The sequence below is a fragment of the Beta vulgaris genome, chromosome 4 (assembly GCF_026745355.1).
Source record: "Beta vulgaris subsp. vulgaris cultivar EL10 chromosome 4, EL10.2, whole genome shotgun sequence".
Lineage (NCBI taxonomy): Eukaryota > Viridiplantae > Streptophyta > Magnoliopsida > Caryophyllales > Amaranthaceae > Beta > Beta vulgaris.
The window spans coordinates 28,894,962-28,967,050 of NC_079205.1; the positions used below are offsets into that span (position 1 = coordinate 28,894,962).

The 72,089-nt window shown below is 36.6% G+C and overlaps 1 protein-coding gene across 2 annotated transcripts; it reads right to left on the bottom strand.

The window, feature by feature from the left end:
- Positions 1–7,738: 7,738 nt before the first annotated feature.
- On the bottom strand, positions 7,739–41,867 carry LOC104907205 (exocyst complex component EXO84C). Of its 2 annotated transcripts, XM_010696099.4 has the most exons (8): positions 41,780–41,867; positions 41,578–41,699; positions 38,288–38,382; positions 22,889–23,915; positions 20,522–21,046; positions 19,847–20,035; positions 8,627–8,763; positions 7,739–8,260 (listed from the first exon to the last, which is right to left on the bottom strand). In XM_010696099.4, the coding sequence occupies exons 2-8, from the start codon at positions 41,671–41,673 to the stop codon at positions 7,999–8,001; spliced, it is 2,331 nt and encodes a 776-aa protein (XP_010694401.1). In that variant the 5' UTR covers positions 41,674–41,699; positions 41,780–41,867; the 3' UTR covers positions 7,739–7,998. The 2 variants fall into 2 exon arrangements, with proteins under 2 accessions (XP_010694401.1, XP_048498959.1); XM_048643002.1 differs by lacking the exons at positions 38,288–38,382; positions 41,780–41,867 and having other exon boundaries at positions 41,578–41,689.
- Between the last annotated feature and the right edge of the window lie 30,222 nt (positions 41,868–72,089).

The window sequence follows — 72,089 nt, forward strand, 5'->3', positions numbered from 1 at the left end:
ATATCCATGATGAGCGTCATGTCCTAGAGTCTGAACGAATTCAGATCGATAGTACCTCACATATGAGGAAAGACTTGTCGATATTCTCGACAGGAAAGTGCGTTGCACGCAATAAGGACGTCCACGTCGTGAAGAGGCAACGTGGGAAGCCGAAGATGAGATGAAAAGAATTATCCAGACTTATTCCTTGAGGTGAGTTACGAGGATGTAACTCGTTTTCTTTAAGAGGGATCGAATGCGATAAATTTCACGCTTTTGTCTATTTTTATGAGATTTTTATACATTTATATGCCTATGTTGGGCAATTTGCACATGTTAGTGCTAAAGAAGTATATTTTCTCCGCATAAGAAAACATGTTCATAAGTAACACAAGTGTTTTAAGTTAGCAAAAGTATGCACAAATGGCACAATTCTTTTTGAACTTTTGAATTTTGAAAATATGTGAGTTTTCGTGTCAAGTTTCGGGACGAAACTTCTTTTACGAGGGGTATACTGTAATCCCCTGTAAGTTTATGAATTTTGTATATATATTTTAGTATTTATATATTTATATTTAAACATTATTTAATTTTAAATGATTTATCTATTTAAAGAAGGTTGACTATTTTAAAAGTCAAAAAAAATTATTTTAAGGATTTAAGGAAGTTGAAATATTTTATTTAGGCATGCTTTGAAAAAGGTTTGAATTACTAACTTGATTTGGAAAAGAAGTCTAAGTGGACTTGAGGAACCCAAAAGTCTAAGTAGATTACGAAAAAGGAGTTATATTGATGTTAGGAGTTCTAATTTATTTATCATATTCATCATCAAACATAATTGAGCCCAATCTTCTTTTCCTAATCCCAAAAGAAAACCTTCTTATAAATATCTTAATACCCAATTATTTTACGGAAAAATTGATTCTAATAATCCAACCTTTGGGTCGTTCGCTCAAAATAATCCAACCTTTTGATTATTATTTAATAATGTGACCTTTTGATTATTATTTAATAATCCAACCTTTATCCCAATCTGCTCATAATGCACCGTGAGACCGTTAACCTGTTAGAAAGGTAATTTTTTTTTATTCTCTCCTTCAATCTCCCTCTTGTTTTTCCCTCCCTCCCTTGCCTCACTAGTCATGAAGAACCACCCCACCCCCACTCCCTGCTCATGATCCTCACCCTCACCCCTGCTCACGATCCTTTGCCCCACCCCTTTGCGAACAACCCCTACCCCACCCCACCCCTTTGCGAACAACCCTTGCCCCACCCCCACCGTCCAGTCTCCCTCGTTCCCCCCCCCCTTCGTCACCAACATCCTCATCGTCTCCCTCTTAAACCTCTTCGTCCTCCTCTACTCGCCTTCACCCTTTTCGTCGACCTCCACTTGCAATATCTGAGACGAGATGCAGATTTTCTTCACGGACTGGTGATGGTTAGTTGAGGTTGGCGGTGTTTTCGGGTGGGGGAGGTGGGGTTGGAGTTGGGAATGGAGGGAGTGGGGTGAGTTATGGGTTGGGGATGGTGAGGAGAGAGAAAGAGATTTTTGGGAGAGGGTAGGGTTTCACCAGGGAAGAGAGGGGGTTTTGGTGGCTGGGAAGGAGATCGAGGGGGTGGCAGTGGGTGGGCAAGGAGAGGGAGGGGGTGGCAATGGGTGCGGGTGGGCAAGGGGAGGGAGGGAAGGGGGTGGGATAGGGGGTGGCAGTGGATGGGAAAAGGGAGGGTGGGGTGGCAGTAGGTGGGGGATGGGGTGGGTTGGTGGCAATGGGTGCGCAAGGGGAGGGAGGGGGTAGTAAAAAAATATTTAATTAAAGCACAAAGAATCAGAGCAAGACACGTGTGCAATCAACCCATTCTCCTGGTTATCAACCTGTTTCAACAGGTCACGGTGCATTATGAGCGGATTGGGATAAAAGGTCGGAATATTAAATAATAATCAAAAGGTTGGATTATTTTGAGTGAACGGCTCAAATGTTGGATTATTAGAATTAATTTTTTCATTATTTTACCCCACACAAAGATTTATTTTCTCTCTCCTCTCTCAAAGTTTTCGGCCAGCTGATTCTTTCTCTCTCCTCACGTTTTTTTTTTCGGTTCTTCCTTCTCTCAAGTTTTCTTCTTTTTCAAGTAACGTTTCTTCTTCAACAAGAAACGTCACAAAACCTTTACACCCATTGATTTGGACGCTGCTACTGCTGCCGTGTCCTTCCTGAGTTCTGACGCCTTTCACTCTCTTCTTGGTTCTTTAATTGTTGGTCAATTTATTTTCTTCTTCCTCAAGTTTCCATTAAAGACTATGTTTTTATGCTTTATTTTAATGCTAATAATGATAATTGATTTTAATTTATTATTTTAATAAATAATCTTGATTCATGTATATTTATTTTTATATTGAAGTTTTAATCATCAAAGCATGGATTTTTAGGGTGTTAATTATTAGGAAACCATAGTAGTATGTTGTACACTATGAGATTGTTTTAAATTATGAATTTAAGCATGTTTACATATTTTTAAAGAGGATTTTTTTTTTTTTTATAAGTTGCTGGAATTTTAGAAAAGAATTTAATAATGGAGTTTTAAGGATCTTAATTACTAGTATGGTAGTACTATGCTAGAAATTAGAAGTAATTGAAGTTTTGATAGTAAAAACAACTTTAAAATATGTTTAAAGGGGATTTTAAATATTTTAAAATTGTTGTATTTTATGTAAGAGTATTGATTTTAGTTTATATTGATTAGGAAAAATTGATAGAAATAATCTCAACTATGACTGTTTCGCTCAAAATAATCCCAACTTTGGGTTATCTGGAATAATCCAAACTATTTGGGATATCTTCCCAAAATAATCCAAACTTTTATTTTTCTTCCCTTCAATGATCCCTTTTGGGTATATTATATATAGGATAATTAAAAGTTTGGATTATTTTGAGAAAGTACTCCCAATAGTTTGAATTATTCTAGATTAACTCATAGTTGAGATTATTTTGAGTGGATCAGTGATAGTTTGGATTATTCTTGTAAATTTTTCCTATTGATTATTTTAGGCGAAGAATTCTCAGTAGGTGACTTTTAAGGAATTAAAGGTGGCCTATCACTAGTTTACACAAGGTACGTACATACCTATGTGCTATGTGATATGGTATAATGATTTAAGAAGGAAAAGTTACAGTATCATGTATAGAAACTTTATAAGTTCATATGTGATTTCTAGTATGATTGGATTTTACATGTTTTATGCATGTGTGCAAGCATGTTAATTATGAGATTGAGTATGAGTTAAAGATTGTCATGTTTGTGTGGGATTATTGATGCAAGCATGTGGATGGGAGCTTTATTTATTAATTCATATGGGGGAATTAATATATTATTGAGATTGAATCATGTTTATTCATGTGTTCCCTTATATTATTATTTTCACTACTTTATGAGGACTCCGGCCTTATCTGGTAAGTTGACAAGTTATGCCTTTGAAAGGTAAGATTGATTGTTGGCTAGGTTCAACAAAATAAGAAAGATTGAGATTAAAGGAAGTAATCTTGGGTTGTAAGTTGTGATCACTTATTAAATCCTACGATAAAAGAAGTTTAGATGTGAATGTTTGATTTAATGTTTCTATGTTGCTTGTATGTGTGTCATAACAAGTAATAATTTGTAAATAAAGAAAAGTGTAATGAGGATAGTTATACTTTAGACTGGTACACGTCTAGAGTTGGACATTTAGGAGTAGGGGTACATGGTGAGCGTGTCATGGCTTTTTCAGGGAGATGGGTTGATCACCATCCCTATTATTTTTCAAGGTTCCTCGATATCGCAAGTCATTCTGAAATACGTGGTAGCTCCCATATTTCGTCTTCCTAGGTGAAGGCATTAGTAGATAAGACAACTCAAGTCCAATAACTATTCCATTAAAGTAATAAAAAGATGTTTAAAGTTTAGTTCAATAAAAGTAATCTGCAGAATGTTATATGGTTATATTACTATTTATCCCTGCATGTTATTTATTAGTATCATGTTAGGAATGTTTATGTATTACTATGTAGTACTCAGCTTTGTGATTACGTGCTTTGTTTGTGATTGTTGATCATGGCTTTATCTTATGATCCTGTGATGACCCAATTTTGGTGAGCAGGTTCTTTAGAGCATTGACATTTACAGGTTCGGAGATGTTACATCATTGGGAATCTGAGAATGGGAAGCTTGTGTAATCTAGTATATTTTATTTTCTGCATTAGTAGAAACGTACTTTAATAAGTTTGTTTGAGTAGACATACGTAGAGTGTTTTATTTTAAAGTATTTATTTATTTATTTATGATAATAAAGTATGAAGTTTAGTTAGATGATTTCCGCCGCAAAATTATGAATAAGCCGATACGTTATCACACGGGCGATAATGCTTTAGTAATTCTCTAAGTTTTATATTAAAAGATATTTCTGAAAAGAGAGAATTATCGGGGTGTCACATTGACGCCTCGTTCTTTTATTGTGTTTTGGCTGGGTCCATATGCAGTTTGGAATGAAGTTTAATTTGCTTTTGTTGCCTCTTGATATTAGCATATAATGATTTAGGCCTGTTAAGCTATTTACTTAGGCGTAATTTAGGAGTGTATACCTGCCGTTTGCTGCCTTATAACTCATTTAATGGTCATTAATGGATCGTTACAAAGGGGAGTGAATGGAAGGGTGATTAGTGTTTTGTAACTGTTTCTTTATGAACTGTTTCATGATGTTTTTGCTAGTCAATTTTTCATTGTTTTTTAGTAGCTGTATTTTCCACATATACTTGAGCTAATGCGAAAGAATAACTTGAATTTGTTGAGTGATAAAAAAAACCTTGTGCTTTCTATGCTTATGGTTAGTGTATCGTAATTTTAAGTACATCCCCTTATAGCTCTAAGTGAGTTCTTGAGTTATAAGATTAGGGTGAGATTTGAGTGTGTCAAACTCTGGCCTAAGACCCAAAAACTTTGAGTTTGTCCTTGAGTTTTGGCTTATCTATCCATTGTTACGTGATTTAAGGGTTCTTGTAAGTAATCTTGTTCTCTCAAGTTTAAATCCATCATCCTACATTTTGGTGGGTGTATTTACACTTACATCAAGATTTCTATAGGTTAGTTTATTTTTTCTTTAGCCTATATTTAATCTTTTTTAGTAATTATTTTGAATTTTAGTTACTTTATGTCATATTGTGCTATAGAAGGTAAATCTTATTGACTTTTGTGATTATTACTAATCACATTAGTTAGCTAGATTTATTACAATTTCATGTCATGTTTTCATGGTAGTAGACATATTCTGGGTTAAACACCACATATTTTGAGTCATTTTACCTTAATTCAAGCATAAATATGTGATACTTTCTCATAGTATGATGTTTTATGATTTTTGGGACAATTTTTAGTTTCCTTAGCTGATTGATGAGTACAACAAACAGGTTTGCTCAGTAAATCCAATCTCAGGGTTACTGTACCTTATTTCATTACGTTTTTAAACACTTTTATCATAATATGTAGTTTTTTTTTAATATTTAGGCCAATTCTAATTCATTCAAGTGCTCTGATACCATTTTATAGGTTATTTCTACTATTGCTTTGTGAACATAACTTACTTTTAGCTAGTTTGAGTAATTTTTACATCATACTTTGGCAATTAATTCTATTTAGGTTGATTTCACACGAAGTCTTGGTCAAATAAGGTCATTTTAGGAGGAAATCACATGTTTTCGATCACTTAACCTCATTTCTAGCAAAAAAATGTAAATCAAAACCACACAAAGTAGTTTTACGTGTTTTAGATCAAAGTCTAGTTACCTTAGTTTTTCTATAATCATTCTACTTAAACATTGTCATTGTCGCCAAAATTCGATCCTTTCAAATCATTTTGGGTTACTTTTCCTCGTTTGATGGAAAAAATTTTGACTCCCGATCATAATAGATATATTCATGAATAGTATGATGAATTCATAGTTCATTGGATTGTTTTAACGATATTAAGCAAAAGTGTTGTAGCTCTATTTTGGTCTTGTCTATTTCTTTTGGTCCATTTTTATACGTGTTAAGTCACCTAGTCTAATTTTTAGTTACTTTGTGAAATATGACATTACTAGAGGTAGATCTTTAAATTTGGTGACTAATTCTAATCATAATACTTATTAAAATTTCACTCTAAATTATCTTAACAATAATAGACCTATTTTGAATTTAAGAAAAACACCACTTTGAGTCATTTTACCTCAATTGAAACAAAATCATGTGATATTTACTCATAATAAGATGTTTTATGACTTTTAGAACCAATTCAAGTCTTCTTAGTAGTAGTTTGGTGACTATAACAAACAATTTTGGTCTTTAGTGTTACTTTACATTATTTAGTGTACTTTTGTAAGAACATTAGTTATAATATGTACTTTTTTTGCATTAAAGATGATTGTAATTTATTTAATGTTATGACAGTATTTTATTCAAAATATTTTAGGTTATTTCTACTGTATTTGGGCCGCCTTACCTTACTTCTAGCAAGTTTGTGTGATTTTGCGTCATAATAGGTAATCTTTATGACTTTTGTAATTCTTATAGTTGCATTAGTTATAATTTCACATGCGTCTTAATGAAAGGACATTTTGGAACAAACCAGATCTGAAAATTCTGCTAAGCCCGAGTATTTTTCGAGCAAGGCCAAGATCAACTCTAGATCATCCTATCCCATTTCTGGTTATTTCCCACAATTTTAGATAGGTTTGTTCATGCAAGATTTTGCTACTCGTAGTTAGAAATTATAGTAGGTATTTTTCGTGAATTCTACATGAATTAATAGTTCTTATAGTTGATTTTGCATCATAATAGGTAATCTTTATGACTTTTGTAATTCTTATAGTTGCATTAGTTATAATTTCACATGCGTCTTAATGAAAGGACATTTTGGAACAAACCAGATCTGGAAATTCTGCCAAGCCCGAGTATTTTTCGAGCAAGGCCAAGATCAACTCTAGATCATCCTATCCCATTTCTGGTTATTTCCCACAATTTTAGATAGGTTTGTTCATGCAAGATTTTGCTACTCGTAGTTAGAAATTATAGTAGGTATTTTTCATGAATTCTACATGAATTAATAGTTCACTGAAATGTATTTACAACATCAACTTAAGTTTTCTGGCCTTGTCTTGGTCTTATTTGTTTCTTTCGACTTATTTCTACTGTTTTTGAGTCACCTAAACCAACTTTCAGTTACTTTATGTGATCTTAAGTTATACTCCCTCCGTCCCATACTATAATGCTCACTTCTCATTTTCCACGAAAATTAAGGAAAATGGAAAGAGTTTTAGAATTTCACAAAAATATATATTTAAGTAAATGTTTATTGGGTGTTTTTGTCTTGGAACTAGTTTTTTTCTTGTTTTTCCTTTAAAATAAAATGAAAGAGCAATAAATATACCTTGGAATGGTGTAAAACAATAAATAGGGGCACATATTTTAAAAGAAAGTAGGGGTATTTTGGAAAGTTTTATGTACAAATGAAGGATAATTTAGTCCAAAAAAATTGATAAAAAAAAATAGGCACAACATTTTGGGACAACCAAAGAGGAATGCAAGCACTATATTATGGGACGGAGGGAGTATTAGATCTTTTTGACTTTCTTGAATAATCCTAATCATATTAGTTAGTTATATTTATTATGATTTCACGCTAAATTTTCGTCATAAGGGAGGATTGCCAAGAGAATTGCACGCCAACCCAAAAAAAAAAAAAAACAAGAAAAGCTCTACAGAACACTACAAAAATCGATATCCAGAGTGTGTATACGTTGTGTGTGGGGTAAACAGCTGCTAAAACCTTGCGCCTCATTCAATAAGGAGCTTGAGTATTGATAGTGTACACTTGCCCAATAAATTATATACCTGGTTCATACTCTTGTGAGTCTTGTCCTCAAGGAAAGAGTACTGACTAACTACCTAACCCCATTGGTAGATGCACTATCTCACTGAAGCTCTATTTTTTAATACACAGGTTCACTCTTGTCCTCAAGAAAAGAGTACTGGCTCAATAACACGCGAAGGGCTAACATGTGAAGGACTGTCCAGATCTGTTTCTGCTGAGACAAAAGAATGAAAGGAATCTGCTGTTGAAGCGCACGAAATCGAGTCCTCAGAATCTGACACAATGTGTTGGTGTAACACGGCATGCTCTTCTGTTTCTGAAGCTTCTGACCCAGAAGCCACAAGCAAGAGTTTATTTATGGCTGCCTTGGCAGCTTCAGAGAACCACTCGTCCTCAGGAAGCGTGCTGTGAAACAGAAAATTATAAGAAAGCATACCTCTGATATCCATCATAAGAAAGCACATGAGTTATCCCATCGTTCTTAATTTTTTTTTTGTTTCATTTGTCTATGCAAAATATCCAAGAACGCACTTTGATTATTTTCTAATTTTTCATATGTAGTATAATTTTCAGAAAATTATATTGAGAACACTTTCAAGATCAATTAGTCGATAGTAAGATTTCTTCTTTCTCATAATAAAAACCATTGTACTATCTAAATTTCAAAGGTCTAAGTTCTCAAATGTCGACAACAGAAGTAGAATATGAAACAACAAAAGAAAAAAAGGGCATCTGATATCATTTAAAACCATCAGCAGAAAGTTTGCATACCTCTGAGGATCAATGCCTCTTGCAGCAAAGGTTTTGACAGCACGGGCAATAATTCCAGATGCTAGCTGGAGCACCTGTCTCGATGAATGTCCCGCAAATCGTGCAATTTCGACAGTGAAATGCATATCGAGGATCAACTGTCACGGTAGACAATGAAATACATACATCATTATTTAGAAAAAAAAAAAGACCAACAAGAAACATGTGGATGAAGAAAGGTCAAATATTTATGTCTTTCAAAGGGGAAGAAAAGGTTACACATCAATGTAAAATTATTTTGGATGAGTGTTTGAGTGAGACAAGTTTGCAAGACCATAATGATTAACAGTGAGCAAGTCTTATGTGATTAAAAGTGCAGTCAACCCTGGAGCCAAAAAGAAAAAGGTACCACAGTCTCTCACTAAGATTGCATTCGGCATCGTTGCCGTATCCTTTTTTCCGTACTTCGTGAAAAATAAAACAAAAAATTTTCGGTGGAACTGATTATAAAACAACTTCACAGCCCTTTTGCAAATTTAAAACAGAAAACCCACAACCACCAAAAGTGGTTTTAAGCATTTGGTTTAAATAAAACAGAAATCACTTCTCCTCTCTCCATCTTGATTATACAGCCTCAATTTGTTCTTTTCTTGCTTTGCTTATCTGTCTGCTCTGTCAAATCTCATCTCCCATTGATGTTGTCTTCTGCTGTTCATCACCATCAGCAAATACTGCTTCTTCTATGTGGATTTTGGGTTGAAACTTCTACATATACACTACTTGTATGTTTACTTCGGGTTGTAGCTTAATTGGCTTAATTTTGTTGAAGGTAGCAAATATTGTATACTAGTATGGGAGAAATCAAAGAATAGCTACAGAAAGGTATTTACTTTCATCGGGTCCTCCAATGACTTTACATAAGCGTTTTCTTTTTCTTTTGAGTAGTTTATAGATGTCAAAACTAGATAGATAATTGGGGAAGTTAAGGTAAGATGAAGGGGGCTCACTTGAGGGGATAATAAGGAGAATTCCAGATGGACTGATGGAGAGAGTTGGTACAAAATGGCTCGTAAGAGCACCACAAGCATCACTTTTAGCATATAAGTAGAGGAAAAAACTCTATATAAAATCATAACATCAAACTCCTTCAAGCTAAACCTTTGCTTGTCCCTAAGCAAAACACAACATGAATATGAATAAAATTGCTTCACCCCTCAAAATATGAAATTCAAACTCACATTTTCAACTCAAAACCCTTCAAGCAAGCAAAATTCAAGTTCACTGGCTCAAATCACTTTGACCACCAATCACTTAAGCAAATTATCAGATATAGTTGCTCTACATAACTCGCACATCTTGAAAAGGGACTCACCAAGGTGTCACTCCTCTTAATTTTTGTGGCGAGCATAAAGTGTGTCCCATCGCTCATCAACCCAACCATAAAATCCCTTCCCACTCACACTCTCATGTGTTTGGAAAAGGTATAATATCGCTCATCCCAATCAAGTCGACTAGAATAATAAACTTAAGCTTCAATTTTGGCACATTGACTCTGTATCATTCTAATAAACATTCAAGGATGGTCATGGACATAAATATATACATCCGAAGGCTAGAATGAATCCTTACAATGTAACCAATTCAAACATGCAGTTAAAGTAGGCGCTTTATCATCAAAATCTACTAAAGACCAAGGCAATTAGAGATCACATGATGTGAAATTGAAGGCTATACTTTGTTCTTGATTAGAAAGATTAGTTTTTTTATGTTTTCTTTAATGAATTTGATTAGAAAAACCTATGCCTCACGCACAAGAATTTCAATGATATGAAATTATCAACTCCTAACCAAGGGTGATAATAACTAGGTTTGCATTCACTGCTTAAACTTGGATTCACTCCTAAAACTTTAATTCCACAAGGAATAGTTTAAACTCAAAAACTTCTCTCCATTATTATTATGCTCGAAAACTCATATATATAGTACAAGTTTTCCTAAACCTAATTGAATTAGTAAAACAAATAAACTTATTTATCTTTATCTTAAGGATCAAGATAAATAATTATCCTATCTTTATCTATACTACTTCACACGCCTAATCAGAATATAATTAGGAAAACAAAAACTCCTACTTTGACTCAAATGATAAGGAATTAGACTCCTAAATATGATAGGATTCCTTTATCACTTAAACATTTAATTAAAATAAACTGAAAATAAAACCCTAATTTACATAGAATCCTAACAGAACTAGAATTCTATATAATTATTACTCTATTATATCATACTCCCCCTGTAGAAAAAAAACTTGTCTCAAGTTTTAATCTGGAAAGCATGGTACCAAGTCACATGAAGGCAATGTTGCACATATGCCACCTCCTAGCAACACCTTGAAAGTTTCATAGCCAACTTTCTCAACAATTTCAAATGGACCTTCATCCATAGGCTCGTCATTTTTGTGATTCATATGGAGTCTTTGAGCTGCAAGGGACAACCACACCTTATCTCCTAACTCCAACTTAGAGCCTTGACGTAATTGTATGTAAATTAGGGTTTTATTTTCAGTTTATTTTAATTAAATGTTTAAGTGATAAAGGAATCCTATTATATTTAGGAGTCTAATTCCTTATCATTTGAGTCAAAGTAGGAGTTTTTGTTTTCCTAATTATATTCTGATTAGGCGTGTGAAGTAGTATAGATAAAGATAGGATAATTATTTATCTTGATCCTTAAGATAAAGATAAATAAGTTTATTTGTTTTACTAATTCAATTAGGTTTAGGAAAACTTGTACTATATATATGATTTTCGAGCATAATAATAATGGAGAGAAGTTTTTGAGTTTAAACTATTCCTTGTGGAATTAAAGTTTTAGGAGTGAATCCAAGTTTAAGCAGTGAATGCAAACCTAGTTATTATCACCCTTGGTTAGGAGTTGATAATTTCATATCATTGAAATTCTTGTGCGTGAGGCATAGGTTTTTCTAATCAAATTCATTAAAGAAACATAAAAAAACTAATCTTTCTAATCAAGAACAAAGTATAGCCTTCAATTTCACATCAATTGGTGTGGCTGCTGGGATCTCAAAGGTGCTTCATTGGAATTGGAAGGTTATAGATTGCGCAAGATGACTGAACCTACGATCACTCTTGTCTGCTCCCTAGCTAAGCAGATTGCGGACCTTATGGAGATGAATGCCATGGTGCACGCAGATATGGCTGAGGTAAGGCGTGATGTGGTAGATTTAAGGAGTAATAGAAGGGATACCTCTCCACCTAGTATAGGAAATCGAAGGAGGAGGATGAGCTCAAACTTTCGGACTTGCCTTCCTTTGATGGTGATGAAGATGCCGAGGCTTATTTGGATTGGGAAAGGAGATTGGAACGTCTCTTCAACCACAAACAATTGGAGGAACACTCTCGTTTCTCATATGCCACGTTAAAGCTTACAAAGTATGCATCACTATGGTTTGATTCACTTCAAGCTAGGCGTGAATATGAAGGAAAGGAACCACTTGACTCATGGGCCGAATTGAAGAACAAGATGAAGAAAAGGTTTGTGCCACGAAACCACAAACAAGATTTGTTCTTAAGGCTAAATTCACTCATTCAAGAACCTAAGTATAACCTTCAATTTCACATCATCACATCACAACATCCCAATCACAAATGCCCAACCATCCAGTATAAAGAGTTAAATCATTTATCAAAGCAAAGTCTGGAGCACACGGAAGCAATTAAACTATTCATGTTCAACTCGTATTTTTGATATTTTTTTCAGCAATATTTCTTTTTTTTTGTTTTTAAAGCAATTAAACTAACTTAACTAGCCCAAAGAAAACAGTAAAACTAGTATATCTAAAAAATAGTAACTGTGAGAGTAGTACTTCAAAAATTCCTCCCCCCAAGCTGAACTTGGCAATGACCACATTGCAACAATGGGAAATAGTGACATGGATATCAGTCATCCATGAGAGTATCCTCACCATCGTCATCCTCACCTCCGTCATCCTCACCGCCGCCGCCTTGACAACAGGATCCCGGCTGGCTGTAACTCGGGTTCCAAGTGTACCAAGATGGGTTGTGAGTCGGTGTCAGTTTTTCGCCGCCTTGTAAACATATTGCTTGAATGCCCAAGAATTGAGAAACTGCTACTCACCCTTTAATGGTGGAAGAGAAAAGAGAGCTTTTACTCACTCACCCTCACTTTAATGGTGGAAAGGATGAAGAAGAAGATGGAGATGAGAGATAGAGTACAAGAAAGTGAAGAGGGTGGAGTAAGAAATGAGTAGGAAGTGATGAGGAAGGTAATTTGGTGAAAACTTGAGGATTTGAGTGGAGTTCTTTAATGGAGAAGGGTGAGTTTTTGCGGAAGAAGATGAGAGAATTTGGGGGTTAGGGTATGGAGGAGATAGAGTGTGTGAGAGAAAGTGGGTGAAAGAAAGGAGGAAAACCTCTTTAATTAGAGAGGCCGGCCCCGAGCCCGATCGGGCGCCCAAGCTCGACAGATACGGGCGACTTTTTTCTCTCTTGGTCATGCGGTGTTTTATCGCCGCTTTATCAAGGACTTCTCTAAAATTGCTAAACCATTTAAAGTAACTCCTGAAGCATGCCCCGTTCCTGTTTACTGATGAGTGTCTTGTGTTTTACAACAGGATCAGGCAAGCTCTGATCGGGCTCGGGGTCGGCAGCTCTAATTAAAGAGGTTTTCCTCCTTTCTTTCACCCACTTTCTCACACACTCTCTCTCCTCCAAACCCTAACCCCAAATTCTCTCATCTTCTTCCCCAAAAACTCACCCTCCACAATTGAAGAACTCCACTCAAATCCTCAAATTTTCACCAAATTACCTTCCACATCACTTCGTACTCATTTCTTAATCCACCCTCTTCATTTTCTTCTACTCTATCTCTCATCTCCATCTTCTTCTTCATCCTTTCCACCATTAAAGTGAGGGTGAGTGAGTAAAAGCTCTCTTTTCTGTTCCACAATTAAAGAGTGAGTAGCAGTTTCTCAATTCTTGGGCATTCAAGCAATATGTTTACAAGGCGGCGAAAAACTGACACCAACTCACAACCACCACCACCACCACTGGTCATCCCCAGAACGACACCTTCCCGGACGTTGTTTTCTCCACCAAAGAACAGCGGGAACGATTTCAGCACCTAAAGGGGAGCGAGGTGAGTCCTACTTTTCTTGACGTTGAGCTCTTAAATAACTTAGGCATTTCCTCTGAATTGAGGGACTTTATAAAAATAATTGGGATGGAATCCTTTTTTCCTTTACATGTTAAAACGTAACCTGTGCTTCTCTACGAGTTTTATAGCAGTCTAATGGTCACCCACCCTCGAAACGAACCAATATCACATGTGATATATAGGCTACTTAATCAGAATTTCACACTAACCCTCCTGGAGTTTGCTAGAATACTCCGTGTCCTAAATCGGGACGAGATTGAGCATCCCCCCCCCCCCCGATTACCATCACCACGATGTCTACTATGCCATTACGGGTGACGACAATGATTTCACCCTCAAAGATTGTCATGTTAAATATATGCACCAACCCATGTTTGCAATTTGGGTTCGATTTATGTCAAAAACATTGTTTGGGCGAGTAGAAGGTCAACTAATTCGGGGGGATGGACTTTATATGATAGGCAGTTACATATATCGAGGCACCCCACGTCGCTTTCACTATAACATACCCGATCATGTTGCTCTCCAAATCGAGCGTACCGCCACCACCTACCCTAAGCGGCGCGCCGATGGCACATTGACCTCTCGTCCCATAGTGAACTAGGGGTTAGTTACTCTTTTTGCCCGGGTAATTCCCGGTTTCGATGAGACTCGTTACCAGCCGGCCGTAGGACCTACATTAATTGACTATCACTACCTAGCTCGCCTCCACTGGTTAGATCAGGGTGGGGATGCTACCAGTGGCGCATTAACGGGATCCTCTCTATCGAACTGCCAAATCTTTTAGCGAAAATCAAACCTCGCCAACCTCATTACCACCTTCCTATTGCCGATTCTAACTTTCCTACCCCTATCCCCCAATACCCGAGCGTACCTACCACCGTCGCCCAGCCCATATTGAGGATATCCCCTCTACTTCTGATGCACCCCCTCCCCCATATTATGGTGTTCCTCCCTCTTTTGATTTTCAAGAGATGATGAGCATGCTCCAGCGGATGGAGACTAGCATTACGGCCAACACGGCAGCCATCAAGGGTCAGCCAGCCGGTTGATGCCAATGGTGCAGTTTTACAGAGCCTCCGTAGAACTGCGTCTCGATACATTGGCCAATGATCAACACCAGGCTCTGTATTCAATGTATGACGAGAACTGCCGCCTTCACCGGATTGCTGAGCATGATGCACACCCATCTTGGTACACTTGGAACCCGAGTTACAGCTAGCGGGGATCCTGTAGTCAAGGCGGCGGCGGTGAGTATGATGGAGGTGAGGATGACGATGGATGACCGATATCCATGTCCATATTTCCCCTTGTTGCAATGCGGTTATTGCCAAGTGGAGCTTGGGGGAGGAATTCTGTAAATACTACTCTCACTGTTTCTGTTTTTAGATAGATGAGTTTTACTGTTTTCTTTAGGCTAGTTAAGTTAGTTTAATTTCTTTAAAAATAAAAATAAAAAATTGAAATATTGCTGAAAAAATACCAAAAATACGAGTTGAACATAAATAGTTTAATTGCTTCCCTGTGCCCCGAACTTCACTTTGAAATATGATTTAACTCATTATACTGGATAGTTTGGCATTTGTGATTGAAATTTTGTGATGTGATCTCTGATTGCCTTGGTCTTGAACAGATTTTGATGATAAAGCGTCTGCTTGAACTGCATGCTTGAATTGTTTACATTGTAAGGATTCATTCTAGCTTTCGGATGTATATTTATGTCCGGGCCATCCTTGTGTGTTAGTTCCTCGTATCATTATTATCTTGACTTTGGTATTGTACTCGTTGATTTCTGATGACTTTGGACATGGTGTGATAGAGGCGTTCATTTGTTTGATTTTTTTTAGCCTCAGAGTTGTTAAGAGAATCACTTTTTCCTTCCTAACCCCGTTGAGCCTGATGACTTTTTGGATCTATATTAAGCCACATTACACGCCTTGAACCTTTTCAATGTTTATTGTCCCAAGCCTAACTTGGGGGAGGATTTGTTAGGTTAATATTATATTGTGTGGTTGATTTCATGAGTTGATGGGAAAATAGTGTTTTGTTGATACAATGTGAAGTGAAAGAAGAGAAAAAGAAAGAAAATTAACACATGAAAAGTCTCCATGATTTTCATTCATTAAGTTTCAAGAAATTACAATTCACGAAAAGGAAAAAAAATTAATAAATAAATAAATTTTTTTGAAATTTTTAATGAAGGAGACAATATTTGGTTGGTTCGAAAAATTTAAAGTTGGTCATTATTTCAATCATGTTGTTGAAGCCATGGGAGTTGTTTTGTCACATCTAATTCTACTAGTGTTATTTGCTCCTCTTTTCTGGGCTTTTCCACCACATTCCTCAAATAATTCCCGTATCTTTACCCGAGCTCCAACCCTGAGAAAGACCTTTTAAGCACGTGTTTGAATGTTTATTAGAATAATACAGAGTCAATGTGCCAAAGTTGAAGTTTAAGTTTGTTGCTCGAGTCGGATTAATTAGGATGAGCGATATTATACCTTTTCTAAACACATGAGAGTGTGAGTGGGAAGGGATATTGTGATTGGGTTGATAAGCGATGGGGCACACTTTATGCTCGCCACAAAAATTGAGAGGAGTGACACCTTGGTGAGCCCCTTTTCAAGATGTGCGAGTTATGTAGGGTATTAGTATGTTTAGAGTTTAGTTCAATAAAAGTTGTATATATGATTATTATTTATCCCCGCATGTTATTAATATCATGCTAGGAATGCTTATGTTTTGATATGTAGTACCCAGCCCTGCTGATTACGTGCTTTGTTTGTGTGTGTGATCATGACTTTGCCTTATTGATCCTGTGATGATCCCTTTTGGTGAGCAGACTCAGTATAGCATTGACATTACAGGTTCGCAGATGTGCATCATTGGGAATCTGGAATGGAGAGAATGTGTAACTAGTATATTTAATTTCCGCATTAATAAGAACATATTTTATTATGTTGTTTGAGTAGACTCATTTAGAATGTTTGGTTGTTTAATACTTATTTATTAATTTATAATAAAGTTTAAAGATTAGTTAATTGTTTTCCGCTGCAAAATTCTGAATAAGCCAATACGTTATCACACGGGCGATAATACTTGGGTAATTCTCTACTTGTATATTATAAAAATATTTCTAAAAAGAGAGAATTATCGGGGTGTTACAAGAGCTAGCCATGAAAGATGAGATGCAGTCCCTGAAAAAGAATCAGACATGGGAGTTAGCAACAAGTGGATCTTCAAATTGAAAAAAGAGCCCGATGAAAGTGTCAGGTATAAGGCGAGATTAGTAGTAAAGGGGTTCCTACAAAAGGAAGGTATAGATTATAATAAAATATTTGCTCATGTTGTGAAGTTGACTATTATTCGTATTTTGTTGGCTATTGTTGCTGCTGAAAATTTGTTCTTAAAACAGATGGATGTTAAGACTGCGTTTCTACATGGTGATCTGGATGAGGAGATCTACATGAAACAATCGGATAGTTTTAAAGTTTAGGGAAAGGAGAACTTAGTGTGCAAGCTCAAGAGAAGCTTATATGGATTGAAGCAGGCTCCTAGACAGTGGTACATAAAGTTTGACACGTTCATGTGTAGCAGTGGGTTCAAGAGAGCTGATAGTGATCATTGTTGTTATTTTCAGAAGTATGTAAAATGACTATGTTTACTTACTTGTGTATGTTGATGATATGCTGATTGTTGGTACAAGTATGGATGTGATAAATGGTGTGAAGGGAAAGCTGTCACAAGTATTTGAGATGAAGGATTTCGGCGAATCTACACAAATCTTGGCATGAAGATTTTTAGGGACAAGTCTACTAGTATGTTGAAGTTGTCTCAGGAGGGTTATATTCTTAAGATGCTGAAGAGGTTTAATGTAGGAGATGCTAAACCCAAAAATTCACCGCTTCCTAGTGATCTCAAATTGACAAGGGAGCATTCACCAACTACAGAAACAGAAAAAGAGCGGATGGCCATTGTTCCCTATGCTTCAACTGTTGGTAGTTTGATGTATGCCATGGTGTGCACACGGCCAGACATTGTTTTTACAGTGGGAGTTGTGAGTAGGTTTGTTTCTAATCCAGGTGAGAAACATTAGGATGTTGTAAAGTGGTTACCAAGGTATTTGAAGGGCACTTCTGGGGGTTTGTTTCTGGCAGAAGGGAGTAAAGCTTGAGGGTTATGTTGATGCTGAACTCAGTGGAGATATTGATACAAGCAAAAGCACGTCAGGATATGTCTATACTGTAGGGGGTACTGCAGTGAGTTGGATGTCCAAGTTACAGAAGTGTATCTCTTTGTCTACTAGAGTATGTGGCTATGTCGAAGGCAGGTAAGGAGATGGTATGGTTGATCGGTTTTCTTGAGGAGATGGGTATTAAACAAGAAAAGGTGATTCTTTATAGTGATAGTCAAAATACAGTGCATTTGGCTAAGAATCCCATGTATCATTGTAGGACTAAGCACATTCGTAGGCGCTTTCACTACATCAGAAGTTTAGTGGAGGAGAATGAGTTGAGTCTGGAGAAAGTGTTGGGTGCTAAGAATCCAGCAAATATGTTCACTAAGAGTGTGAGTTGTGATAAACTAAGGTTGTGCAAGACCTTAGTTGGTCTTCGTTGATTGTCAGCGAAGATGGTGGATTAGGAGTTGAGATGAATGAGAGGATGATGAATGTATGAAGTTTTTCTTCACTTACACCTATCTCCAAGTGGGAGATTGTTGGGTATATGGTTCATATGGAGCTCATTGAGGTGTATGGGTGTGTAGATGAGGTTGCGTAGAAGGGAAATCGTCCTCATAGGGTCTCGCCGATCGGGCCCGCAATGAAGACAAGAGTTGGGTGTTTTGTGCATCGCCCGATGGCTTCGGCCCCATGAGGTTCGATCCCTAGACCTGAGGGATACGAGGTGAGATGTATAGGAGAATTAACCAATACAGAGTATGTCAATAGTCTAAACTCTAAAGTCGAGTAACATGCATCAGTAGTCAAATATAGTTTTCAATATTTAAAAAAAAAAAAAAAAAAAAAACTAAAAAATCAAAATATGTTGATTTTAGAAAACCTGTAATGAAAACCGAAAGTAATACTCGAGCCCTAAGCTTTTATGGATTATGATACAATGCTATATAAGATTTTGCCAATCAAAGGATGCCTTCATTTCTTTGGGAAAATGAAGAGTGCAACCAAATACAGTAATACAGTTCAGTAGCTAAAACAAAAACAGAAGAAACCAACCCCTGTAACAATTATGACCTTATTAGGGTCTAATTTCTCTTTTGAGACATACCATTCAGCAATTCAGTTGGCAATCTCTTGGTTTTGCCATTCACTTCCATGTCCGCTTCATACATACTCAAGTCATGACATATCAGAATGACAGTAAACTTCCATAGATACCTAAGTTAACCGTTCCTAGACGAAGCAGGCATACTAGGGGAAGAAGTACGAGGCAGAAGCATAGTCATATCTGACAATTCCAACCTACGGGAGGTGCTACAACTTACATTTGAAGAAAGTTACTTTCTGATATTTGATCTGTTAAAAAACCATTTTGAGTTACTTGATAAATTGTTCACTTGGTGGGGAGGGAATCAATTGTCAAGAATGACCCCCCACAACTTGTGCTGTGAGGATGAATGCTCCCCCTCCAGATATTGGCTCCGAGGACTGACCCTCACCTTTAAGGTTCACCTCCCCTCTACGCATTGGAGTGACTTTATTAAATTGCCACTATTATAAAGAACTCTTTCAATGATTGGAGTTTCAGAATGGAACTAATACAACCTACTCAATCTGCACAATGGCAATGAAAGCGAGGGTGAACCAAGAGGGAAGAGATAGTTTCAAGGGGGGAATGGCTCCTGCTTCTGGTCATCTTCATGCTACCCAATTCAATAGTTTTTATAAGGAGGGCAGCTCGGGAAAAAGAGGGGATCCTTTATTGGCATCCTTATAGGTCAAAAAGAGGTCAATACTCCGCTCTATTTTTCCCTTTCTTGCAGCATTTAGCACAAACGATGCAAAAATAAGATGAAAACAAGTACCTGCCGCAAACCAAATGGCTTTAATGGCACTGACCCATCCTCAAACACACTCCAAAATTCCTGTTCAGCAGACAACCACATGACTATTGTTTCAGTCAGTCTCGCCAGCAGAGCTTTCTGAAGCTTTTCCTTTCCGAGCAATACATCCCCAGCAACTGTTGCTAATTGCTGTAGCCTTGCAAATAAAGCCTGCACCGATTTGAATTCAGCAACTCAAAAAGGAGGTTTCAAGAGTGCTTTTGTGCAGCAAATGAAAGTGCATAGAATGAAGATACATGAGCAGAAAGCAACACTAAAAGTAGCAGACACGGAAAGGAGGAGAAGACAGCTGCTGTCTCCCTCCATCACATTACTGCCAATTTATTGCTTTTCTAGATGCCCTAAAACTGCTGTCGAAATTCTAATAATTATAAAAAGAAATCATTTAATATGCCACTAAAGTAAACTGTGTCAGATTTATTTGAAGTAATGCGAAACATCCAATCTATTAGTATATCATGCTTCCTTATTTTCTTTAAATCAGTAAGTGCAAAGTAAAATAAAACAGAGGGTGTAATATAAAAATGAGTAACCGGTACAATATAGTTACTTCAAAGAAGCATCTCTTAATATGGATCAGACCACCTCGAAGAGAAGATTCATCAATCTATCAGAATTCAGAGCAAGAGATATAACCTGGAATGGAAGTGAAGGAAGCGGATCTGAGCTCCAAAGGAAGTCCTCCCCTTCTCCATCAACATAGATTCTGGCCTCAAGTCGTGCTTTACCTTCTCTTGAATATATGAAGGTCAAAACATATTGCCGACAGAAATGATCCCTTAGCTTGTCTAGAGAATGCTGAAGCTGACGTCTCCAGTCCTTGAACTCGATAGCATGACCTCCTATGGGCGAGATGCTTTCATGGGACCCAATCGTTGGATCATGAGTCTCCATTTTAACATTCCAAATTGTTGACACTGCCATAGGTAGTAAATCATCCACAACACTGTTAGCAACACCCAGAACTGCAATTTGTTGTGAATCTGTCTCAGCTTTAAAGGGCAGAGCCTCCTTTAGCTCTGTAATGCCATCATCCTCTGAAGGACTAGGTAAAGCTTTTGTTAGAAGGTCTACATAGCAATCAAATAGCTGAACAACTCTACCCAAAAGATTTGCTCCAAACTGTAAAATGGCCAAGGGTGTCAGCTGTTCAACTATATCCTGCAGTTTCAGAAATAGGACCCAATTAATTTAAATTACAATATACAATCTGCAGAGACTCGAGAAATTTTCAGAACTTCCATTCTCCACCATATTGTGGAACTTTAAGAGAGGTTTCCAAATCAGAGAATAAATTTCTAGTCATGAACATAATTTTGAAATTTCTTCAAAATCTTAGTTTCGACTATTGTTATTTTGCAACTAGTTTTCTATTATCCCAACAATCAAACTGATGAATTTGAGAAGCTACTTTCATAGAATTAGCAGTCATACATTGAAGTATTCTGGTTCAAAATCCAATGCGATATCACAATACTCCTTTCACCACTATTTCCTTCCCTTTTTTTACCTCATAATCCAAAGCGTGATTTAGAATATCTAACTAGGCAAATTAGTGACCTTACATAAATAAACCTGAGCGGGAACAACTAAAGTTCCTCAGCCACCTTCTCTTTTTAGGAATAACTAACGACATTTGAAGGGATAATTTTACACTCGCTACAATTTTCAAGCTAAAATCTACACCATTCATTTAATTAAATTTTACAATTAAACTAAAATTCAAACTAACACTTATACATTCATAAATTCACAATCAAAAGTTAACCTGATTTTGACAAATATTTTTGAATGTTCTAAAGTTTAACGAAATCAATGGACAAGATGAGTCACTAAAAATAGTGGGATGAGATTAAGTAATTGCAGTGGCTACAATTTTATTGTTGCCACTCAAAAAGCTTCCATTTTTAAGACGTCAAAGTAATGACACTATTGCGAATTGAAATGCACAATCATCCAAAATCTCCACAGAATTTTGCAACAAGTTGAAAGCACAAGAGATATGGACATTTAATCTTGGGGCTGATCTATTTTCACAGGGAACAGAAAAGGAAAGCCAGATGACAAACAAGAAAAGAAAGGAAACTACAACTTAAAGTTACTAAACTTACCTTACAGACAAAAATTCTGAGCTGATACAATATATGACCAGCCTCAGAGGGTTTTGTACAGAACAACCTCCTAAGTTGCCTTTCTGCACGAATTCCTAGTATTCACTAAGGGGGAGTTTAGTTAGAAGAGGGTAAGGAAAGGAATCAGAAAAGGGAAAGATAAGGAAAGAAACAAAAAACCCCCATTTATGAAACATGTTTGGTTAGACAAGGGAAAGGATTATAAAATTCTTCTCTCTTGCTTCCTTCTTCCCACTTTTTCCCTGTCTCTCCACCAATGGATGGTGCCAGCGGTTGTGGTGGTGTGTTGGTGCGCTCGTGGTAGTACATTGTGGTGGTGCGCTGGTGGTGGTACACTGTTGTGGTGCTCTGGTGGTGGTGTTTTGGTGCATGGGTGGTGCAGCTGGGCTGTGTGCGCTGATGCGTGGTGGTGCAATGGGTTGTGGTGCGCTGGTGGTGGTGTGTGGGTGGTGCGAGTGCACTGGTTCACTAGTAGGATGGTGTTCAGATGGTAGTGGGATGATGGGGTGGGGGATAGTGGGATTGTGGTGGTTAAGGTTGGTCAATGGTAGTTATAGTGTAGAGGAAAATGGGGGAATCCAAAACCTTAGGGGGGGTGGGAGAATCAATGTAGAGGGATATGGGGTAAACCCAAAATGAAAAATGGGTAAAAGGAAATGAAAAAAACATCAAACAAACACCAAGTAAAGGAAACATGAATCTGGAAACCCTTTCTTAAAACCTCCCTTCCCAACGGCCCCCTAAATCTTACAGTTAATTATTATTAGCGAAAAACAACTTCTAAGAACAGTGTCATCGACATATTTTAAGATTCAAGAAAAGCACCAATGTCTGTTATGCTCTCAAACAAGGTATAAGAAAAGCTACTTACTTTGATAATGGATATAAACTTCAGTCCACTACTAATGAGTACATCATCTGACGAGGAAGCAAATACTGACAAAGGAGAAAAAAAACGAGGAGACAACAGAAGACATCCATCATTTTCAGTGATGTCCAAAAATACTCGTTTAGCTCTTCTAAAATTCATCTCTAACACTTCTTCCATATATGGCTTCAAAAGTACCATAAGCAACTTGGAGAGCTTTATACCCTGTACTTCCAGGATTGTACAATTCCTTAAGCTAGCCTCAACACACACACTAGCTGCACGCAGTGCAGTGGTTGTCTCGGATAGAGGACCATGCTCCTTGACCAACCGCACAAAAGATTCAATTTCCTCCTCTGCCCATTGGACCACTTTGTTTGTGTAAACAGGATCATCACCAAAAGTAGAATGAGATTCTTTTGCAGCCAAAGAGATGAACGAAAATATAATTTTGGAAAAAGTAGCGGGATATGTTTCCAAGTAAAGGGAACATAATGGAACAGAAGCCTCGACTCTTTTTTGGAGGCGTGAAGCATATTTTTTGAGCAGTATCTGATGAGCCATTGATCCTTTTCCAAGTTTCTGCAAACCAGATAGAGCTTGCTTCAGCTCAACATCACCAACTGAAGGCTGAGCACTAAATTTAACAAGCTGATCCTCAAGACTAGCCTTCCTTTTCAGGAACTCAGATTTATAGGGCACGTTCATATCTCCGGCACTTCTTAGTTCCGGTGAGCTTTTCTCCTCCATATTTAAGGCTTCTAGTGCATCTAGCACTTTGTGCTCAGCCAAGAGGATATCAATATCTTCCAAGAAGATTTTCTTCACATCAAAGTCGTCTTTAGAAGACAGGTCATTAAACTCAGAAATTTGCGATTCAGGTACATCTTCCTGGTTGCCTGCTTTGATCCACTCGTCTATTTCACAAAAGACTCCACTCTCCAGATCCTGTATAAGAATTCCATGGGCTGAAATGTGCTTTCTCAACTCACTCAATTCATGCTCCATTTCTACTACTTCTTCAGATAACCTGTTACGATATCATACAATAACAAGTTTGACCCACGATACTTATTATATCCAATATAATAAAATGTAAAACACATCACATAAAGGTATGATATAGAACAAATCTGCTTAAAACCTATGTAGCACAGAATAAACAAAAGCACGAATGAGGTATAAGCACCAGAGTAAGCAAAACACACACGCACACAAGATGTTGGATGGTTAACATATTCTCTTTACTTCTTTGTCTCACTTATAATCACATATATAGATTGAAGATCGGTCATACAATGAAGAGCGATCTAAACGACTATGCTTGAAATAAGAAATTTTTCATTGTAGATGTGTAATTTGAGTAAACTGTTACAAAAATAACATAAATCCAAGTTATTTTTCTCTTGATTGTGACCTAGTCAGGGATTTTCAACCAAAACTGGTAAATATGTACACGTTCGATCTCAAAGGACTAGGAATCCTAGAGCCCATTTAGGTGTAAGATGAAGACATGAACCCTAACCTCTTAAGGCAAAACTTAAACTATAAAGCACCCTACGTCCCATGAGAGCAAACCATCAACATTATATTACCCCAATTCCGCAGAATTGCTCCCGTCTAGGAGGTGGGGGTGGGGGTGGGGGTGGGGGGGTGTCAGATGTACGCAGCCCTACCCTTGTAAAAAAAAAGGGAGAGAAAAAAAAAAGAGTAGATCACTATCTCTGACTTCTCGTATGAAATGGTAACTGTGGTTCAGATATGCGGATGCCGTTTCAGACAGGATCAGGCCTCAAGGTAACAGAGATGATAAAGTTATCATGAACTCTGTTGCAGTTTTCAGGCATGAAATTGGTTTTGAGGTTTTTTTCAAGTATAACATGTAATTGTAATTTGTGCCTACAAAAATATGAATCAAGAACCTATAATAGCGTAATCATGACAAATATTGTATATTTCCAAATAAATTAAAGGCTAAGTCTACCGACACATACCACCAAATATCATCCAAGACCACCTATTAAGTTCACCTATACAAGGAGGCACATGGAGAGGGGCAAACCTGTCAATAGCCTCAACTAATAGATGACTCACGATCTAGTGAAGATGCACCTTACATGTCAGCAAGAATTCTCTTATAAATATTTTGGGGAAATTTCTATTTGTGGAGAATATGTTGTGAAGGGAGGGAATCTAGTGAAAATGTCAGAGTAGAGGGGGACATGTATCCATCACCCCGGTAGCTTATAAATAAAGCAGAGATATGTAAGAAGAGGTATACAAAAAATAGAGTGAGAAAAGTTACTTAGGAGAGCTCCACATCCTCTAGAATGAGTGTAAATTGTATTTGATATTTCTTACTTGGATAATTGATACAATACTATCTAGCTAAAAAATTGTTTTGTTAAACTGAGTTCTTGGCAAACTTGGTATGAGAGCAAGTTCTTTTCATTACAGGGTGATGATGACCAGAACGCATTCTGACCAACTAGAGGTTGAGGTGGCTTCTCCGAAAGCCACCATCACCGACGAGGTAACCACCGCGGTTGTTGCTGTAGCCCAACAACTGACCAGTAGCCTCGAAAACTAACCAGCCAGTTCAAAGAGGATCTTCGAAGCACCTCTGAACGCTTGGAAAGGAGAATCGATCGCAGCCAAGAAGATCAAAACCTGCTGGTAGGCCAGATAAAACATGATCAGGCGAAATTTCAAACTGAAATTCACTCTAATCTTGTGACTCAAGGTCCAGTGGCGAATGAAGGGAAAGGGAGACATGAGTAGATCGGGAGTAGTTCTCCAAAACCAGAGAGTGTTTAGCAGGGGAAGAGTGAAGGAGAGAGACACAATGGAGAAGATGATGGAGAAGGGAAGCTCCATGGGAAATCGAATTGGAGGTATAAAACCCTGAATCTGACACCATTCAATGGGGAGAACCCAGCTGGATGGATCCTGCAGGCTGAGAGATACTTCAATTTTTATGGGTTCAACGAAGACGAGAAGCTAGAAGCGGCGGTAGTAGGCTTCAAAGGCGACACTCTTCTCTGGGAGCATACTAGGAAACCTATCAACATTCATTCGATCCGAGATCGTCGTCCGATTGAATCTTCTTGTTCCTGGATGCTCCATCAAAATCCATCGCTATTCCTTTCCTCCACCGAGAAAGGTTCTTGCTCCATTACCCATTCTGGGGTTCTTTATATGAACTTTGGGGTAAACCCCAGTTGTTCACAGAGCCAACGCTCTTAAAGGTTGTTTGGCTCTTACGGATGTCTATGAAAGATTCATAGAACGACTGCGGAGCAGAAGCAAAACAGAACCGCCAACGAACCCACCAATGGGCATCACTAGCCCAAAAACACCTAAAATGCTTCGTGTGATTAAGGGCCAAGAAAGAGTGATAATAGTAGACCCAGGGGATACCCACAAATTCATTTCGACTCAGTAAGTGGTAATATTGGAGTTACCCTTAACTCATACTAAGGCTTTTGGAGTTTCACAAGGTACTGGGGAAGCCATTTAAGGTAGAGGGGAGTGCAAAGGAATGATGATTAAGGTGCAGGGATGATGCCCTTGCAACTAGGGAACTCTGACTTGATTTTGGGCATATAATATAATGGCTGGAGAAGTTGGGGACTATGACCACCAACAAGAAGACCTGGACCATCAAGTTTGTAGTTGGGCCGGATATAGTTACACACAAGGGAGAACCAAGTTTGAGTAGGTCCAGAATTTCTTTTAAGGTTATGCTAAAGGTGATGAGAAAGGAGAAACAGGGAATATTGGTGGAGTGTAATGTAATGGAGGATTACTCGGTTGAGGAGGAAGAGAAGGAGTTTATGAATGAAGTGTCAACATTCTTACAAACCTACTGAGAAGAGCTATCAAGGAGTTTTTAATATGCCCCACGGGCTACCCTTTTAAGGAGGTATTAACATCCCATCACATTCAAAGAGGGAACAAACCCGCAAGTGTAAGGCCTTACAGGTCTCTCTAGAGGATGAAGTGAAGATGTTAATCAAAGACATGTTGCAAAGAGGGATCATCCAACCTTCTCACGGCCCTTTTTCAAGCCCAGTTCTCTGGCCAGGACGGCACTTACCGACGATTCGCTGACGGCGACATATAGCTGTAGTGGCTCGTCTGCTATTGGTTTTGACAGCAGCGGTGGCGTCATGAGGTACTGCTTGAGATCTTGGAGGGCCTGCTCATGTTCTGGCGTCCAATTAAATCCTTTGTTTTCCTTTAGGACGTCATAGAACAATCGGCATTTGTCGGAAGACTTTGAGATGAAGCGATTCAACGCAGCGACACGTCCTGTTAACTTTTGTACTTCCTTCACGCTTCGTGGCGATTAGATGTTGAGGATAGCCTTGATTTGATCTGGGCTAGCCTCGATACCCCGCTTCGTGACAATGTACCCTAAAAATTTACCTGCAGACACTCCAAAAGAACACTTGGTGGGATTAAGTTTCATGCCGTACCTTCGAATGACGTCGAACGACTGTTGTAGGTGTGACACATGGTCATGGGAATTTTTAGATTTGACCAGCATATCATCTATGTAGACCTCCATGGTGTCCCCTAGTTGATCTTTGAACATGGCGTTGACCAGACGTTGATAGGTTGCGCCAGCGTTCTTTAATCCGAACGGCATAACCTTGTAACAATAAATGCCACGATCGGTGACGAATGACGTCTTCTCTTGATCTTCAGGATGCATGAGTATTTGATTGTACCCTGAGAAGGCGTCCATGAACGACAGCAACTCATGCCCAGCTGTGGCGTCTACCAAAGCATTAATGTGCGGCAGGGGAAATGAGTCTTTGGGACATGCCTTGTTGAGGTCAGTGAAGTCTATGCAGACCCTCCACTTCCCGTTTTTCTTACCTACAACAACGACGTTAGCTAACCAATCAGGATATTTTACTTCCCTTACCTTACTAGTGTCAATCAACTTTTGTACTTCGTCGTTGATAATTTGATTTCGCTCAGGGGCGAACTTGCGTCTCTTCTGTTTGACCGGTTTGTGATTTGGGTCAACGTTGAGCTTGTGTGTGATCACGTCAGGATCTATCCCTGTGACGTCCTCGTGGGACCATGCAAAACAGTCAGCGTTAGTTTTAAGGAAATCTATTACCTGTTGACGGACGTCGGGGGATAAGGCGGCCCCTATTTTGACCGTTTGATCTGGCCTGCTGGGTCCAAGATGACCTCGTCTACTTGCTGCTCGTCAAAATCTTGTTCCCCCAACGTCCCTGTCTGTAATTGCTATGCTTCCGATTTCCTTGGCTTGAAGGACGTCTTGTAGCATTCCTTCGCGATCCGTCTGTCCCCTTTGATTTCCTGCACTCCCCATTTGGTAGGGAACTTCAAAGATTGGTGGAACGATGAGGGGACAGCCTTCACGCTATGGATCCATGGCCTGCCTAAAATCACATTATAAGAAGAAGGGCAGTCAATGACATAAAACTTAGTTGGCATGTTAACTCCCTTGGCGAAGGTGGGCAGGGTCACTTCTCCCATGGTATGCTTGGATTCTCCGCTGAATCCGACAAGGACAGTAGATTTGCGGATGACGTCACGCTCATCGATCCCCATGTCCTCTAGAGCGCCTCTCATCAGGATGTTTGCTGAACTGCCATTGTCCACTAACACACGTTTAAGCAAGCAATTACTGACAGTTAGAGATATTACCAGACCGTCATGGTGTATGTCCCTGTCGTCGCCGAGATCGGCGTCATCGAAGGTGATTGGCATGGCCTCCAATTCGACGTCACGGGGGTGACGGAGTTCCTTGGGGACGGCGTCTTGATTCAGACCGTCTCGTGCATGCCGCTTAGCTGCAGAATATCTTAATCCACAGATATCTAAACCACCACTAATGACATTAATTACCTTGACATGCGGCGGGGATGACGGCGGTCGTCATTTTTTGACACCGTCTGCTTACCTTTCTCCGTCAGCAAGTCCTTTAGGTACCCTTGCTTCAACAGGTGGGACACCTCTCGCCTCAGAGCGACACATTCGTCAGTGTGATGCCCATGGTCTCCATGGAACTCGCACCATTTGGATTTGTCGCGATGGGCCGTCGATTTTTCATTCCTGAAAGGCCATTTAACAGCAGAACCTAAAGAATGTAAAGTATTAATGATACCTCCCATAGTGACGTTGAAAGCCATATTCGCTTAGCTTGGGGGAAGCCGGGATCATTCTTCCAGTCATTGTACTGGCCCATCATGACGGACGCTATGGACCTGCTGCGGGCATTCATAAGGCTTTTGACGCCAGGACGCTTGCTTGTTGGACGTTGCCTTCCGGCTGTCAGCATTGGCATAAGCCTTTCTGGACTGCATGTCTTCCTCCAGCCTAATTTGGGCCAAGTTTTGGCTTGAGCATCTTCGAACGTCGGACATGGATATTTGGTCAGCTCCTTGTAGAGGTTTGATTCCTCGTCCAAGCCACGTCTGAACGCCTCGATGGCCGTCCTAGCATCGCAATTCGGGATGGACACCTTTTCCCTGTTAAACCTGTTTACAAACTCTTTAAGAGACTCGTCAGATTTTTGCACAATCCTATGTAAGTCGCTAGCTTGTTTTTCCATTTTGCGACTACTAGCAAATTGCATATTAAAAAGCATTAACCAATTGAGCAAAGGAAGAATGTCCCGTTATTGAGATTAATGAACCACTGCAAAGTGGCCCAGTCAGCGTAGAGCCAAATCCTTTGCACATGCACGCTTCCCACATATTCTTTGGGATTGAGATGGTAATCATTCTTTGTTTGTACTGAGCGACATGGTCGTTGGGATCTGTGGTGCCGTCATACAGCTTCATGGATGGGACAGAGAACCTCTTGGGCACCTCGATCAACGCGATGGGATCTGCAAAAGGAGAATCAGCATAACTGTTAGGAGTAACTTTTTCCATAGGCCTGGGGACACCAGGGATGCGAGCGATCATGTCTTCTAGTTGCTGGAGACGCTGCTGGATAGGATCATCAAGACGGCCTTGGGCGAGCTCTTTCGAGGGATCAGCGCTGTCATTCTCGCCGCCGTCGGCATCTTCCTTTTCCGAATCATCGGCATCTTCGAGATCAACATGATTCACAGGGGTCTCAAACCCCTCGCCGTCCAGATTTCGCATCCTGGAGACGCCACGGACATTGCGAGGCTTAGGCCCCTTTGACGTCTTCTTGGCGGATTTCAGGCTTTGGATCTCCATGCACGACGCGACATAGCTTTCCTTCAACGTCGCCATCTCCGCCTTGACGCGATTGAGCTCGTCAATAACTTCCTGGGTGGTAACCCATTGTCCTGCCATCGCAAACACGAAAAGATGGAAGAGTATGGAAAAATAAAACGAAAAGATGTGATTGCCAATAAACGTATAAAGATCTTGCTGTGGCCCCACGGTGGGCGTCAAATTGTTTATGCCGATTTTGTACCAAGTACTAAAAAGGTTTAGGTGCCAACAACGAGATCATCATACTTATAACAATCAACATGATAAATGAAATAAATTGCGTAAAGAGTAAAATAATGAAGAAAACAAAGAATTGTTGACGCGGAAAACCCAAAAGGGAAAAACCGCGGGTGATGCTCTTGATCACCAATCCACTAATATGACACCAACGTAGATGTTTGCAATAGAAGCTAGTTACAATAGTGATGAGACTTAGAATGCTTAGAGAGGAGAAAGATATGTGTGTAACTCTAGGAAGATGATGGGAGAGATGATAGAGAGAGAGTAGACTGATTAGGGTTACATAAAATTACAAAATACATATATATATATATATTCCTAAAAAGATACTCCCTGCCGTTTAGTTGTTCCGCAATATATGGTCCACGTCAGCGCAATCCCAAGTATCTCTCAACTGACAAAATGACGCTAGGCAACGTCTTATGACTTGGTCATACCCCTTTTTCAGCCAACTGCCACGTCCCTTCTGCAAATTCGAAATAAACATTACGCCCGCCAAAATGCACGAGATTCGAGGGCCCAACAAAATTCTTAATGGAGCAAAGGGAAGTAGATTCAGAGTATCAAAAGTGGGTGAGCAAGTTGTTAGGGTATGATTTTGAGATTTCCTACATGACTGGAGCATCTAATAAGGTTGATGATGCTTATCCAGGTCCTATACTGTTGCAAATGGCCATTGCCACACATTTAGTCAATCGGGAGCAATTACTACTGGAATTGAAGACAGATTCCTTCATCACACAACTTTGGGCAGATTTTCACGCATGGAATTCAGTTCCTAAGGGGTATACAATGGACCAGAATTTTTGCTAAAATACAAGGGAAGAATAGTGATTCCTAAACACTCCTTCGTAGTTTTAGTGTTACTAAAGGAATATCATGCCTCTACAGTGTGAGGTCATTAGGGAAACTTCAACTTAGTTAAAAATGAAAGAAATGAACCCCAAGATGAAAAACAAATTTCATAATGGTTTGGCCAAGAATGAGGAAGGCCATTTCCACCTATTCGGGCTGCCCCATCTGCCAACAATAGAAGCATTTGACCTTGCAACCACCAAGCCTTTTACCACCACTTCCAGTTCCCACCATAGTATGGGAGGATATTTCCATACACTTTACTCAAGGCCTCCCTAAGTCTAAAGGGTATGATTTTATCTTGGTAGTGGTGGATAGGTTGACCAAGTATGGTCGTTTCATAGGTTGACCCACCCCTTTACTTACACAGTAGCGCTGGTGTTCTTTCTACATGTCAACACCAAATTACAACAAGAAGCATTGAAATGTTATCTTTCTACATCTTCCTAATAAGAGGGAAGAGGATTCGGTCTCCAGTTTTTTGTAATGTCATTTTCATGATGAGTTATCGTCTGACCCTTGGAGGGGAATGATGAAATAATAATGTAGCAACATGGCAAGAGTCGTTCCTTTCCTATAGAGTTTGTGCATTTTTCCAAAAAAAAAAAAAAATTGCCCACATGCTTTTTTTTTTCCTTTGATATTTAAATGACAACAGTTCCTCCTAAAGCTTTCCCCTTCCCCCCCCCCCCTACTTGGCCGGCAAACAAAGAGAAAATTCCAATTCAGAACGTTCTTATGAAAAGTACTTTTGTTTTGCCAGTCATTGTTGTTTGTGCCTTCAAGAGAAAATGTCTATTGGTCATTTTTTCTTCTTCCGTCCTAGATTTATTTCTCTTTGGCACTCATCATTATTGTTTTAGGTGAGCCACTTCTGGCTTGTTGTGGTTCGGATTTTTTGTAAAAAAGGTTTTACCTGCAAAGTGTGATAGTTCCACAAGGAATTTCGTGTGCGCTTGGAAAGGATGATTTAAGACAAGCATCACTCGAGCAAACCCAATAGTAGCAATATGATCCACTCGTTATTGCTTACATATATGTACAATACCATCTATACTATAATTGAAAACTGTAGCTATAAGAGGCCACACTATCACATCACTTTCCTCCATTAAATATTGCATCTAATCTAGGCCACAATTGCTTTAGTTTGATCTGAAAGGGAATCTTCTCCAACACCATATGCTCAAACTCTTCCATCTTCTAAGTGTCATCATCGCCTTCTAAGTGTCATCATCGCCGAAAAGCATGGAATCTCCCGCTACGTTACAGAACGCCATTCTGTAACGGATTTTGAATTTGTCATCCGCTCAATCTCGTTACAGCCATATTTCGACCCGGACGTTTTCGGGTTGCCGACAAAACCATAATAAAAATCACAAACTTTTGTCGCGTTGTCCATTCCATAACGCGTACTCGCCGCGTCTAAAAATTTTATCCCTGTTACATCGAACTTTTCAAACATTGGCCAAAATATTTTATGAATTAATTATATAGTTCATGAAACATGACATTCTGATAGATTCAATTATATTATGTTATAATAATGCTTCATAAACTAAAACAATGCAAATAAGGTTAGAACATATCAATGTGAATATTTTCCGTGTCGGCCGCTATTCGTTCCATTGATCCGTTACAAGCCACTTCCGCGACAATGTAAACTTTACCGCGATCGCGACCGCATCCGCAATTTTTTTCTTTGCCCAAAAGAGCCAGGTTGAACAAACGGGAACATGGAAATGTTTTATAAAATAGGGCACATTGACATACACCATTACTATTAAACATAGCCCCTTTTGCAGCAACCCTTCTATGGTTCAACCCATTGCCACCAACTCTTTCATCTTTCCCCATGTACAGTCTCTCGCCTTTTGCCTTCCTAAAGGCGTAATTATAAGTGAATTTGTTGGTCTCTAACCCTTACAAAAGGCCACCAAGAAAGCAAATTATTTAGAAAATGTGATCATAGCATCAAAAAAATTCTTGGATAAAGAGAGTGACAAGAATTCTCACTTCCGTGTTTTTGTGAAATAGTGAAAAAACAAAAAAGTTGATTTGCCCTTGAAATATGAATCATTTTTTTAAGAGACAAGAAAATAGAGGTTTCTTTTGATATATTTACGTGAACCCATGTACAAGGCTACCCGCTAAGTGACCTAAAAAATTAAGTAATTCACGCGGCAAAGCAAGTAAGAATGCACATACAATACTCAGGTCGTGTAGCTCAAATATTATCTCCAAGAGAGAAAAGGAATGAACTTCATAAAAGACAATAATTCTGATGAAAATGTTGATCTAGGGTTTGAAAGCAAAACCCCAAGATCTATTAATTCATGATGTAATCTACCACAAGAAAAATAAACACATCGAGCCCAATGTACAAAAAGGAGCAAGACGCACTAAGGCGACTGGGGATCCTGCAAAATCTCCCCAGAATTTGAAGGAGAACTCTAGGGGTTTTGGGGCTCAGTGGGTACTATAGGAAGTTAATACAGGGTTATGTTGCGTTGGCACACCCTCTGACACAACAGCTTAGAATGGAAAACTATGGTTGGAATGCTGAAGCTACAGCATACTTTTATCTCAGCCATCACAGACTTCAATAAGAACTTTGAAGTAGAGATTGATGCATCAGGGTATGGCTTAGGGGCTGTCCTGAGCCAAGATGGTCACCACATTGCTTTTTTCAGCAAGACTTTGGGAGTAAGGGCTAGGCTAAAATCAATCTATCAAAAAGAATTTGATGGCTATAGTCCTAGCATTGCTCAAATGGAGACACTGCCTATTGGGTAGGAAATTTTTGGTGAAAATTGACCAACAGGTTTCTCATGGAACAGAGGGAGGTGGGCTCTGAGTATAAGCAATGGGTCACTAAGCTATTGGGCTATGATTTTGAGATCAGTTAGAGAACAGGAGCCTTTAATAGATTGGCAGATGCTTTATCCAAGGAGTTTTTTAATTCAGTGGGCTTGCAAAAAGCTATTGCAACATGCACCATCAACTGGAATCTGCTATCTCAACTGAAAATTATATCCAACATGGTAACTCAGTACCTCAGGGCTACACTTTAGAGCAAGATACACTCAACAAGGTACACTGAAGTATAAAGGGAGGTACTCATACCTAAAACTTCGTTCTTAATTGCTGAAATACTCAAAGAATACCATCTCCCTTGGGAGGATATTCTGGAGACTTTAAGACCTATAAAAGGATAGCTTAGTGATATGTCATAATTGTATATAGTTTTTAGATGCATTTGATTGCATTTGGAACTCCCTTTAGAGCATTTAGGTGCATGATGGCATGAATTACGTAAGTTGTGCTCTACTACTCCCCGTTTGCGTGTTTTGATCATTTTCAGGTTACTTTGATGCAAATTGATTATGATTACCTAAGATCAAGCCTATTAATCATTGAAGATGAAGATATATTGCACAAGGGTCACAATGCATCCTTTCGGGACAATTTCGAGTTAGAATGAAGCAAAGAGTTAGTGAAAGAAGTGCCAAAACTGACACATGTTCACTATTTTGATCATAACTTTTGATAGAAAATAGATAATAAAGAAATTCCAGTTGGGTTGGAAACTAGACTTCAAGGGCTTTCCAATGATAGGTCACACGCCCAAATCCGACTTCTGGTTTGAGAGATACAGCCTTCGCAAGTTGACACAGAATCACAGTTTCCTCGCCCGGTCGACCGGGCGGTTTTGCCCGACCGGGCGAAATTAATTTTTCACCAAAATGCAAGGCATGATAGCCCGGTCAACCGGGCGACCAAATGGGAAAATTCGCTTACGCGCCCGACCGGGCGGGCTCGCCCGGTCGACCGGGCGGATTTGCTTTTTTGTCGTAAGTTGTGAATCACTGTCGCCCGACCGGGCGGATTTCGCCCGGTCGACCGGGCGGTTTCCCGGGACACGTTTTTTCGGGTTTTTTAGCCGGTTTTGTAAGAAGTATAAATAGGTTTTTTTATATTTTCGAGAGACCCATCTCAATTTCTACGTTTTTAGGGCGAAACACTTAGTTTATTCTCTCTAGTTTTGTTGAACTTTTACATTGGAAGATTATATAGATCGTCGATTTACTTTTTCATTGTTCTTCAATCATTCGGTATTCTTCTTTACTTTCCTTAATTTAATGAATTGTTTTACTTTGATCATGTTTATTGAGTTCTTTATTTATTATATGAGTGAGTAGTCTATTTCTAGGGTTTAGAGAGGGAAACCATGTTTATACCTTTTTTATTGTGGTTTAATGTTCTTCAATAATTGGATTGAACTAGAATAATTCCTATTGATTTGTTATACTTATTTAATTCATGTAATTGCGCAATATCATGAGTTATGTTTAGCTAATAAGAATTAGAATCGAAAGATCATATTCAGTAGAGGCTTATTACAATAGGTAGATTTGATTATGTTGAGCGACCGTACTGGCATATGTTAATCTAGGAGTTGTTAATGTCTGACCAAGGATTAACGAAATACTTCATTTATTCGAACCTCAATCCAAGTGTTTTGAACTATATTATATTGATTAAACTGGTATAAGCATGGTGGACCGATCGATTGCCCTAGGTTTTAAGTATTGATAAATTCCCATTTTTCTGCGTTTTAGTTTACTCTAGCTTAGTTATTAATTCCTCAATTATTTTTCCTCTCTGAAAGTAGTTAGATAATTGAACATAAATCTGTAGAACTCCTCTCCCTCTGGATCGACCCGTATTTGCCAGTTTCTGCCAAACAGACACCGTGCACTTGCGGTATATTTTAAAACCCATCACTCAGCGATGGTATTGGTTGGGAATGGGGAAGACTATCACTTCTTATGTACAAGGTTGCTTAGTGTGTCGCAAAAGCATCTCCTCTTGCAACCAAGTGGCCTACATCAGCTTCTTCATATTCCCTCTCAAACTTGGGAAGACATCTCAAAGGATTTTATTGAAGGTTTGCCAAAATCCAAGGGCTATGACTCTGGTGGTGGCGGACAGGTTGACTAAGTCTGGGAAACTTTATTGGGCTCAAACACCCCTCCTACTCAATAGTCTTGTGAAGGAGGTGGTAAAATCGAATTGTTTTTCCACAACCATTGTCACTAAAAGGAAGCATCTTCATGAGCTTATTTCGGAGGGAGCTCTTCAAGTTACAGCGAACCTCCTCAGGAGCAAACTGAGATGGTTAACAAATGCTTAGAAACATACCTGTGATGTTTCATACAGGGCAAACCTACTAGCTGAGCCACATCGCTTCCTTGGGCTGAGTATTAGTACAATACTTCAAGCCACTCTTCTAACAACTACACACCTTTGAAAGTAGTCTATGGTAGGGACCCTCCCCAGCTTTTGAAGTATGAAAGAGGTAGTACTGTTGTTTGTGCCATAGAAGACTCTTTTTTGGAGAGGGATGCAATATTAGATGACCTCAAGGGACATTTCGTCAGAGCTCAGCAGTCACCAGGAACTACAATTTGAGGTGGGGGACGAGGTTTATCTGAAACTACAGCCATATAGACAAAACTCCCTCGATAAAAAGGCCTAATGAAAAGTTGTCTCCTAAGTCCTAATAGGCCTCCCGTAAGGTTTACTTACACAAGGAGAGCAAGGAAGGGCACAGCCGCACAGGTTGAAAATTAACACAATTTAGATGCTGGTGACATCATGCTGAGGCAGTAAAGGGATATATGGATTAATTAATATATCCTGGTAGTTTATTAGAATCTGTCAGGGTTGGTTAGTGCTAGTGGAGTATAAACAATATAAGGAAGGATATTCATTCTATTCAGGAAATTATAGTGAGATAAAGTTCTCGGGAGAGTTCGCATTCCTCTTGAATGAATGTATTTATATTTGGTTTTCTTCTTGACAAATCAATACAAATTCTATCTGGTTTTATCTTCATCAATTTTGCTTAGATAATCTGAGTTCTTAGCGCCAGTTAGCGGGTCCCAGAGCCTAGGTGCAAGGCATACGAGAGGCGTGCGCCTCATTGAAGTAAGGTGCTAGACTAAAAAATATATTCAAATATAAATCGGTAAAATTGGTTTAAAGTAGGCTGTTGAACCTCAGGTGTTCCTCACCTCCTTCAAATCGCCTCCGCATTGCCCTATAAAAGCAACTAGGCACATGCACTTAGCGCTTCAGCAAGGCGTCCCTTTGTTTGATAGCCTCAAGCAAATTGGTTGGGATAATCGAAATTCCAATGAGATTGCTTGAAACTCTTTCAACTTCAAGTGGTGTTTACTGTAATTTTCTCTCGCCTCTCATTTCTATTCACCAAGTCTTTTCAGTTATGCTTTATGGAAATCTAGTATTCATGCGTAGACCATGGAGCTGTCACCTCAAATCAACAAGCCTTTCATAACATTGTACCTCTCTCACCAAATTCAGTTAGGAGCTAGATCTTAACTTAGATATTACTCAATTATCTAGCTGAATAAAGTTGCCTCAATGCAAGGGAATTACACTCCTAGGAACAACTATTTGATCAAACACATTGGCCAACATCAAACCAACCATATTCTAATGCCAAAAATTTCAGAAGTGTTCATAAAAACGTTCAATCTTAGAAGCCCTAGGCATGACAGACAGCTAATGCAAGACCCCAAGAGAAAATGTTCCGATGAATTGCAAAATTGCAAAAAATTTAAACCAACTATCAGGCAGTTAATTCCTCAGCACGACTTAGTGTTATTTCCCCACTCAGATATATTGCAAGCTCTTCATCAACTCGAAGATATAAAGATCTCTCAGAAGATTCAGATCTGATAAGCCATGAAACCTAAAACAGTTGTCCTTCCAAGCCCATTCACATGTTAATAGGAACAAGAGCTCATTAAGCCAACAACCACAAAGTCAGCAAAAAATTTCTAGAGCCAGCTATTGAGTCACAGATAAGAGATTCATTGCGAAGTAAGTACGAGTATAAGAATGGATGTGAGTCCCTGATGTCAAATTTGCAATCTTACAGTCAAAGAGAAAAATGAACAGGCAAACTCAGAAATTCTGGAAAATACATTACACTGATTAATATGAAGCCAAAAAAATGTAGCTGAGTCTGCAATACCTCAGAAAAGCCAAGTACTTTGCCCTTGTATTTCCACATAAATTTTCCACTGAATCCTTCAGATCCAACAGCTCACAACACAATTTTCTGATTCCCTTTAACAATTCATAAGCTACAAATGTGAGAATCCAGAAGTAGCTAGTAACTCCAAAGGCAGAAAAGTAAATTAATGAAATTACAAAAACTCAGTGACAAAATGATGTGTCATGAAAATTAGCGAGAAAAGATTTCATTTGATGCCCAGACTCAGAAAGGCATAATGTGTTTCCGTCTCTCGGATACAATGATGAGCATTAGACAATTATGTCTTTTCCCATTAGAATGTTCATGTACTATTTTGAATTTCCTTTTCACAGCTTGTTCACCACTTGTAGTCCTTTTGTAAGATGAGAAATATAAATTACTGAATTTAATATCATCAACTGAAGACACATGAGATATTGGTGACTAAATCAGAGAGCTCTAACACAGGAAGTGAAGCAATGAGAGAACTATAACCCTTGAAACTCTAGTGACATTTATAAATTCAAAAGCCGACTACAATGATCATGTAAGCTAACAAGAAGGTTACCCTCGGCTGACAACATAGAAGTGAGAAAAGTGAGTAAGATCAAAGCTACCACACTTCCTATCCTCCCAACATCCACTAAAATAAAAGGGATTAGGTGCGAAGAGATTAAGGCTCTACAGCAGGACTTAAAGAGAGTAGAATAAGATGGATAAGTATACAAAGAAGATAAAGAAATACCAACAAAAATTCAACAAGGAATTCAAGAAACAAGTTAAACAAAGTTGAGTTTGGAACAATTCAGAAAACTGATTTATAAGAACCAATACTAATGAGAATTAGATAATTTAAGGGCACTTTGAGGCTTCAGCACATCTCTAGTGTAAAAAAGGTGGTCTTCTACAATTATACCAAGCTCTGTTTTCTATTGGTTGTTATGTGAAAACCAGAATGATCATCAAGAAGATACAGCAGAAGAAAATAAATTATATACAGAACTCTATTTTCCTTTGGGTGTAATGTGAAAACCAGAATGGGCCTCAAGAAAATACAGTAGAAGAAAAGAAATTAAACACAAATGTAGCAGACTAAGAATTAAGAGACCCGAAAAGAATAATAAAAATTAAAATCACCCACTAACTAAAGGAAAGAAGCCTACTTAAGAAACACCTCCAGCATCCTGATTCTCTTTTGGAGCTTCCAACCCCAAATCTATGTCTAGAGGAAACAAAAGGGTTACTCATCACTTCTTCTCCCTCACCATCAATAAATTGCATCAACCACATATTGGGCGACGTACCTAGGGAGCATCCAGTATGGATCTGAAGCACACAAACTTACATGACTTACTTGAGTCACAAATTATGCTATATTCATACCAGTGGACAGAAAAAGAATAAAATGGTAGCATCATCACTCATCAAACATAATGCACACAAAAGCTCAATATCAGTTTTCGCATGCTTCAATAAGCAACAGGTAGTCCACTTAGCATAAAGGACATATTTCGAATAAAACATGACTATTAAAGAACTGATCACTACAGTCAAACCTATTCCAGACTTCTGCAAGGAATATGAGTGTTTGACTCTAGGTATTTTGACTGAAATTTTATTGTATCCTGTGAGAAGGTAATCGGATTTGATATCGTACCCCTTCTCCGACTCAGACATGACTCCACCATCCTATACTCCAATCAAAGTTGACTAGATATTGTATCCTGCGAGAAGGTAATCTGATTTGATATCATACAACTTTGATCCACTAGATATTTTCTCATCTTTCCATCATGGTAGATGCATATCATATATGTAACCTCATTCTGAGTTCTGGAGTATCACTAACAAAAATCCATGAAAATTCTCAATTGATAACAAGAAGCGCAATATTTAAAAGTTAGCTGAATAACTTATCCTTGCTCAACTTTACTTATTTTGCAGAACTCATTACTGAACATATTTTTGCTGAATTTCAATCTGCTAAACTTAATTTATTCAATAATCTGAACAGAATAGGGCCTTGATAGAGGGGGAAAGGCAAGAGGAAACACAAAAATACAACAGACCAGAGAGATAAATGCTTATGTTCGATTTTGTTATCTACTTATCCTTTAAAAACACTCCCCTTAGTACACAAATAACAACCATCACAAACCATCATTCTTCATCTATTCTGAAAATACTTCCTCCAGTTCCCCAAACATTAAAACACGCATCTATCTAATGGGAGACCATAATTCTTACCTCGTATAATTTTAAGTTAATAAGAGCAATATAAACATGGTGCAGTCTTCCACCATTGTCGAAGATCTAAAAATTCATTTAAAAGCATCAATAGGGGTTTGCATCCCATGTACCAGAACAGCACTCGCCCTCAAAGCACCTGAATCATCCAACTCTAGAATAGCCCCAACTGCAACCCCCACCTGGCCGTTGCAAAAACCATAGAAACCCATTCAGCCGCACCGCTCATCCATGCATGTACAATTTCGAGCCCATATCTAGACATGGTTGAGTTATCTCATCAAAGTGAAGTCAACATCTATAACACTAATATGAGATAATTAGTCTTATAGCTAGTCAGCTAAGAAACCAAACCCATAGAAACCATTTTCACATGAAACTTCACTATCAACCGGTTCCGGGACCATGAAAATTTAAGCCCTAGTTCTATTGAACATACTTTTATGAACTTGAAATTAACTTATATCTGATGAACTTATAAGTTATAATAACTTCTTTTTCCTAAAAGGAACTTATCTTTGTTGAAGTTCACTGTCTCTAGCGCTCAAATCATTTTGCTGAACTACACAATTTTCGATAAACTTAACTTATTTTCGCTCAACTTGTTTTTTTTTTAAATTTTTGCTCAGCATAACTTGATTTCTACAAAAACTTACTACCTTCGTTTCGTTTCTTAATACATGCACCATTTTCCACTTTGGGTTGACAAAGATAGACACATGCGCCATTTCCCTATTTAATAAAGTTTCATAATATGATAGTACTAATAAACAATACTAACCCTTCCTTAAATACATATTCACATGAGTAAGAAAAAGCAATTGCAACATTCTCTCTCCTCAGCTTGGTTCTTGTGCACAAAAGAAATGGTGAATCGAGATGGAGGTAGTATTTCAATAAGCTAAACATAACAGGGCTGAAGTCTTCCAAAACCTCACAAAATTCAGAGTGACACGCAGTAAAATGAGTAAAATTAATTCGACTGGGGCACAAGGGGGAAGCTAGAAAAGTAACAAGAAAGATGAGTTGAGCAAGAAAACCTTTTCAGTGTGGGATTGATGGAGAGAGTTAATCTTTGACTGGGGAATAATGCCTATATGGCAAGAGAAATCTTCGTCTTCGTCGCTGCTCTCCATGCTGCTACCAGCTTCAGGAATAATGCCTATATGACAAGAAAATCTATTACTAATGATGTTTATAGTGTTCACTTTCAGGCAACTTTAGCTTACAGTCTTATATCACCTTTATCGATGAACTAGAAAAAATGGTTCATCCTTCTCTTTCCATTTTTCAACTCCTCCATTTTTATTTTATTTTTTTTTGAAAATTCTATATGGCAGCCTCAAAGTTTTTAAGTTTCTACATGGTAGCACTTTTCAAAGGGGTTGCTAAACGCAGCCTCACTTTACTAACGCAGCCTTTAAAAAAAACCCAAAAAATCCTTATTATCATATTCTTTCTAAAAACCCTTTATCTCTCTAAAAAATATTCTCTCCATCTCTCTAACTGTTAGATATAAAAAACTTCATTGAAGATTTAAAAATTTTAATTTGATATTCAATGGACGATAATTTTGACCCAATCGAGTTTCAATCTGATGTAAGTTGTGAAATTTTTTTCGTAATTATGATTAAACTTGTGAATTTTTTTTCGCAAATTATGATTCAAGTTGTGAAGAATTTTTCGCAAATTCGCAATCCGTGATTAGTTTGTTTCGTGTAGACAACACGAAACAGATGATTCTGTTTCGTGCAATCTACACGAAACAGATGATTCGGTTTCGTGCAATCTGCACGAAACAGATGATTCCGTTTCGTGCAATCTGCACGAAACAATTGAATCCGTTTCGTGCATCTTGCACGAAATTTATGTTCTGTTTCGTGCACATTGCACAAAATCTGCTAATTTTGTTTCGTGCCATTGTATAATTTATGACTGATGATGTTTATCAAATTTATGATAACATGTATTTTGTGGTTTTCATAAATTGTCAGGATGATGTCCATGTTGAAGAGGTTGATGAAAATACACCTGATTATAGTGACTTTTTCATCACTACAACTATATTTCCCACTCGAAAAGCATTGCGTGATTGGGTTACTGAAGTAGGTAGGCTGCATAATATGGTGATAATCATCGCTCGATCACAATATGGTGAAGGGCAAGCTTGGGGAATGCAAAAGGTACCCTCACTTGTGAAAGAAGCGGGAGAGATAGACTGCATAAGTCTAGAGAACGTGTAGATGTGGAGAAATTTACCGGTACAAAAAAGAGATTGTGTCCTTTTCGACTTCAAGCGATTGAGTGTGTTGGTGGTGGTTGGAGTGTCTATGTCATTAATGGAAATCACAATCATGATCTTCCCGATTTCAATGAGGACGTGCAATTATTGGCATGTTAAGTAAAGATGAGCTCAATTTGGTAGAAGAATTAACTAAATCTCATGTACCGCCTAATCAAATCATGAAAGTTCTTAGTAGGGTGGATGAAGAGACTTTGACTACAGTTGGTCTCTTGATCAACCAATTACTTTTTTGCCAATTATTGCTCGTGAGGGGAACCATGCACCTGATCGAGTCATCACATTAGGATTTTTGCAGCGGATGGAGCATTACATTGTGGTAAGTGTAACTTGCATTATTAAAAATTTTATATCCACTAGATATTGCTTGTTTTTTTACATTTAGCTTTTTTTTAGGTTGAAATGAAAGAAGGTTTTCCCATGCCGCCGATTTATCCATATTGGCGTCATCATCATGATCCTAGTGTTACAGGTTGGTCGATACCTTATCATTCAAGATTTGAAAGATGGAAAATCATTGCGGGTGTGCGAGATCAACAAAATAATATAGACCCTTTTGAGCTTGATCCTTGATATACTGTTTGGTAACATCACTTTTTTTGTTTTTGTGGATTTTTTACATTTACTATTTGTTATGACATTTGAATTGGACTTTGGTTTTGTATTAATTTTATCTCTTATAAGTGTATGCTTTTAAGTTTTTATAATGTGAAAAACATCGTAGATAATATTAGGATTGGTGACTTGCTAATATGGAAACAAATAATAAAAACAAATAATTTTTAATCTACGAAATAATAAAAATACAAATAATACATGCTCCTTATAACGTAAATCTCCTGAATAACAAAAGGTGCACAATCTCATGCATTTTCATCTGATCATCATTGTGACGAATGTAATTTTTCAAACTCTGCAAAACGTCAATAGCCGGTCAATATGGTGAAATTGGTCCTCCAAACTCAATTTTGATCATACTTCAGGATATACTGGACGTAGATAGTGAGCAATCAAGTGGAGTCGCTGTAAAAAAAAAGTATTAAAAAATTATCATGAAACGAGATAATGGAAAATGATAACTTAATAAAACTTAGTAGATTTTTACCGCTTCGGCAGTAAGTTGGTGTTGTCTTGGCATATATCCATTAGGGGCATGTTCAGATTTTGCAACTTTGGATGTGAACATTGTAAAAACCATTGCATGTAGTCGGAAGAGCAATCCCATGGATTAGAAGCATCCTCACCTAGACGGTGCATACTTAAACAATGGGAGGAAGGATCATCCCAAAAGCACATCATAGATTCCGGATATTCAATGGAGTAAAAATGGCTGGCTTGCTCTCCTTGTTTGGTGTAATTGGACACATAGGGCGAGTCTGTACATATCCAAATTGTCGTAGAACACGGTCCGGCATATACGGTTCAATTATGGAAGCGTAACGAATGCACCCATGATACAATGATAATGGTAAATTTTGTACTACATTGATACCATAAGGCACCCATATAACCTGTATTTAACATTATATTATTAAGATTATATAAACAGAACTACAACAAAAAAAACTAATCAAACAAAAATATAAATATATACCTCTTGAGTTGTCATGCCATCTAACCTCCATCGGTGTTGTTGTAGTGTAGAAAGTAATTTCGGTGTCGGAGTCTGAGCATCCCATTTCATAGCGTGAGGGTGCTCACCGGGCACATAGTTAGAATTCGTCATGGGTCGAAACATTGGAAAGTGCTCATATATCCAAACCTTAAAATAAAAGAACACAAAAATGAAATAGAGAATTTAAGTCAAACAATATTTAAATGTAAGAAATAAATTACCTCAAGAAGAGTAGATGATCCTGCCAGTTGCTTAGTCTCTGCTCTTGTAGCTTTGCCAAGTTCCCGATAAAGATAAGCAAGAGCTGCCGAAGCCCACGAGTACGACTTAACACTAACAAGGTCGCGTACTAGAGGAAATAATAGAGTGTATGCTCGATCTACAGTTTTGTCAATAAATAAAGTGGACCCTAGTAATGTAACTAAAAAGCCTCTAGCTAGATCATCCGCACCATACTCATTTTTTGGATCCATCAAAGTCTCTCTAATTTTTGACAACTTAATTCCACCATGTGCATGTTCAAACTCTATTTCTTTTGTATCTATATTAAGCAATTTACCAATAAAAGAAAATAGTGAATTCCGTGATTCCTTTTGTTGCATTGGGTGGTTAATAGCAAGGCCGTTAATAGGAAGACCCAAAATCAAAGATACATCATGCAATGTGATTGTCATCTCTCTCCAAAGGGTAAATGAAACTATTAGTTTCAGGGTGCCATCTCTCAACAAAAGCTGGTATTAATGGTGCATTATGATGAGGAAACATGCATTCCCTCAAATGACCCAACCCAGTACTTTTCACTAATAGATACCATGCATCACGAGGCTCAAATCGAAAGAGATCAATCGCATGTGTTCGTGACTGAATAACCAAACAACCACGTTCAATCTGAGAAAGTGAACACAAATCAATTAAAATACTACCATATTGATGTATTATTATTTGCTTTTTTCGATGCAAATCTGATGAAGTTGTGATAACAAACAAATCTAGTACACATAAGAACTCACATTTTTCTCCCAAATGTAACACGCTACATGGCCTCGATAACTTCGTAGCAAATCTGTAGAAAGTGGCCCTCCTGGTGCTGGTGCAGTCAACTTCCAATCAAAAGTGCGAGGACATTTTAACCATTTACGTTTGCCGTTGTCTTCTTGAGATTGCTCTGGCTCGACAACATGTTCCTCATTCAAACCGCCAACACCCGAATTAGGATCCTGGGATGATCTCCTAGCTGCACGAGTAGCCCTGGCAGAAACTGTCACTGTCCTACCGTCTAAGCGAGTATTCTTTTTATTTTTTTCCATCATCTGCATACATAACTTGATCATAAATAACTTTAAAGTAAACTACGACACATCATTAATTAATGAGTCATTGTGTGATGGCCAACTATAATTGAAAGTCAAAAGTACAAAAACCTGTCACGCCAATAAGATCCCGCAAATCATGCCCACCCCCCACCCCCCACCCCCCACCCCCCCACCCCCCCCACCCACCCACCCCCCCCCTCTCCCTTACCAAGTAAAAATTTTGACAATCAAAAGTCGAGCATTTATAAACTTATTGATGCTGCTGTGAGTTACAAGCATGCAGCAAAGAAGAGATCTAAGGAACCGATTGATGCTGCTGTGAGTTACATTATCAAATTTTCATGTCATTATGAGGGGTATTGCAAATGACAAGATTTTACGTTTTATTTAGCTAGAAAACTATTTCCGTTGTATAGATTTGGTAGTAATAGACATCCTCTGTTTCTTTAGTTGTAACATCTTTGACATTTTTTACTTTCACTACGTTTTATCTAGCTTGAAATCTATTTCAGTTGTTTAGATGATAGTCATATACCTCATGTGTTTTAGCAAAGATCATCAAAAGTCAATATGTTGAGGATATAAGTTGAGACAAATCCAACACTAACATTAACATTTGTTTTTATATATTAGAAAATACTGTCACAATAAACAACACCATATCATTTGGTTCATCCCAAAAGTTCAAGTGCAAATAACATTTGGTTCAGCAAAATCACAGTAGCTAAACAATTAGCGAATAACAATAGATGCATTTGGTTCACCCCAAAAGTCAAAGTGCAAATAACAGCAGCTAAACCATTCAAGAATTAAAAAAAAGGTTTCATCTTAGTAGCTAAGCAATAACAACAGTAGCAGTGATGGGGATAGTAAGAAAACAATTTTGTAAGTTACAACAGCAAAAACTTGCTGGACCTCTAAACAGAATGATAAAGGTAGCTTCTTCTACTTATCATTGACCTTCTAACTTCTAGATTAGTAAAGAACCAAGCTCAACCCTCAACATACTTCATCCAAGTTATATGAAATAGGATAAACCATTTCATCCAAGTTATATGAAATAGGATAAACCATTTCATCCTAGTTATATGAAATAGGATAAACCATTTCATCCCAGTTATATGAAACAGGATAAACCATTTCATCCCAGTTATATGAAACAGTATCATTGATTTTGTTCAATTCACATGAAGCAGTACGAGTTATTCCATTCAATTAAAAAACGCCACAATTTGCTCCAACGAAACACTATCAAAATGCCAGAAATTTAACAAAAATACAGCAATAATAAAATCAGAAAAACGCAGCAATCAAAAAATTAGCAATAAGAAAATCAGAGAACGTAACAATAAAAAAATCAGAAGAACGCATCAATTTGCGCCAGCCAGCCAGAATTTTTCAAAATAAAAAAAAACCGGAGAACTAACCGATTTGCTCCAAAGTCGTGAAATTTGGTTAAAAATCAAGACCCAATTCGCAACGTCGCAATCCAATAACACAATCACTCATGCAAATCGCCCCAAAAGATGGAGAATTGGGTAATTGCTATTGAATCAGCCCCACTTTGTTCTTGAATCAACCCCACTTTGTTCAAAATCTGAAGAGGGAAAATGGAGAGAGGAGTAGTTAGAGAGAGAAATGAGGAAATCGCCCCATATGATGGAGAATTGGGTAATTACTATTGAATCAGAAAAACTTCGAGAGGACGTTGAAGGAGGAAGAAGGAATGAGAGAGAGAGAGGGGAGTGAAGAGAGGAGCAGTTAGAGAGAATGGGTGAAATAGGTTTTAAGGCTAAAGGGTAATTTAGGTATTTTGTAGAGTTGTATTAGTAAAGTAAGGTTGTATTTAGCAACCATGTTTTCAAATACAATTACATGTGGTAGACCCAAGATTCTTAATTATCCTACCATCTATACAAATATATTAAAAAGCGTACGTAACAACGTCGATGCGCCACGTGGCACCCTCCTCCTACCATCAGAATTTTGCCACGTGTCTGTTAACCAACAAAGTCAAGTGGTCATTATTTAAAAAATAAAGATGTTGAAGCCTGGGCTCGAACCCCTGACCTTATGTAAGGGTTTTCAAAGAATCACCATCTAATCTAACATCTCTTAGTGATCCATGTTTCCACAAAATTACAAATATGCGTTGTAATTAGTTAATGTTATTAAACATATCCCTTGCATCCTTAAAAATAAATAAATTTGCATGTTTATTAAAATTAATTATGTATGCATGATACTATTTGAAGAGCAGTGTTGACCACTACAGTACTACCCTTATACTCCCTCCGTCCCAATTTATTTGCTACAAGCACTTTTTCACAAAGACCAAGGAGGGAGTGGGGACCATTGACATAAATGGAATTAACAAAAAAGCAAATAGGTAAATTGTGGGACCTATGTATTATACATGGAAACATTTACAAAATCAAGAAGGGAGTGATGGCAAATTTGTAAATAAAGTGTGGGACCTATGTACTATATATGGAAATATTTGCAAATGTAGCAAATAAATTGAGACACCCCTAAATGGAAAAATGTAGCAAATAAATTGGGACGGAGGGAGTATTTACAGTAATACTATAAACAAAATTTGATCATAAGTCTGTATGAGACGGAGGAAGTAAATATGGGCCTAGACCGCATCCACGTCTAATATATTGAGAAGCATTTCTTAGAACGTATATGTGTCATGTGTCACCATCCCTTATTGAGTAACATTTTATCCACGTGTTTCTCATATAGTAAAAAAAAAAGAAGCATACGTGAACATTCGAACCCACAACCTCGAGTATGAAAGAAATACAACCATCACTCCACTATACTATTATTGCTTATTTAATCAAAATTAATGATGATGTATGAATAGATTCTTTTGAAATCCATATAATGAATGACATTACTTTTTAAATGAGTATGAGATGACTTATTTAACTACTACTAAATTGTAGCACAGAAAAACCCCGAGGCATCGCCCGGGCCTAAACACTAGTTTAGCCTTATTAGTTGATTAAAGGTTAAATTGGGTTATTTTTGTTTTTAATTGACCTAGCATTATGTAATTACTAACCTACCCTTTTTTAATTTCCCTTCCATTTTAGTTTCCCTCCTTCCAAACCCTAACCCATTTCCCTCCTTTTTCTCCAACAGTCCTAGAAATCCATTTCTCTTCTCTTCTCTGTCCACACACCATGAACTCATCATCTTTAACAAACTTTCCACACACCATGTTAGATCCTATTGTTGTGCCATGGATTAAAGCCTCGGGTGGATGAAAATAAAGAGTTGCAGCAAATGCTTCCCTTCAAGGTTGCTGGAAATTTGTATGTCTAACAGTGAGCAAAATCCACGAAGCTTGTATTATAAGTGCAGATTTTGTAGGGAATATGCTTGGGTAGAAGAAGAGGATGTAATCAAGGGTGCTCTTGAAATTGGGCTTAAACCATTTGACTTATCCTAGATCAGTGCCAATTTAGATGAGTTGAGGAGGTTTATTAAAGTTGTTAAGTTAGGATTTTTCATGAACTTTTTGTTATTGGCAATTGTCTTATATAAGTGAAGTGTAGTTGGTAATATGAAAACTAATGATGTGTATGTTAGTATTGGAAGTACCAGGATGCTACGTAATAATGCAATGAAATGTTCATTGGCTTGTTATTGGAACTTTCAAGAAATTGCACTCAGCTTACAACTTACACTTTTGTATTGAACTAAGCTTTAAATATGTACTTATTACTGATCTGTCTGAAATTAAGTTATGGTGACAGTATAATACTTGAGAAAAAAAAAATCTGACAAATACGAAACTCAATTTGTAAGAAAAGCAATTTCATTAATCACTGAGATAACATCCACAATAGTACTAATCATCCAAAAAAAAAAACAGCTAGAGTAACAAAATTCATCCAACTTTTGCATTGTCAGCATTAGGTTTAGTTAATCCTAAAAGCCAGAACAAAAACACCAAAAGTAATATAAAAGTGATCTAAACATTTATATCTAGGGCTGAGTTGAACTTGCTTTCTTCTTCTTCTGTTGGGAATCAGTTGGCTTTTCTATAGTTGATTGCTTCCTGATGTTAGTGTTGGAAGTAACAGTAGCTGGCTGGCTTGCTGATTTGGGTTGCTTCCTCTTCCTCAAGGTAATTGTTGCATTAGAAGTTGAGGCCCCATGATCTAACATCTGTGGCGGTTGTGGTTCTGCATTCCTCTTCTTTTTTGTGCCCTTTTTGTTTGACTTTTCTTTTGTTGTCAGACCACCTTTGCAGGTCTGAGAGTTATAACCAAATTCTTTACATTTCCCACACTTCACAGTCTTTGACCTCTTACATTTCCTTTGCTCATCTTCCTCCCTCCTTCTATTTCTAGGAGGCCTGCCAATCCCTCTCTTCATCACTGGTGGTTGTATCTCTGGCATTGTGGTTTCTGGTCATTGCTCTTTATCTGGTATGGAGTTGATGTTGAAAGAGTAAGATTTCTTGTACATTTTCACACTGTACTAGTGGCTTGCAAAAGAGTGTGGATCAAGCCTTGCATGGTTGATTGCCCTCATTGCATGTTTACAGGGTAATCTGCTTAATTGCATCTTCATATTTTCGCCTCCTTGTGGCCATTTTCACCATTGCCACTCTTCTAATACCTATTACACACACAATAGAACACAAAACATGTCAATGGTTGAGTGAAATAAAATTAAAATGACATACAAACACACAATTTACCTTCTAATAGAGTTAATATAGGCCTGCATCTATCTATGCCAAGGGTTGCATTGAAGCTTTCTACAAAGTTTGTTTTGTTTGTGTCACATTTCAATTCTGGATCAAATGCATGCTTGGACCAAGTGGACTGCTCTCCCACATCAGCTAACCAAATGAGGGACAGTGGATTAGCTTTTTGTAACTGTTCCATTGCCTTTCTGAAAGTGAAGTAGGAGTATTCCCCCACATGCTTTCCAGAAGTTGCTAAGCATCAGTGGCCCTGGAAATTTTCTCTTCCAGTTCTTGCTCAAGTGTTTGCAACAGTACCTCCTCCCAACTTTTGGCCACAACCAGGGTCGTCTTGTAGAACTTAGGGGCCCTATGCTAACCTAAATGATGAGACATCATAAAAAAAATTAAACTAGCGAGTGAGGAACCAAAATTCATGCATGAATTACTATAAAAAATTATCCAATTAATAAATAAAAATCTAAATTTGATAATTGAACAATTCACACCGCCAAAAATAATAAAAAAATAATAAAATTAACTAAAATTCCATATTATAAAAAAAAACAACTAAATAACAAAATTTTCATAATTTATAAATTACTTTCAACTAGTAAGAGAAGAAATAATATTAATTTATCGAACTTGTGCCTCTTCCACTATTATTACTTCCTTAGATTTGCTTTACTAAACTACTATAACTCTTTCCGACTTGTAGTTCTTGTTCAAAATTTTCTTCCAATTCTTCTTCTTGTTGTAACTTGTTGTCTGTAATCTTCCACTTTATACCCAGAAAAGTTCACAAATGTAATCCTAACCACATTTTTTTTACAAAAAAAAAACCCCGAGATTTGATAGCATAATAAAAAGGAGGAGAGAATTAGAAAAAAAATACTTGCCGTAGTTAGAGAATCTGAAAATCCATATCAGGAAAAAAAAAAAGGATTTCAATTAGTGGATGAAAATGTTTGGAGGATGAAGAAGAAAGAAACTGAGTAAATTATCTCCATTCGTAAGAATGCTGCTTAAGGGTATTGATCTTTGTAATTATTTTTTGAGTTGTTATGGAGAAGGGGTTAATTTTTTTTGGGAATAGGAGATGACAAAGGGAGGTATCATTAATGGAGTTTTGGGAATTGGAAGGGAAGTGCTTGAAAATAACACCCGAGAAACAGAGAGGCGTGGAGTTAAATTTTTTTTTTATATACTTTGGGCAGACCAAAAAAAATTGGGCCCTTATATATTGGGCCTTAGCCGGGCCTGGCCACAACTTAATCAATGCATTGTCAATACCCTACACTAGTGAACAATTAATTAGAATCAAATGAGTAGTAAGTAACAATTAAAGTAAGTATTAAGACACCCAAATATTACCTTTTGCCTGTCTGATATTATACACCACTTGTCACCTCTTTCGCTACCTTGGAGAACATTTTTCAGATGCCACACAAAAAACATCCATGACTCCTTTGTCTCATCACCAACCACAGCCCATGCAAATGGAAATATTTCATCATTTGCATCAATGGCCACAACTGACAGTAGCACACCTCCATAATTCCCTTTCAAATGAGCTCCATCTACACCCACCAAGCTTCTACACCCATGAAATAGCCCATCCAATGCACCCTTGAAGGAGATAAAGATGGAAATGAAGCATAAGGGCCTCTCTGGATGAGAAGGAGGGTTCCACGCATAATTTGCCACTGAGTTGGGATTCAGTTGCCTTATTACCTCACAATGAGCTGGTAGATAACTGTACGAGATACCATGACCACCATGAATCTCAATAAGTGCAATAGATCTGACCTTATACAAGGTGCTCTGACACATCTCAACTCCAAATCTCTTGAATAGTAGTTGGTTCAAGGCTTTGACAGGGACATCATTATTAGCTATGATGTCCTCAATTAAGACCCTTGTAGCCCACTTAACATTCACCAGAGGGTTCTTTGTTTCAAGACCAACACAAGTATGCTCTGGATTTTTTATGGACTTTATTGCCCATGTCTGGCCATCAGGAAGCCTAGCAGCATGTAATCTCCAACCACAATTCAAAGCTGAACAAGTAACAGTGTACTTAGAGTTACTTGCCCTTTCTACAACAACAAAGAAACCACATTGCACACCATAATCCCTAACAACATCCCTCAAATGTAGTTTATCCAGGAAAAGCTGCCATGGTTTGAGTTGTATTTTACCAAATTCATCATCCAAATACAACTCACCATTTTTGTAAAGTTTGTGAAAATAATTATCTTCCTCATCCTCAAAGTCATCCCAGTTAGGTCCTTCGTAAGGGTCATAATTGTCATCAACCATGAAGTTGTAGTCTTCATCATCTGACCCTACATAATCCTCATCAACTACAGTTACGTCGTCATCGGTGTCATCACCATCAGAGTTTAGTGGACTATAGAGCTCATCATCATCATTATCATCATCTAGATTGAGGTCATCAACCACATCTAAATCATCAGCCAAACTCACAGCAGCCACCCTCTTTCTTTTACTCTTGTCTTCTTGTGTCACCTTATCTCTAGATGTCAATCATTTCCTTCTTGTAGTAGTCTTTGGAACCTTTTTCAACAAATGTGCATACACTACAACTTTATCAACTTAGGTATTTGAATTACCACATCAAAACCCTATCTTAGTGGCTCCCCCGCTGCTTCACGGGTGTCCGGTTCCAAGTGTGGAGAAGGGGTGACAATCTTCTCCTTACCTCTTCCCCTACCACTTCCACTTCCATTACCCCTACCTCTTCCTCTACCACTTCCACTTCCATTTCTCAATTTTTTACTCAACATAATATCTTCCCATGTTTCTTCCAGGTTGTGATAGTTGAACTCTTCTTCAATTATTGGTCCAAAATCTATGGTTGGTAGAAAATTGTGATTGGACTCACCCTGTACCCTAGAACTCCTTCTAGGAGTCAGTTTCTTATGTGGTTGCTTTTGGGCTGGGATATTGGACATATGACTTGTAGCACCCCGATAATTCTCTCTTTTTCAGAAATACAATTATAATATAAAACTTAGAGAATTACTCAAGTATTATCGCCCGTGTGATAACGTATCGGCTTATTCAGAATTTTGCAGCGGAAAACAATTAACTAAACTTTAACTTTATTAAAACTCAATAAGTAAATAACAAATGTTTAGGACTTAAACAACCAACTTAAACAACTCAAACAAACTTAATAAAACATGTTCTTAAGAATGCAGAAATTAAACTACGCTAGTTACACAGTCTCTCCACTCCAGATTCCCAATGATGCACATCTGCGAACCTGTAATGTCGATGCTATACTGACTCTGCTCACCTAAGGATCATCACAGGATCAATAAGGCAAAGCCATGATCACACACACAAACAAGCACGTAATTAGCAAAGCTGAGTACTACATATCAAACATAAGTATTCCTAAACATGATACTAAATAATAACGTGTAGGAATAAATAATAAATAATCATATAACATTCTGCAGACAACTTTTACTGAACTAAACTCAAAATATCTTTTTATTACTTTAAATGGAATAGTTATTGGACTATGAGTTGTCCTACCAACCTACCTTCATTACGAAGATGGAATACGTGAGCAACTATGTATTCCCGAGTGACCTACGATATCGAGGAACCTTTGACTAAAAAGAGGAATGGGGATCAACCATCCCAGAAAAGCTATGGCACGCTCACCATAACCCCAACTCCCAATGTCCAACTCTAGACGTGCACGAGTCTAAAGTCTACAACTATTCTCGTTTCACTTTACGTTAATTACCAATTATTACTTGTCATGACACCACACATACAAGCAACACTTAAATAATCAAATCATCACAAATGCACTTATTTTATCTTAGGATTTAATAAGTGATCACAACTTATAATCCAAAATTACTTCCTTTAATCCAATCCATTTTAATTGTTGAACCTAGCCAACAAACCATCTTACCTTTATATAGGCATACTTCCAACTTACCAAATAAGGTCCACCATCCTCATAAGATAATAAAATAATACACATCCAAGAATACATGAACAACATGATTCAATTCTCTATAACGTATATCAATTCATCATACGAATTAATAAATAACATTCTTTTCATGCTTGCATCAAATAATCCATACAAACATACAATCCAATACTCAAAATAAATCTCAATTCACATGCTTGCACATAGGCATAAAACATGTAATAATCAAATACTAGAAAGCATATATATATATATATGAACATAGTAAGTTCCTATACATGATACTACAAATCTCTTAAACATGATACTAAACACATAGCACATAATTATGTACGTACCTCGTGTAAACTAGCCTGTAGGACACTTTTAATTCTCTAAAAGTTCCCTATGAAATATTCTCCGCCTAGAAAACAACAAAACCGAATTTAACAATCTTAAATAAAAATTACAGCAACTTTAAATAATTTAAAACCCCCTTTAAATACGTTTAAAAGTTGATTTTAATATCAAAACTTGAATTATTTTTAATTCCTAGCATAATACTACCATACTATTAATTAAAACTCTTAAAAACTCTATAAATAAACACTTTCTGAAATTACAGCAACTTTAAAAATCATATTTTAAGTAAATCTCATAGTACATAATATGCTACTATGGTTTTCTAGCAATTTAAAATCCTAAAAACTCATGTTTTCATGATTAAAACTAAGAATCTAATCATAATAACAAATCTGAAATTTTCTTATATTATAAACTATAGATAACATAAATTACTTATTAAAAACAGTAATTAAAACTAATAAACATGATTAATAATAATAGAAAACATAAAAAATATAGTCTTTAATGGAATATTGAGGAAGAAGAAAAGAAAAAGGGAGAAAAAGAGTGAAATACCGAAATCGCGAGTGAAATATGGCAGCAGAATTGCGAAACTTGCAGAGGTCATAACTAATAAGAATAGGAATTGAGTGATTCTTGAGCCTAAATTCAATAACTTTTCGAGATCTACAACTTTCAAGAAGGAAGTTTTGGCTAAAAATAAATAGAACTATGAGAAATCTGGCCAATCAGATTCGGATGAGAGAAAAAACGAGTGAAGGGAGAGAAAGAAAACCATGAGAAGAGAAAGAATAGAAAGTGGCGTGAGATTTAGTGAGAGGAGAGAGAAAAATAAATCTTTGTGTGGAATAAATAATTGGATATTAAGATATTTATAAAGAGCTTCCTTTTTGGGCTTAGGAAAAAGAGATAAGGTTTAATGAAATTTGATGATGAACAAGATAAATAACTTGAGACTTTAATCATCAACATGACTCTTTTTCCTTTTATCATTTTAGGATTTTTAGGTTCCTCAATTCCATTAGACTTCTTTTTTCAATATAAATTATTATTTAGAACTTTTATCAAAACATGCTTAATTGAAATATTTTCAACTTTATTAAGTCATGAAAATAATTTCATTTCACTTTTAAAATAGTCAACCTTTTTAAGTAGTCAAATCATTTCAAAACTAATTTGTGTTTAAATATAAATATATAAATACTTAAATATATTTATAAAATCCTTTAAAATTATGGGGATTACAGTCTACCCCCCTTAAAAGAAGTTTCGTCCCGAAACTTAACACAAAAACTCACATACTTTCAAAAGTTTGAACTCATCATTTCAAAAGTATAAAAAGAATCGTGCCACTTGTGCACTTTTCCCAGTCTTAAAACAATTGTGTTACTTATGAACACATTTTCTTATGCGGAGAATCTACTTCTTTTGCACTAACATTTGCAAATTTCCGAACATAGGCATACATATGCATGAAAATTCCATAAAAATAGGCAAAAAGCGCGAAATTTATCGTATTCTACCCCCCTTAAAGAAAACGAGTTACGCCCTCGTAGCTCACCTCAAGGAATAGATTTGGATACTTCTTTCTCATTTCATCTTCAGCTTCCCACGTTGCCTTTTCATACTCGTGGTTAGACCAAAGGACTTTCACGATGTGGACATCCTTATTGCGTGTACTACGCACCTTCCTGTCGAGAATCTTGACACGTCTTTCCTCATATGTGAGGCTACTATCGATCTGAACTCGTTCAGGCTCTAGGACATGACGCTCATCAGGGATGTCATCTTTATGCTCGGATGATAACTATTGTTATAGAAAATCTCAATCAAATCTAATTGGTGCTCCCAACTACCTTGAAAGTCAATCGCACATGCTCTCAACATGTCCTTCATAGTTTGATTAGTCCTCTCAATCTGGCCATCAGTCGCAGGGTGAAAGGCTGTACTCATTTTCAATGTTGTTCCAAGATTTAATTGGACCTTTTTCCAAAATTTCGATAGAAACCTAGAGTCACGACAAGATATAATATCCTTTGGAACTCCATGAAGTCTCATCACATGCTTAATGTAAGTTTTAGCGAGCTGTTTCTTTTTCCATGTCTCCTTAATAGGTATAAACACGGCGGATTTGGTCAATCTATCCACAATAACCCAAATGGTGTCATTTCCACTCCTCGTCTTAAGTAAGGCAGTCACAAAATCCATAGAAATAGAATCTCATTTCCATCCAGGAACCTCTAAAGATTGAACATTCCCCATGGGCCTCTTATGATCTATCTCCACCATCTGACAGGTTAGGCACTTAGACACATACTCAGCTGCCTCTCGCTTCATATTTGGCCACCAATAGATAACCTTAAGGTCGTTATACAATTTATCACCTCTAGGGTGCACAGAATATGGAGTATTATGCCCCTCATCCATAAGGCGTCTCTTAAGGTCATTACACTTCCGTGGTACACACCACCTCCCTTTAAACCTTAGACTCCCATCATCATGAATCTTAAATCAGCTTCCTTACCTTGCTTCATTTTCTCCTTGATCTTATCTAGGTGCTCATCACAACTTGACCTCTATGATCTCATCGAAAACTGACAATCCCAAAGAAAGGGTACCAAGCTTGCCTCACTTTCCCCAGGATTTAAAATTTCTACGCGCTCAACCTTTGCATATCTCGACACAACTCCTCAGGGACTATCAAAGCACTCAAGTTATGACTCAATTTCCTACTCAAGGCGTCAGCAACCACATTTGCTTTCCCCTCATGATACTGGATGTCTAGGTCATAGTCTTTAATTAACTCTAGCCATCTTCTTTGCCTCATATTCAGGTCTTTTTGGGTGAAAATGTACTTCAAGCTCTTATGGTCTGTAAATATCTTACAAGTTGCTCCATAAAGATAATGTCTCCAAATTTTCAATGCAAACACTATGGTAGCTAACTCTAGATCATGAGTTGGATAATTAGCCTCATAAGGTTTCAATTGACGCGACGCATATGCTATTACCTTACCGTTCTGCTGTAACACACATCTTAGACCATTCTTCGAAGCATCACTATATACCTCAAATCCCTCATTCCCATCAGGCAGGGTTAAAACAGGCGCAGAGGTTAAACGATCCTTCAAAATCTGAAAATCTTCCTCACAATTTTCACTCCACTCAAACTTGGACTCCTTTTTCATCAAGTTGGTCATAGGCCTCGCTATCTTCGAAAAATCTCTCACAAATCTTCTATAATAGACCTAAGAAACTCCTGATATCTGATACGTTCTTTGGAGTTGGCCACTCACTCACGGCTTGAATCTTAGCAGGATCTACTGAGACTCCCTCCTTAGACCCATAGTGACCCAAAAACGCTACTTTCTCCAAACGAAACTCACACTTAGAGAACTTGGTATATAATTGGTTTTTCCTCAAAGTTTCCAAAAGAATCATCAAGTGCTCATCATGCTCACCTTTATTCCTCGAATATATTAAGACGTCATCAATGAAAACCACCACAAATATATCGAGAAACTCATGAAAGATCCTATTCATTAAGTCCATAAATATAGCAGGAGCATTGGTTAACCCAAATGGCATTACAGTGAACTCATAGTGACCATAACACGTTCTAAAGGCAGTCTTAGGTACATCCTTATCAGCTAGCCTCAGTTGATGATATCCTGAACGTAAGTCAATCTTTGAGAACACACTCGATCCATTCAACTGGTCGAATAGGACATCTATTCTAGGCTAAGGGATATTTGTTTTTTTTTATGGTTACATTATTTAACTCCCTATAATCAATACATAATCATTTTTCTTCACAAATAACAAAGGAGCTCCTCAAGGTGATGCACTAGGCCTAATATATAATCTTTATCTAATAGCTCTTGCAATTGCATTTTCAGCTCACTCATCTCAGGAGGTGCCATTCTATAGGGAACCTTAGATATAGGTGCAGTTCTAGGAATTAAGTCTATGGTGAATTCAACTGCTCTAGCAGGTGGCATACCTGAAATCTCACTTGGAAACACATCCATAAACTCGTTCACAATTGGTACATCCTCAAGTTTTACTTCAACTTTCTTACTCGCTATAGAAGAATAGCTCACACCCCTTTCTTATCAATTTACTCACTTGCATAGCAGAGATAACTCCAAACTTCTTTGGTTTCCCAAAACGTCTATAGGAGGTCAATTTTCCCAAAGGGTTTCTCAACACTACCTTTTGAATCTCACACTCGATTTTGGCCTTGTAAAGACTTAACCAGTTCATTCCCAAAGTTACATCTAGGTCTCCCAAATTAAATTCTATTAAGTCAGATGGAAATACAAAGTCTCCTATCTTCAAAGGTAAATTTCGAAACAACTTGGTACACCTTATGATTTCTCCAATAGGTATGCTAAAAGGTAAATAATTCACTTCCAAATCTACTAACCCCAATTCGATTTCCTTAGTCAAACCTTGCTCAAATCACTGAGCATTTAACTCCTCAGTGGCTACTACTTCAAGTGCAAATCTAGACAATACTATAAACTTGATATAATACTTAGAGATGGTCATACTTCTCATCCTAAGGTTTGTAAACTCTTGGACCTTTAGTTTTCATAAAAGCAGGGTAAAATTTTCCTCTTAAAGAATCAATAAAGGATTCCCAATTAAACTCTTTCACAATACTAAGTATAATCTCATTCTCTTTCCACCCTAAGTCAGTCTCATCTTTCAGATACAATATAATTTGACCTACTTTAATACCTTCAAGACAGTTCACAGCCCCAAAAATCTTTTCAAACACCCTAATCCGACTCTCTAAGAGGATAGAGTCAGCTTGCCCCTTATAGAACAACAGTTTATTCTTAGCTAGTCTCTCAATCATGTCCCCATCAAAATCGGAATTCTCAGGTCTTTCTTGAGTCAAATTCTCTACCAATAGACGAATAGCAGAAGCTAAGGCATCATTGTTGTTTGACACTCTACTTTGCGACAGATGCTTAACGTAACTCTACTTTAGGTTCCAGCATAGCTTACATGCTCATCTAAGAAGGCAATATTTGATTTGATCATTAAAGATCGCATCAACAAACAATTTCTCAACTAGTTTTAAGTTCAAAATGAAATGTTCTCTAATAGTCACATAATCATCCATGTAAAATATATTCACATCAACATGCAAGTAGAAACAAGCAAGCAAGAATATAATCACATAATGATAATTTAAATAATAAAAATATTCCCATCACGTGCCCAGAATAAATTCTTACTTACTCATATAAATAAATAATAGCTTTTATTCCTCAATCGATAATAAGAATATTCTCCCAATCCAAAATAACCAACTTATTCCTCAACCATATAAGAATGTTAAATAAATAAATTTAACCCATCGTAGCTTGACTACTTTCCAACAACTAATCTTAAACCATCAATAAATACTCTTATGCATGGAGTTACATTGTCTTTCCTATCCTTATTTCCTTTATACTTCTATGGAGTAAACATTTCATCTTCAAAGTCTTCAGAATCTTCACTATAATAATAATAATAATAATAATAATAATAATAATAATAATAATAATAATAATAATAATAATAATAATAATAATAATAATAATAATAATAATAATAATAATAATAATAATAATAATAATAATAATAATAATAATAACTCGAATTCCTAGATCTAGTATATCTTCAAATCCTTTTGGGTTGATGTCCATTTTCATCCATCTCTAAAACATTCATATCGCTCAGATAAGGTCTCCAAATAACATTGTAGATGTCCTTTCAGGTTTGCACTCTAGTACAATCAAACTCTTGAATTACTTCATATATCGCTAACAGGGATACTTATTTTTAACACATAATGCCTAATAATCTCCAGGCTAATGTAACTATAACTTTCACGCTCATGACATCGAACATTCTCATCATCACTCAATATAATTGGGTTATGATGGCTTCGTACTCTATTAACTTGTCTGACAGACATGGTTAAGGATCTACAACAAATAAACCTATTCCAATGGATATACTTAGTACTCTCCCTGAACGCATTGCCAACAATAATAATAAAGGTTTCCATCAACATCATATGCATAAGAATATAACATTTAACAGACAAGAAAAATATAAACAGTTAGTAGGGAAGAAAATAATCATGCATCCTTTGCAGGGAAGAAAAATAATAATGCATCATTAGCAGGGAAGAAAAATATTCATGCATCATTAGCAGAGAAGAAAAATATAATGATGTTGAACTAACTATCTAATGCAGGCATATAATATTTCTATCCTATATGCCCTTCCTATACTACCCATTCTCACAATGCAATAATATAAACTTTAAATGCATGAAATATAATGCATACACTTTTGTAACTAATAATAACTAAGTGTCTAAAAAAAATTCGACTTAAAAAAAAATTTCGGACCTATAAGGTCGGGGAGCAAAAAAAATTTCGAAAGGAAAGTTTTCGAAAATTTCGGAACATTCCAAAATTCCGAGAGAGAAAAAATTTCGAACACAAAATTTTTTTTTTTTCGAGGACAATATTCGGGAGAAAAAAAAATTTCGGCCTAAATAAAAATTTCAGTTTCTCCAAAAATTATACATTCCTATAAATTTTTCAAAACGAATAAGTAGGAGCAATTCTAAAGTTTCCTTCAAAGAACTAGTAAGCTAGTTAGTTAATTAGACGCTTGTAAGTTTCAAAAAATAACCTAAAGCTCTGATACCACTTTGTAACACCCCGATAATTCTCTCTTTTTCAGAACAATTATAATATAAAACTTAGAGAATTACTCAAGTATTATCGCCCGTGTGATAACGTATCGGCTTATTCAGAATTTTGCAGCGGAAAACAATTAACTAAACTTTAACTTTATTAAAACTCAATAAGTAAATAACAAATGTTTAGGACTTAAACAACCAACTTAAACAACTCAAACAAACTTAAATAAAACATGTTCTTAAGAATGCAGAAATTAAACTACGCTAGTTACACAGTCTCTCCACTCCAGATTCCCAATGATGCACATCTGCGAACCTGTAATGTCGATGCTATACTGACTCTGCTCACCTAAGGATCATCACGGGATCAATAAGGCAAAGCCATGATCACACACACAAACAAGCACGTAATTAGCAAAGCTGAGTACTACATATCAAACATAAGTATTCCTAAACATGATACTAAATAATAACTTGTAGGAATAAATAATAAATAATCATATAACATTCTGCAGACAACTTTTACTAAACTAAACTCAAAATATCTTTTTATTACTTTAAATGGAATAGTTATTGGACTATGAGTTGTCCTACCAACCTACCTTCATTACGAATACGGAATACGTGAGCAACTATGTATTCCCGAGTGACCTACGATATCGAGGAACCTTTGACTAAATAGAGGAATGGGGATCAACCATCCCAGAAAAGTTATGGCACGCTCATCATAACCCCAACTCCCAATGTCCAACTCTAGACGTGCACGAGTCTAAAGTCTACAACTATTCTCGTTTCACTTTACGTTAATTACCAATTATTACTTGTCATGACACCACACATACAGGCAACACTTAAATAATCAAATCATCACAAATGCACTTATTTTATCTTAGGATTTAATAAGTGATCACAACTTACAATCTAAAATTACTTCCTTTAATCCAATCCACTTTAATTGTTGAACCTAGCCAACAAACCATCTTACCTTTATATAGGCATACTTCCAACTTACCAAATAAGGTCCACAGTCCTCATAAGATAATAAAATAATACACATCCAAGAATACATGAACAATATGATTCAATTCTCTATAACGTATATCAATTCATCATACGAATTAATAAATAACTTTCTTTTCACGCTTGCATCAAATAATCCATACAAACATACAATCCAGTACTCAAAATAAATCTCAATTCACATGCTTGCACACAGGCATAAAACATGTAATAATCAAATACTAGAAATCATATATATATATGAACATAATAAGTTCCTATACATGACTACAGATCTCTTAAACATGATACTAAACACATAGCACGTAATTATATACGTACCTCGTGTAAACTAGCCTGTAGGCCACTTTTAATTCTCTAAAAGTTCCCTAGGAAATATTCTCCGCCTTGAAAACAACAAAACCGAATTTAACAATCTTAAATAAAAATTACAGCAGCTTTAAATAATTTAAAACCCCCTTTAAATACGTTTTAAAAGTTGATTTTAATATCAAAACTTGAATTATTTTCAATTCCTAACATAGTACTACCATACTAGTAATTAAAACTCTTAAAAACTCTATAAATAAACCCCTTCTGAAATTACAACAACTTTAAAAATTAATAATCCTCCTTAAAACATGTATAACATATTTAAAATCATATTCTAAGTAAATCTCATAGTACTAATATGCTCTATGGTTTTCTAGCAATTTAAAACCCTAAAAGCTCATGTTTTCATGATTAAAACTAAGAATCTAATCATAATAATAAGTATGAAATTTTCTTATATTATAAACTATAGATAACAGAAATTACTTATTAAAAAACAGTAATTAAAACTAATAAACATGATTATTAATAATAGAAAACATAAAAAATATATTCTTTAATGGAATATTGAGGAAGAAGAAAAGAAAAAGGGAGAAAAAGAGTGAAATACCGAAATCGCGAGTGAAATATAGCAGTAGAATTGCGAAACTTGCAGAGGCCATAACTAATAGAATAAGAATAGGAATTGGGTGATTCTTGAGCCTAAATTCAATAACTTTTCGAATCTACAACTTTCAAGAAGGAAGTTTTGGCTACAAATAAACGGAACTATGAGAAATCTGTCCAATCAGATTCGGCTGAGAGAAAAAACGAGTGAAGGGAGAGAAAAAACGAGTGAAGGGAGAGAAAGAAAACCATGAGGAGAGAAAGAATAGAAAGTGGCGTGAGATTTAGTGAGAGGAGAGAGAAAAATAAATCTTTGTGTGGAATAAATAATTGGATAAAGATATTTATAAAGAGCTTCCTTTTTGGGCTTAGGAAAAAGAGATAAGGTTTAATGAAATTTGATGATGAACAAGATAAATAACTTGGGACTTTAATCATCAACATGACTCTTTTTCCTTTTATCCTTTTAGGATTTTTAGGTTCCTCAATTCCATTAGACTTATTTTTTCAATATAAATTAGTATTTAAAACTTTTATCAAAACATGCTTAATTAAAATATTTTCAACTTTATTAAGTCATGAAAATAATTTCATTTCACTTTTAAAATAGTCAACCTTTTTAAATAGTCAAATCATTTTAAAACTAATTTTTGTTTAAATATAAATATATAAATACTTAAATATATTTATAAAATCCTTTAAAATTATGGGGGATTACATGACTAGTAATTGGTGAGACTACATTGTCATTTTTTGGACCTACACTATCCCCGCCCTTCTGTGCTTCTCTAAGTGACATTGCACACTTCACTAATGCATTAGGCAAATTTAATAAAATATGTGAGTGTCGTGGGTGGGGATTTGATAGTTCTTAATGTTGATGGTGGTTCATGAAGGAATAAACATCAGTATTGAAGGAGAGGAAGATGAACGATCAATTGAAGGGGGGAGTTTGAGTTTAGCTGGGATGGGTAGTGGGCCACGAGCAATTAAAAGTACCAAATACATATCAGCTTAGGTTAAGTCATTAACCTTGGTTAAACAATTAAAAACAAAAATAACCCAATTTAACCTTTAATCAGCTAATAAGGCTAAATGGTAGGATAATTAAGAACCTTGGGTCTACCACGTGTAATTGCATTTGAAAAGTGCTACCATGTAGAAACTTAAAAACCTTGGGGTTATCATGTAGAATTTCCCTTTTTTTTCTAGGGGAATTTTTACTCCTCCGTATCATTATTAGTGTTTTTTTATTAATATAAATTAATTATTATTAAGCTAAAATAAATATGATTGGCTCAATTTAATTAATTTATCCCACTCAAATAACATATTCAAATTAAATTAAACAAATATAATTTGGGTTCGAAAATATTTGGACTAGCCCATGTTATTAGTCCGAATAAGATGGTCAAATGGTAAATGTAAAAAGACTTCCAAGTCATAAACGGACCCAAACCCATAGATTACCAAGTCCATGAAAGGATTACTCTTTCCTATAAATTTACCTCACATCTCTCAGTTGAGGGAATCGGAAAATTATTACTCTCAAGAGCTCATAAATTTCTCTTGGAATTCTCTATGCAAATAGTCAATAAACAAACCAAATCAACGCCGACTGATGAGGTACACACATTCGAGTGAGATTCAACCTTTTGTCAGCCCTCATTCGAATACATTCAAACAAAACTCAAACTCAGGTTGACGTTGACGAAACATCATCCCACACTCAAACTCAGGTTGACGTTGACAAAACGTCAATCTACACTCAGCTCCACATCGACAATACGTGTCACTCTCAAGCTACGAAACATAATCAAAGGACTTAGTTTATTTTCATTATAAACTGTTTTACAGAGATTGTACTCAATACATTATTGAAATATAATTTTTTTTGGCAAATGAAGAATTATATTACCAAAAGAAAGGTGATTACAAAAGCTAATCACACTAGCTAGCATAGCTACATACCATCCTATATCAAACAAGTTTACATAATCATACTATGTCTATCTTCATCAGAGCATCTAACAGCAATTCTAAATAACACATCTCTGACATTATTGAAATATAATTTCTTTGTTATTTTGTTCCATGTCTTATATATTTTGACTCGAAATTTGTGTATACAATCATTTTTGCCCCAAATTAATACATATACATGTTCTTATGAATAGAAGCATAAGTACGATGAACATGAAGCAAAGCACTAGATTATATACATGAAGACTACTATCAACAGAGATGTACATATATGTTCATTTGGATTGGTATCCATGTACATGTGTTCATTACTTAACTCTAAACATATTTTTTAAAAAAATTCATCACTCTCTCTTTTTATTGTTCCCTACTTTTTCAAAAACGAATGTGACAAAATGGATCTATGTTTGTAGAAAATGAACAAATATGAAGTTTGATAAATTTGATTTTATATAAATATTGGGATTTTTTGATCGTAATAATCCCACTTTTGAGCGATCCTCCCAAAACAGTCCCACCTTTCATAATTAGGAATAATCCCACCTTTGGGGCGTGTTTACTAAAAATGGACCCTTACCTGTTGGTAACGTGCAAATGTAGGTTTTCTCTTTTCTCTCTCCTCTGCTTCTTTTCCTCCATAACCACCACCGCCTACCACCCCACCCCTGGAGCCCCCATCCCTGCAGCCTCACCACCTACCCCCTGTAGTTCCCAGTAAATTTATGGATTTTAAAAATATATTTTAGTATATATGTGTGTGTGTGTGTGTGTGTGTGTGTGTGTGTGTGTGTACCACAAGTCTTTCTGTTGGGCACGGTTAGTTGTCTCCCAATCGGGTTGCCTTCCCAGGTCTCGCCGTGTGTGTGTGTGTATTTAAATATATATGTATATGTATATGTATATTTAAATATAATTTATTTTAAAATAATTTAATTACTGTACAAATTGCCTTCTCTAATTTCTACTATCGTTTCCAACCTTTTGAAATGATTTACAATGGGTGGAAGCCAGTTATACTTCACTTGTTACTTAATTAAAGAGCAATTTGAATCTTCAAAATTAACATGGTATTTAATGTCTTTTGTTACATCCATGTCAATAAGAATCCTAGCAAAGGATATTCTTAGTTATTGAGGTACACTCATCTGCATATAAAGGAACACCCAGAAAACTTACAATCCTACTAGTAGAATCAGCACTCTAACAATTCGGAGGCAAATTAGGTGGTTTAACCCAAATGGGATCACCTTAAGTACTTCCTCATTAAAGTTAAAATTAGTAATCCAGGGTTTAATAATAACATGTATGTTGTTGTAGCTATGTGGTCCAGTAATACTTCATTCCTATCATCAATCCTACAAAACTTCACAACAAAAAAACCATCATCATGGAAGAAGATTTTTGGTTTAGCTACAGAGTTCCATTCCTTTTCAACAAATCGAGTTAAAGCGCCAATTGATGGAGTATCTCCCATAACATAAATTACCAGTGAAGTAGCCCAAAGTTCAAATAATTTGTCAGTTTCAGATTTATTTAGACAAGAAACAGATATACCATTCGTAACAGCAGGAGTAACAAGTTTTAGCGATGTACCTTTAGTTGTTAATTGATTACCCGTGAATAAGGTGTTCCAAGGGTTTTCTGGAATAGTGTTCTAAGCAAGGTTAATTGTTTCACTCACCACATTCGGTTCAGGATGAACAAGGGGTGAAGTTCCTGCTTGAAACATCTTATTAATGGCAGATCAAATCTCAGTTGAAATCAACCCCGCACTAGGACGTTGGTAAAACTCCTTCCATCCAAATTCCAAAGAGCAAGAAAACTACCTCATCTTGGAAGTCTCGGAGGGAGGCCCGGAGATTCATACCTACCAAAGGCGTGATCCCTATGAGCATGCCTCCTTCTCTTAAACCCCTCCCCTCCTCCTCCCCAACCCTATCCCACCTATGTCCCCAACTATGCCCTTATTTATGCCCATATAGATAGGCGGTTTGATAGTTTGAACAAGAATTTAACCACCTTTCAACAAGAGATGCGGAATAGTTTTCCCTTATCTTGCAATTCTTTCATGATAACGACATGGTTCCTCCCGGCACCCCTAACCCTCTTATATGCAACCTCCGCCTTCCCTATGAGGAGGACGAGGACCTAGACCCTTGGGTTGGTCCTTATCCCCGATTGTTCTTATTTTCACACCAAGGACTGTGTTTGGTTTGCCTTGGGGTGTATTTTCATTGTTTGGGTGTTTTTACTTTTCGGAGTAAGTGTTATGTAATCCCCCGTAAATTTATGGATTTTTTAAATATATTTGGTATATTTATTTATATTCAAATATAATTTATTTTAAAATAATTTATTTATTTAAAAGGTTGACTATTTTGAAAGTCAAAGGAGTTATTTTAAAGATTTAAGGAAGTTAAAATATTTTGTTAAGACATGCTTTGAAAAATATTTGAAATACTTATTGGATTTGAAAAAGGATTTTAAATGGGCTTGAGGAACCCAAATACTAAGTGGACTAGGAAAAGGAGCTTCTAGTAATGTTAGGAGTTTATTCATCAATCGTATTCATTATCCTATCCTACTCAGGATCCGATTACCTTTTTCTAAGCACAAAAGGAAAGCTTGCCTATAAATATCATTAAGCCCAAATATTTTACTCACAAAAATATAATCTCTCTCCTCCCTCCTCAAGAAACACCGCTAGCTTCAATCCTTCCTTTTCACATGATTTTTCTTTCTTCTTCCTCAAGTTTTGATTAAAGATTATGTTTTTATGTTTTGTTTTAGTACTAATTATGATTAGAAGCTTTAATTTAGTGTTTTAATGATGATCTATGATTATATAAATTATGTAATGAAAGAATAAAAATTCATATTTGATTATTATGCTTAAATTGGATATTTAATTATCAAAGCATGGATTTTTAGGGTGTTAGAGATTAGAAAATCGTAATAGTATGTTATAAACTGTAAAATTGGTTAAACTTATGAATTTAAGCATGTTTAAGTATGTTTAAAGGAAGTTTTAGTAAATTATAAGTTGTTGAAATTTAGAAAGGTTGTTATTAGTGGAGTTTTATGGATTTTAATGACTACTAGTATAGTAATGTTGTAGCCTAAAGATCGACGGCTCTAAACTAGACACGTGGATCCATCAGGAGCGTACGTGTGTGAGCAGAAAGTACAGGGTCCATAAGACAGATGGTTGAAATACAATTCTGAGATTGGGAATTATACTAACCCATCTTTCTGGCCTGATGTGTACTTAGGCCTAGCATCCCAAAAGGGTATTTCCATAAAGTTGGATGATGTGTACTCTCTAATAAATGCTTGATATGTGTCATGATTTTATTGCTTAGCCAATCAGGTGCTCCTAAATTAGGCTGACCTCAGGGTACAACAATTATTCCAAACACTATAAATAGTCCTTGAAATTAGGAGAAAGGTACGTTTTTCAGGATAGTGTACTGTTACGTACTCTGTCATAATTCTCTCTTTCTCTACTTTCTTTCCCTAAAAGTTTCCGTTACTACTCCTGATAACTTACTTAAGCTTCGGAGGAGGAAATACCACCCAAACCTCCAGGGTGGGTCCCTATTTTGTAGGTCCGGAAGCGGAGCTTAGGTTCAGGTTATTTGAGTCAGGGTATTGTTGCACAAGTCTCCTATTGAAGAACCTGTTATTGGGAATAGTAGTATTTTACAAAGTTCAGCATTATGTAACAAGTAGTATGCTAGGGAATATAAGTAATTGATATTTTGATGATGAAAACAACTTTTAAATATTTTTACAGGGGATTTAAAGTACTTTAAAGTTGCTGAAATTTATTTGGAGTATTGATTATGAATTCTTTTGGTTGTTTTCGGCGGAGATTACTCTGTAGGCGATTTATAAAGTGTTAAAATTTGTCTATCAGTTTGTTTATACAAGGTACGTACATACCTATGTGTTGTCTCATGTATTATCATGATTTTAGGAAGGAAAAGTTATATAGTATCAAGTGTAGGAACTTTGTGAGTTCATATATGATTTCTATTATGATTCAATTTTACATGTTTTATGTCTGTGTGCGAACATGTGAAGTATGATATTTAATTATGAGATTAATATCATGTTTGTATGGAATATTAATGCAAGCATGTTGGTTGGGAACTTTATTATTAATTCACGGGGAATTAATATATTTATCGGTCGGATCATGATTGAATCATGTGTTCCCTTATATTATTACTTTCACTACTCTATAAGGACTATGAGCCTTATTTGGTAAGTTGAAAATTTCTACCTTTCAAAGGTAAGTTGGTTGTTGGCTAGGCTCAACAAATAAAAAGGATTGGATTAAAGATGGAATTAATCTTGGGTTGTAAGTTGTATGATCACTTATTTAAACCTAAGATAAAAAGAAATAAAGTTGTGAATGTTTGATTATGTATTATCAGTATTGCTTGTGTGTCATAACAAGTAATAATTGGTAAATCATGTAAAGTGAAACTTGGATAGTAATAAACTTTAGACTGGTGCACGTCTGAAGTTGGACAATCAGGAGTTGGGGTTCTTGGTGGTCGTGTCATGGCTTTTTCTGGGAATTGAATTGATCATCGTTCCTATTTTTATTAAAAGGTTCCTCGATATCGTAGGTCATTATGGAGTACCGAGTCGCGCCTGTATTTCGTCTTCCAAAGGGAAGGCTGGTTTTAGATGAGACAACTCGGTCAATTGACTATTCCATTAAAGTAATAAAAATATTGTTAAAGTTTAGTTCGGTAAAAGTTATCTGCAGATTGTTAGATTATTATGTTGTTTTTTATCACTGCTTATAATTATTAGTATCATATTAGGAATGTTTATTTATTATTATGTAGTACTCAATTTTGCTGACTACGTGCTTTGTTTGTATGTGTTGATCATGGCTTTGCCTTGTTTATCCTGTGATGACCCATTCTTGGTGAGCAGATTTTTTAGTGCATTGACATCTACAAGTGTGCAGATGATGCATCATGGAGTTTTGGAAATGGAGAGCTTGTGTAGCAGATTGATCTATTTATCATATTAGTTGATACATTTACATTTAAGTCTGGTTTGAAGCTAAAGTTAATAATGTTGTTTGGTTTTAAAGTTATTTCATTATTTACTATATTTCAATTCTAAAGTTCAGTTATTTGTTTTCCGCTGCAAAATTCTGAATAAGCCGATACGTTATCACACGGGCGATAATGCTTTGATGATTCTCTAAGTTTTATATTGAAAAGGTATTTTGGAACAAAGAGAATTATCGGGGTGTTACATGTTAGGAGACTCTTGTTATTTTTGATGGAATTATTGCTTTTGATCATGGTTATGCTTGTGAATGGGCCAATACTTGTTAATATGTGTTAGCAATGATTTTATTTTTCTTATATGTTTGCTTCCGTAGTTTTTAAGGAAAAAAATCATATATTTCAAAAAAAAATCCAAAAATAATATTTCTTTCCTTTTTTATTTTCAAAATTTATTTTAGCTTTTTTTCTTCATTCCTTTTCCTTTTTTTTCTTACAATCTTTGTTATAACAAAAAATTAAAAAGATCAAAAATAAATAATATTTTGAAAAACAAAGAAAAACAGAAAGAAGTCTTAGGATTGAATAAAGTTTTGATTTCATTACAAAAAGAAAATGCTAGTTGTTGATATATGGGGATTCCTTGCTTTTACTCTGAGTATACATTTAGCTTCTTTTGAAAGAGTGTGAGCTAGGGTTGTGGTGTTGTAGGATGTGATTAATCTTGATTGCCTTAGAATCTATCAAAATGAAACTAATGAATGCTCAATTGGATGTCTAGTCTCGAATCTTGACTATGTTGCTCATGCTTGGATAATTTTAGATTCAAATTTGTGGTCCCTTTTATCCCTAGATATACTCATCATGTCCCTAAATAAAACTCTACGAGAAACTTAGTTTTTACGTCTTTTTGTTTGTAATAAGTGGCACAAAAAGCCACAAGTTCTTATGTTTCTCTTCAACGAGTAGTTACTTCTCCTTCATATAGAAAAAATTCCGTAATACAAGAAAAAGGAAAAAAGCCAAAAAAATAGTAAAAAAAAAAAAGGAGTGAAAAACAAAAAAAAAGTGAAGAAAAACGAAAAGAAAAAATAATAGAAGAATTTCAATAAAAGAGGTCATTGTTGATGTCTCCCACACTTAGTTCTATTTTTCTTAAGTTTTGAGTAGAGTGGAGTCTAAATCCTATTTGTGTGTCTAGGAAAGGTGGACAAGTGGTTTAAGTTTCTATAACACTTGAAGAGCCCAAAGTCTTTTCGATAGCTAGGTGTTCATGTGATGAGCGAGTAAAAAGTCTAATTAGGTGTCCTATTGAAATCTTGATTAGTTTCTTTCTCTACCCATAACATATTAGTACACTTGTAAATTAGTTCTGCCGAAAGTTACTCTTTATCTTTGCTTATGAACCATTTCATTACTAGTTGACTTGGGCATAAATCTTGAATATGTTGAATAAATGGTTTATGAAAAACTAGAGTTGTGGGTTTGAAAACTCTTTGGAAACCCTCGTGAGACCCTACTCGCCTTCTAGAGCGATCTAGAGATTCAAAGAGCTTATTGCATGTGCTAAATGCAATTGCGATTCCTACAAAAATGAG

Coding starts and splice junctions, on each gene's coding strand:
- LOC104907205 (XM_010696099.4), bottom strand. CDS start 41,673: ATGGAGAGCAGCGACGAAGACGAAGATTTCTCTTGCCATATAGGCATT. Junction 23,916..38,287: donor AAGTACTTGGCTTTTCTGAG/GTATTGCAGACT, acceptor ATATCGTAACAG/GTTATCTGAAGAAGTAGTAG. Junction 8,764..19,846: donor AGCCATTTGGTTTGCGGCAG/GTACTTGTTTTC, acceptor CTACCGTGACAG/TTGATCCTCGATATGCATTT.